At 47.5% G+C, this 71285-nt stretch overlaps 3 protein-coding genes across 4 annotated transcripts in view; 1 reads left to right on the top strand and 2 right to left on the bottom strand.

Moving 5' to 3' along the window:
- The window catches only part of LOC132381387 (gastrula zinc finger protein XlCGF57.1-like), a 12377-nt gene extending 7336 nt beyond the window's left edge, over window positions 1–5041 (top strand). For both annotated transcript variants that reach the window (XM_059950755.1, XM_059950757.1), the window contains one exon: window positions 760–5041. In XM_059950755.1, the coding sequence (XP_059806738.1) occupies window positions 760–2492 (1733 nt within the window). In that variant the 3' untranslated portion in view covers window positions 2493–5041. The remainder of the gene's footprint in view (window positions 1–759) is intronic.
- Window positions 5042–24505: 19464 nt separating this feature from the next.
- LOC132381722 (zinc finger protein 500-like) lies at window positions 24506–25027 on the bottom strand. The gene has a single exon (XM_059951296.1). It carries the CDS (start codon window positions 25025–25027, stop codon window positions 24506–24508), a length of 522 nt encoding a protein of 173 aa, XP_059807279.1.
- Window positions 25028–44077: 19050 nt separating this feature from the next.
- On the bottom strand, window positions 44078–44815 carry LOC132381721 (zinc finger protein 239-like). Its single transcript, XM_059951294.1, has 2 exons — window positions 44812–44815; window positions 44078–44481 (listed from the first exon to the last, which is right to left on the bottom strand). Exons 1-2 carry the CDS (start codon window positions 44813–44815, stop codon window positions 44078–44080), a joined length of 408 nt encoding a protein of 135 aa, XP_059807277.1.
- Window positions 44816–71285: the final 26470 nt, after the last annotated feature.

The following is a 71285-nucleotide window of genomic DNA, read 5'->3' as shown; positions in this document are numbered from 1 at the left end:
GAACGAGCAACAGCATAAATCTTTACAAGGTTATCCCTCAGCCTCCTTTGCGCCGGAGAAAACCATCCCAATCCTATCCAGTCTCTCAAACCCTCCACTCCCGATAAAAGCCTTCCCCTGCAATTTAACAACATCTCTCCTACAGTAAAAACTGAACTTAGTACTCCAACGTCTTGTACAACCTCAACATAACACCCCGTACTCAGTGCTCCGACTGACAGTGTAGCAGACATGTTTTCCACTTCGTTTTCAGGGAACCGTGTACCTGTACTTCTGGGCCACTCTGATCCTCAGCACCCTGCACGTCCCAGAGCTTGGACTCAGCCATCGATGAAGGCTGTTGTGCCTTTGCCGGTCCTGTGCTGCCACTTTCAGGGACACCTGCACCCCTCGCTCTCCCTGCTCTACGATACCCTTAAACTCCAGTACCAAGGGCTACAGATCTCAATGGGGGCAAATCAGCAAAGAGCAAGGTAGCATGGCCCTGGAGGGCAGAAGGCCCTGGGACTGACCCTGCTCTGCTTTTGGGGCGGTAATTGTTCCTCACACCGTTCCTCCTTTCTGCCTCCACCCTTCCTTTCCTCTCCTCCACCCCCCCATTGGATTTGGTTTATGATTGCTTTGTATACTGTTCAAACAGATCAAACTCTGCTCTCGTGACTGTTCCTAACCTCCTCACTCTCCTCCCTTCCCTCACCTTCCTCTTCTCCCCTCCCGCCCCGCACCTCTCCTCCTCCCTCCCCCTCACCTCACCTCTAGGTGCTTCCAGGATGGATCCGCCAGAGGCTCCCACCACAGAGGGGAAGGAGCGGGAGGAGGAGAACCCCACCATGGCGGAGGGGTTGACTGGGGACAGGCCTGACACGGCAGATGGGGTGGGTGGGGACGGGCCTCACATGGCAGAAGGGGACAGGCCTGACACGACGGAGGGTGTGGATGGGGATGGGCCTGACGCGGCCGATGGGGTAGATGGGGTCAGGTCTGACAGGATGGAGGGGGAGGGTAGAGATGGGCCTGACGCGGCCGATGGGGTAAATGGGGACAGGCCTCACACGATGAAGGGGGTGAGTGGAGATGGGCCTGACACGGCCGATGAGGTAGATGGGGTCAGGTCTGACAGGATGGAGGGGGAGGGTAGAGATGGGCCTGACACGGCCGATGAGGTAGATGGGGTCAGGTCTGACAGGACGGAGGGTGTGGGTGGGGATGGGCCTGACACGGCCGATGGGGAGGAAGAGGAGGAGGGGGCAGTGCAGATGGTGGTGGTGGGAGGGTCGCCCAGCTGTGGTGGAGTTCCTGGTCCCAGGGGTGGGTCGGACAAGCCCTTCTCCTGCCCGGGCTGTGGCTTGGGATTCCGGCGCTCCTCCAACCTGTCGCGGCACCGCTGCCGGCCGGCCGGTGAGCGTCCCTACAAGTGCGGGGACTGTGGCCGGGGCTTCAACTACCCCTCAGAGTTGGCCATCCATCGTCGCAGTCACACCCGCGAGCGCCCCTTTGTCTGCCCTGTCTGCGGCAAGGGCTTCATCTACTCATCCAACCTGCTGACCCACCAGAGAGGCCACACCGGCGAGCGGCCCTTCGCCTGCCCCCTCTGTGGCAAGGCCTTCGCGCGCTCCTCCAGCCTGGCCGCCCATCAGCGGGTCCACTCCGACGAGCGGCCCTTCCCCTGCCCTGAATGCGGCCGCCCTTTCAAGAGTGCCAAGGAGCTGAAGATCCACCGGCGCCTGCACGCCGGCGAGCGGCCCTTCCCCTGCACCGAGTGCGGCAAGGGTTTCACCCAGCTTTCCGTCCTGCTTGACCACCGGCGCACCCACACCGGCGAGCGGCCCTTCGCCTGCACCCTCTGCGGCAAGGCCTTCGCCCGCTCCTCCAGCCTGGCCGCCCACGGGGGCGTCCACTCCGACGAGCGCCCCTTCCCCTGCGGGCTCTGTGGCAAGCGCTTTAAGAGCTCCCGGGAGCTCAAGACCCACGGGCAGGTCCACTCGGAGGAACGCCCTTTCCCCTGTGAGATCTGCGGGGAGCATTTCCGGCAGGCCCGTAACCTCCTAGCCCACCGGCGCATTCACACTGGCGAGCGCCCCTTCGCCTGCCCCCTCTGTGGCAAGGCCTTCGCCCGCTCCTCCAGCCTGCTGGCCCACCAGCGCGTCCACTCCGAGGAGCGCCCCTTCCCCTGCCCTGCCTGCCCCAAGCGCTTCAAGAGTGCCCGGGAGCTGGCCACCCACCGTCGGGTCCACACGGGGGAGCGCCCCTACGCCTGCCCCCTGTGCCCCCGCCGCTTCGCTCAGCCCTCCATCCTACAGACCCACCGTCGCACCCACACAGGGGAGCGCCCTTACGCCTGCACCATCTGCCCCCGCCGCTTTATCTGCTCCTCCAGTCTCCTTAACCACCGCCGCACTCACACCCTGGAGCGCCCCTTCACCTGCTCCGTCTGTGGCAAGGCCTTCCGTCAGGCAGCCAACCTGCAGAGCCACCGCCGGCTCCACCTGTGACAGGCTGAGGCAAGCGGTGGGGAGGGAGGTGACCATTCGAACCATCCCACATAGCCCTGTGGCTTTCGGAGACTGTTCCTTGTGATCCTGGGCTTTGGGAGGGGAGAGTTGAGGGTCTGTGGGGCCAGGGTTAGAGAACGATTGTTCCCCCCCCCCCCCCCCCCCCCGTGTATCCCTGCAACTATCCCTCTTCAGGACAGGAGGGAGTTTCAGTTTCCCCTTCTCCCATATCCCTGCAGCTCTGGGGGTCCCTTCTGTAATGCTCTGGGCTTGAGGGGTTGGGGGGGATTCAGACGAAGATTTGCCCCACCCCGCACATCCCGGTGGTCCTTGGGGACCTTCTCTGAATCTGGTGGGGCTGTGGGCTTCAGGAGCGGAGTGTGGTTGGGTTTAGACATTTGATACCCCTCTGCAGCTCTCGAGCACCCTCTGATATTCAGGAAGGGTGAGGAGATGGGTTGGGGGTATGTAGACAGCAATTCATCCCATCCCTGCAGCGCCCGGGGACTTCTCTGATCTTCAGGAGGGCAGAGTGTAGGGGTGTGGATAAAAGTTGCTTCCTGTCCTGTGGGTCCCTGCAGGGTCTCTCCTGGGCTAGGATGGCAGAGTGTTCAGCAATACGGAATAAGGGAGAGTTTTGGGGGTGTTGGAACAAGAATGCACAAGAGTGCATTCCTTGCCCGCTGTGACTCTCGGGGACCCTGAACTGACTCCCTGCGATTCTGGAAGGGAGGAGCTGGAAGGGCCACAGCTGGCAATTCCATCTATCCCCTCACATCTCCGCAAAACCCAGGACCCCGCCTGTAAGCCTGGTGGGGCTCTGAGGGTAAGTGATGGACAGGGCTGGGGGCCCATCGTATATCCCTGCCACACTTGAATCCTGTCTCTACTTGTTAAAGGAACTTGGTCTTCCAGATGTTTCTCATGTGGGTTAGTGGAGGGGCTGAGAGTACAGAGGAATCAGTCAGAACCATTCGGCCCGTCCAGCCTCCACTCCTCCCATCAAGCATCTGCTGGTGAGCACCTCGCGTTCGAGGTGAGGGGGAGAGTGAATCCGTCAGTGTGAGAGGGTGGGGTAGATCTGGGAAAGGGGCAGGAGGTCGGCTAGCAGGGGTGGGTGTCCACTGAATCGGGGGGACGCGAGGGAGAGGTTGGGTGGGTTACCCTGCTCATCACCCAGGCTGAAAGGGGTTATACCTGCCTGGACCTATTAGACATAGGAGCAGAACTGGGTGTTTTGGCCCATTGAGTGTTCTCTGCCCTTCCCAGCCGGGATCTCGATAAGGTGCAAGATGTCATCCGTGTTGAGTGGACCACCATCATCATCGTATGACATTGGTGATCATGATCCTTGACCGTGAATGTTCTTGGCAAAGTTTTCTACGGAAGTGGTTCGTTATTGTTGCAGTGTCTGGGCAGTGTCTTTACAAGACAGGTGACCCCGGGCATTATCAATCCTCTTCAGAGATTGTCTGCCTGACGTCAGTGGTCTCATAATCAGGACTTGTGATCTGCACCGGCTGCTCGTACGACCATCCACCACCTGACCCCGATAGGGGGGCTAAGCAGGTGCTATAACCTGCCTAAGGGTGACCTGCAGGCTAGCGGAGGGAAGGAACATCTTACCTATCCTGTAGTGGAGATACCCCTCCACCCTGCCACCCGCGTGGAGCGAACCAGGGGGCTGAATCAGTGCTGCATCTGGAATTGGGGAAGACGCGGAACTGATACCTGGAGAATTCTCAGAGCTGGAGCACATCCAGAAGCTGAAATGGAGTCAACTGTTTCAAGAAGATGGAAAGTGAGAGAGAGGGCAGGGGTCGTCGATGACCACCTCTGGTGAGCACAGCCTGACCTGACAGTGGTGTGGGGGGGGGGGTTTCAGAAGTCAGATATTGACCATGACGCCCCAGTCATCAGCAATGTCTCTCAGTTCCCAAGTCGGTTCACATCTCTGGCATGAAGATTAAACTATTGGGTGGGTGACCTCTGAACTCTGTGCCCCCCACACTGGGGTCATGCGGCTGAACACAGCAGGGGCCTGCTGGTGCTCAGCCCTTCAGACTATTATATGGGTGGGGGACATGAGATGCACAACACAACGCCAATCCCGGTGGTGGTTCACTGATCAGGATGGAGTCCTGACGTGCAGAGGCATAAACTTTTCCTCATTGTCGCTGGGTCAAAATTCTGGGTTTGCCAAGCCCCACAGAACACGGGACAAATCCTTCGGTGGGACAGCCAGCTTTACTGCGGGGCAGTTACAGGCAGCCCGGGACTACTCCAGCTTTGAATCAACGGTTTATAAGGATTTAAAAGATTTGTGAAGAAAAGTGTTGGATTTCACGGGGATATGTGTTACGAGGGAAGGGGAGAGGTTTAAAGGGCACCAATGGAGAACACGGTGGTGACTGAGGACCACTGGGCCATTTTAGCCTAACCTCCCCCAACCCACGATATTCTGACCTTGTGTAGCATTAAGATACACTGATTCATTGTGAGAATTTGTTAACCTCGACTCGCTATTAAATCGATCATGTGTACTCTCATCTCTCTGGTGAGCCAGCATTCTTCCCGTTCCATGCACTCATTTTTGGTTCAAGACTTCATGGAGAAAGATGGGGACAGAAATAGAAATGGTGAGGTTTGAAGGGGTGGAGGGGTCACAGACATAGGGAAGGATGCAGAGGCTCAGGTAGAGAGTGATTGGGTGGGGGGGTAGATGAAGGGGGTTTGTGACAGAAAAAGGCTGGTGTAGCTCAGCGCCCATGATCCTTTGTGTGTCCATTGTATTAGGTGCACCTGGTTAATGCAAATTTCTAATCAGCCAATTGTTTGGCAGCAACAAAAGCACACAGTTGTTGTCAAGAGGTTGAGCTGTTGTTCAGACCAAAGGTCAGAATGGAGAAGAAATATGATCTAAATGACTTTGACTGGTGAATAATTGGTGCCAGACAGGGTGGTTTGAGTATCTCGGAAACTGCTGCTCTCTCGGAATTTGTACACACGACCGACTGTAGGGCTTGTGGAGAATAATCAGCCATCCCTTGAGTGGCAGTTCTGTGGGTGAAAACGTTTGTTAATGAGAGGTCAGAGGAGAATGACCTGGCTGGTTCAAGCAGACAGAAAGGTGAGAGGAACTTAAATAACTACGTTTTACAACAGTGGTGTGCAGTGGAACCACCTCTGAACGCACAACATGTGAAACCTTGAAGTGGATGGACTATGACCATGAACATACCACCTATACCTAATAAAGTGGCCACTGAGTGTCTATATATCCAAATACAGATCCTGCAAATACCTGTTCAGTAAATCTCCTTCCCAGCTCAAAGCAATGCCCTCCAGTACAGACATTTTTACCCTGGTGAAAATGACTGACCGTCTACATACCTCATAATTTTGTTTACTTCTATCAGGTTGCCTGCCTCCCTCACATCTTCTAACCAGGTCTGAATCGCTGCTCCACGTACCAATCCCTGAGGGTTAGCTTCTCAGTCTTAGCTCAATACAGTGACATTTTCCCCACACCTGACAGAACAGGCCGGATTAAGGTTTCCTACACTGAGATAAACAGCTGTCAAGGCGGTGAATAGCAACCATGTCTCTCCGGTCGCTTGCATTCTCTTGGGATCTTAAGAACCTTGGACATGGTGACCTCATGATGTTATGACAATCACTGTCTACAAAAGGTCACTGACTTTAGGAGGTTGGGTGGAACATAGGCCTCTGTATTAGGGTGGAGGAGGGGAAGATATTTGAGAGCTTTAAGTTCCCATCATTAGAAAATTCGCCCTGCTTAGTCCACACACAAAACCCTGAAGGAGCTCAGCAGCCCCTTTCTCTTTCCAACCTGATAAAGGGTCTCGGCCAGAAACATTGACTGTTTATTCCCTCCTTGTGTGTGTTGCTCAGGATCTCCAGAATCTTGTATTTATCCTGGCCCAGCTATGAAAGCTCACCAAACCCTGCTTCCTCAGAAGGCTAAGGAAATTTGGCATGTCACCCCGATGACCCTCACTACTGTTTAGCAGGATCCTAACCAGAAACATTACGGCTCCAGCACATTTCCCATCTTCCGCTCTATATCTCTCGCTGTCTCAATACTGCATAGGATAGAAATCAGCTGAAGAGACTTATAAACTTACTCAGCTCCGTAGTATCCAGGACATGGTTCCGAATGGTGGCATTGATCACTAAGGTCCCCCATCACCTAGGTTCTGCCTTGTTCTCATTGCTACCATCAGGAAGGAGGTACAGAAGCCTGAAGGTACACACTCAGTGATTCAGAAACAGCTTCTTCTGCTATCCAATTTCTGAATAGACATTTAACCCATGAACACCGCCTCACTATTTTTTTGCACTAATATATACTTACTGTACTTAATATTTTTTCTCTATTATTGGTTTTCAAGAAATACTGAGGGCCTGGTTAAGAGAAAAGAAAGGTGTTTAGCAGGAATAATGTGTTTATAGTATATAAGGAATGGAAAAGAACACAAGGAAATCAGGAGGGCTAGAAATTGCTCCAGCAGTCAAGGCAAAGAAGTGATTCTAAGAGATTCTACAGATAGGTTCATAACAAAAGGATTGCAACAAAAATCGGTCCTCTGGAAGACCAGGAGGGTAATTCCCGTGCGGAGCCACAATAGAGGGGGGAGATCTTAAATGAGTTAGTTGCATCTGTATTTACTCAGAAGACGGATACAGTGTCAATAGAAGTGAAGCAAAGTGATAGCAACTTCATGGATCCTATACAAATTGCCAAGGAGGAGGAGGTGAGGCAAATCAGTGGATAAATCCCCAAGGCTGACAAGGTGTTCCCTCAGACTCTGCAGAAGGCAATTTCGAAAATTATTGGGGCCTTTCAGAGATATTTAAACCATGCTTTGTAACGGGATTTGGAGTTCTGCTGTTTAAAAAGGTTGTAAACATAAACCAGGAAATTATGGGCTGATGAGTCTGACATCAGTTGTGGGAAAGTTATTGGAGGGTATTCTAAGGGACCAGTATTTGGACAGACATGGACTGATTAAGGATAGTCAGCAGGGCTTTATGCATGGTAGGCCATATCTAACCAATCAGAGTTTTTCGAGCAAGTTACCAGGGAAGTTGATGAAGGCAAGGCCGTGGATGTTGTCTACGTGGACTTTAGCAAGGCACTTGACAAGGTCCAGCATGGGGGACTGGTCAAGAAGGTTCGGTCACCTGGCATTCAAGATGAGATAGTAAATTGGATTAGATATTGGCTTTGTGGGAGAAGCCAGAGAGTGGTAGTAGGGGGTTGCCTCTGTGACTAGTGGTATGCCACAGGGACTGGTGCTGGGTCCGTCGTCGTTTCTCATCTATGTCAATGATGTGTTTAACTGGATCAGCAAATTTGTGGATGACATCAAGACTGGGGGTTTAGCGGACAGTGAGAAAGACTACCTTGGCTTGCAGAGGGATCTGCATAAAACAGAAAAATGACAGATGGAATTTAATGCAGACAAGTATGGTGTGTTACACTTCAGTAGGACCAACCAGGGTACGTCTTACACAGGGAACGGCAGGGCACTGAGGAGTGCAGTAGAACAGAGGGATCTGGGAACACAGGTCCATAATGGTTGAAAGTGGCGTCACATGTTGATAGGGTCATAAGGAAAGCTTTTGGCATTTTGGCCTACATAAATCAATGTACTGAGTACAGGAGATGTGATGTTGAAGTTGTATAAGACATTGAGCCCTAATTTGGAGCATTGTGTGTAGTTTATGCAGGAAAGATGTAAGCAAGGTTGAAAGAGCACAGGGAACATTTACAAGGATGATGTCAGGTTTGGAGGGCCTGAGAAATAAGGAAAGATTGAATAGTTAGGACCTACTCTTTAGAACTTAGAAGATTGAGAGGAGAGTTGATAAAGACATACAAGATTATGAGGGGTATAGTAGGGTAAATGCTTGCAGCCTTTTCCACCGAGGTTGAGTGGGACTACAACCAGTCATGGGCTAAGGGTGAAAGGTGAGAAGTTTAAGGGGAACATGAGGAGAAACTCAGGATCGTGAGATTGTGGAAGGAGCTGCCAACACAAGTGATGCATGCGAGCTTGATTTCAGCGTTTAAGATAAGTTTGGATAGGCCCATGGATGGCAGGGGTTTGGAGGTGCAGGTTGATGGGTGTAAACAGTTCAGTTTTTGAATGGATTAGATGGACCGAAGGGCCTGTTCGAGCGCTGTACTTCTCTACGTCTCTCGATGTATTGTATTGTACTGCTGCCAAAAATATAACACATTTCATGACATTTACCGGTGATACTGAACCTGATCCTGAAATCAGCCAACACAATCCAACCCCATCCACCTCAGTCATTCTTGTAAACGTAAAACTTCTGAATACGTACCACCACTTCACAGGAATTGTTGGAACTCCTGATCTCTCATGGGCCTTCCACTGTACTTGTGTACCTGCACTGAGTTCCACCTGCAACTGTAATTCTGCTCTGCATCTCCATATTCTGCACTCTGATCTTCCTCCTTTGTGCGATCCCGATGGTACTGATGAATGAAATGATGCGTTCTGCTTGCGGGCAAACTCGTGCTTCTCCGTTTCTCTACACGCATGACAATACTAAACCAATTTCTAGTTGAGATCTGGACGAGCACTTTTACCTCCTGTCAGCAGGGGGCGCTTTCACTGACCTATAGCCCACAAGACGCAGGAGCAAAATTAGGCCATCGAGTCTGCTCCGCTATTTCATCATGGCTGATCCATTATTCCTCTCAGCCCCAATTTTCTGTTTCCACCCCCCCCCCCCCCACCAACCTTTCACGCCCTAACCAATCTCGAATCTATCAATCCCTGTCTTAAATATACATAAAGAATTGGCCTCCACAGCTGTCTGTGGCAATGAATCCTACCGATTTACCGCTTTCTGGCTAAATAAATTCCTCCTCATCCCTGTTCTAAAACGATGCCCCTATGGTACTAGACTCTCCCACTATCAGAAACATCCTCTCCACATCCACTCTATCAAGACATTTCTGCATTCGATAGGTTTCAATGAGATCACCTCACATTCTTCTGAATTCGAGTGAATACAGGCTCAGCGCCATCAAACGCTCTTCATGTGACAAGTTGCTCGATCATTTTCATGAACTTCCTTTGAACCCGTTCCAGTGTTAGCATATCCTTTCTATGACAGGGGCCCAAAACTGCTCACAATACTCGGTGGGGCCCCACCACTGGGTTATAAGTCCTCAACGATACATCCTTGCTTTTATATTTTAGTTTTCTCGAAATGAGTGCAAATATTCCATTTGCCTTCCTCATCACTGATTCAACCTGAAAATTAACCATTAGAGTTTAATCTACAAGGACTCCCAAGTCCCTTTGCACCTCAGATTTTTGGATTTTCTCTCCATTTAGACTAGCCTTTTATTTCTTCTACCAAAGTGCACGACCAGACACTACCTAGCACTGTATTCCAACTACCACTTCATTGCCCTTTCTCCTAATCTGTCTGTCCTTCTGTCGCCTCTCTACTTCCTCAGAGGTACCTGCCCCTCCACCTATCTTCGTATCATCCACAAACTTTGCAACAAAGCCATCAATTGATAGATCTCTGAGCATCTAACCGTCCCACCATATTGATGCAGCTATAAAGAGGGCAAGGCAGCGACTATATTTAATTTGGAGTTTGAGGAGATTAGGTTTGTCACCTATAACACTTGAAAACTTCTACAGATGTACAGTGGAGAACAATCTGACAGGCTGCATCACCATCTGGTAAGTGGGGAGGGGTGCTATTGCACAGGACTGAAAGAAGCTACAGAGCATTGTAAAATTAATTATCTCCCATCTTGGGTAGAAGCCTCCGTAGTATCCAAGACATCTTCAAGGAGTGGTGCCTCAGAAAGGCAGTGTCCATCCATCATTAGGGACTCACATCACCCAGGACATGTCCTCTTCTCATTGTTACCATTGGTAAGGAGGTACAGAAGCCTGAAGGCACACACTCTTTCTTTTTCAATCATTTTATTGACTCTTTCAAAAACAGATACGTAACAGTCATAATAGTACAAAGGGAGTGAGGTTACATTGTTGACAGTTAACACATGAGTAAAAACTATAGGTAGCAGGATATAATAGACCTCCCAAACCCTAAATATAAACAGGATACCACCAGAAAAAAAGACTAAGATGGAAAAAAACCCAAATTAAAAAAAAAAACAAAAGCAAAATATACGAAACACAATTAAACCTAAACTAAAAAAAAGCAAGCTGGGCTATTCTATTGCATCAAAAAAAAAGAGTGTCGTCAACTCTGCTCCTCTACTCAAATTAATGAATAATATAATCAGAAAAGGTCAAATCATATTCTGTGAAAGTATTGAATAAAAGGCCTCCAAGTTTCTTCAAATTTAGCTAAGGAATCAAAGGTACTGCTTCTAATTTTTTTCTAAATTTAAACAGGATATAGTTTGAGAAAACCATTGAGATGTAGTTGGAGGATTTATCTCTTTCCAATTCAATAAAATAGATCTACCAGCCAATAAAGTAACAAATGCAATCATCCGCCGAGCTGAAGAGGGCCGATCAATCATTGGTAAACCAGAAATTGCAGTAATAGGGTGAGGTTGTAAATCAATGTGCAAAACTGTAGAGAATGTATCAAAAATATCTTCCCAAAAAAGGACAAGACTAAAACATATGAGTCAGAGAGGCGATCTCAGAGTGACATCTATCACAAATCGGATTTATATGTGAGTAAAAATGAGCTAATTTATCTTTACACATATGAGCCCTATGAACCACTTTAAATTGGATCAACGTATGTCTCATCACACATAGAAGGAAAATTAACTAATTGAAATTTCCCCCCCATTTCTCTAAAGGTAAAGAAAGTTGAAGTTCCTTCTCCCATTCATTTTTAATTTTATCAGATATATTTGGATGTATATTCATAATCATATAGAAACATAGAAAATGGGTGCAGGAGTAGGCCATTCGGCCCTTCGAGCCTGCGCCGCCATTCAGTATGATCATGGCTGATCATCCAACTCAGAACCCTGTACCTGCTTTCTCTCCATACTCCCTGATCCCTTTAGCCACAAGGGACATATCTAACTTCCTCTTAAATATAACCAATGAACCGGCCTCAACTTTTTCCTGTGGCAGAGAATTCCACAGATTCACCACTCTCTGTGTGAAGAAGTTTTTCCTGATCTCGGTCCTAAAAGGCTTCCCCTTTATCCTTAAACTGTGACCCCTCGTTCTGGACTTCCCCAACATCGGAAACAATCTTCCTGCATCTAGCTTGTCCAATCCCTTTAGAATTTTATACGTTTCAATAAGATCTCCCCTCAATCTCAATATCATAGGATGATTGCAATTAAACCCTTTTGATAGGGGTTTAAGCCTAAAATTTTTTCCATGATATCAGTTGGATATGAAATTGGAAAAGTAGGTAACATCATATTTTAAAAATCTCTGAGCTGTAAGTATCTCAAAAAATGGGATCTGGGCAAATAATATTTATTAGACATAAGGATTAAAAAAAACATAAGTATTTATATAACGTCAATTTTTTACCTTTACTAGACCAGATTAAACAATCACTTACTAAATGGTCCTTATCGTCTATATTATTGATTGGTCAAATCAATGCCATTAAAATGATTATCTTACCTAAATTTTTATATCCTTTCCAAGCGGCACCAATCTTTATTCCTAAATCCTTTTTTGATACTATTGATTCTAAAATTTCGTCATATATATGGCAAAATAAAAATACTAGGCTAAGTAAAAAATACTTTCAGAAATCCAAAAAAAAAAACTGTGGCTTGGTACTGCCGAATTTAAGATTTTATTTTTGGGTAATTTACATTCGATATTTAATATTTTGGACACAAGATGTGGATATTAACGTCAGTCCACACAAAATGCTGGTGGAACACAGCAGGTCACAGGCAGCACCTATAGGGAGAAGCACTGTCGAGGTTCTGAGCCGAGACCCTTCGTCACTACATTTCGGATATGGTTTTAGTTTCGTAAATTTTTGGCTTGAATAAATTTATTTTTATCAAGTCCTTTTATATCTAATTTTTTCTTTCAACCCTCTCTCATGGATCAATCCTTTTCGATTTGGAAAACAAATGGTATAATATGTTTTCGTGATTTATTTTTGGATAACTGTTTTATGTCTTTTGAAGGCACAAACAGCTTTTTCCCATTTGCCATCCAAGTCCTAAATGGACATTGAACCCCCGAACATTACCTCACTTCTATTATTTCTGTTTTGTAAATTTATTTTAAATTTTAAATATTTTAAATTTTAAATCTAGCTACTTATATCTATTTACTGTAATTAATTTACTTTTTCTATAATTATCATGTATTGCATCGTACTGCTACTGCAAAGTTATTTCACGACATATTAAATCTGCTTCTGAAATTCCATTTCAGGGCACGATATTTGTTGTTTTACAGTGAAAATGAAGAAAATTGCTACGTTACAAAATAAATAAATCCATATTGGCAAAAGAAGAGAAAGAACAAGGTAGCGCTCACGGGTTCAAACCCGTCCAGAAAGCGGAAGAAGGTTTAGGACGCAGTATAGCATGACATAGCACAGCACAACACTTCACGGGTCTTCAGAGCACCATACTGTCCAGACCTGTAAGAGCAATCTAACTCTCCCCTACTACACAGCCATTTTCTATCATCCATGTAAGAGTTTCTTAAATTGCCCTAATGTGTCTACCTCTACCATTATTTCAGGCAGGGTTAATACGTACTCACCTCTCTGTGTAAAAACCTACTTCTGACACCCTTCCCCCCCCCCCCATACAATCCTCCAGTCACCTTAAAGTTATTTCCCCTTCCCTGGTATTAGCCATTTCCGCCCCCTGAAAAAGGCACCACCCTGTGCATTTGATGTGCAGTACATTTCGTATCATCTTATAACCCTCTATCAAGTCCGCTTTCATACTAGTCTCCAAAGAGAAAAGCCCTAACTCACTCAACTTTTCCTCATAAGACACGCTCTTTAATCCCGGCAGTATCCTGGTAAATCTCCTCTGCACCCTCTCTAAAGCTTCCCATTCGAGGCAACCAGAACTGAACACAATACCCCAAGTGTGGTCTAACCAGGGCTTCATAGATTGGCAACATTACCTCGTGGCTCTTGAACTCAATTCCTTGTCTAATGAAGTCCAACACACCATATGCCTTCTTAACAACCCTATCAACTTGCACGGACCCCAGGATCCCTCTGTCCCACGACACTGTTAAGAATCCTACCTTCTGTCTTCAAATACGACCTTCCAAAGTGAATCACACCTTTCCTGACTGAACTCCATCTTCCACTTCTCAGCCTAGGTCTGCATCTTGTCAACGTCCCGGTGGTTACATACGACAATATTATTTATTATCTACAACTCCACCAATTGTCGTGTTTCCTACCCCTCCACTTCTTCATCCAGGTCACTTATATGTAAAGAGGGTTTCTTCTTTTTTGTTAACTAGCAGGAATGCTAATTTACTGATAACGAGAATGGTATTCCTTTGTAAACCAAATGGGGATTAATGTTCTTTCTTCTGAGTCTGTAAGTTTTTGTTGACGGGCTTTTGGGCAGATCGGCGCGAGGGGGTCGAGAGAGAGGACGCAATGCTCTAAGCTGGGCGAGGATCGGACCCCAAAGGGGGGTCCGAGGCCGGGAGATTCTCCGAGGAGGGGGGGGGGGATGAAGCTAGATGTGCTTGGTTGACCACTCGGAGGGTCCTGAGCTGTTTGGAGAGTCCGAGGAGTTCGGAGGGTCCTGAGCTGCGAGTTGAGGAGTTCGGAGGGGATCGAATGGTGGCCAGAAGACTTCAGTAATTGAGCTCCAACGGTTGTGCACGAAGTGGTTTGGACTTTGATAAGTTTGGCGCCTTTTCTTTAATTTTCTCTTCATATATACTGTATCGTTATTAATCACTTAGTTATAGTAACCTTTATAAATTGTACTCATTTAATCGCATATGGTGTACTGTCTGTTTTTGGGTGAGGAGGGGACATCACACAGCATCCACACCAGCTGATTACCCAGTTTGGCGGGGCCGAAGGCTGCTCCCCCTAGACGAGAACGAGCTGAGCGAGCCTGAGGCGACCCAGGGGGTTACATATAAAAATCACCAAGTGTCATGAACCCTTCTGACCTTGAATTTAGAAGATTGAGGGGAGATCTTATTGAAACGTATAAAATTCTAAAGGGATTGGACAGGCTAGATGCAGGAAGATTGTTTCCAATGTTGGGGAAGTCCAGAACGAGGGGTCACAGTTTAAGGATAAAGGGGAAGCCTTTTAGGACCGAGATGAGGAAAAACTTCTTTACACAGAGAGTGGTGAATCTGTGGAATTCTCCGCCACAGGAAACAGTTGAGGCCGGTTCATTGGCTATATTTAAGAGGAAGTTAGATATGGCCCTTGTGGCTAAAGGGATCGGGGGTATGGAGAGAAAGCAGGTACAGGGTTCTGATTTGGCTCGAAGGGCCGAATGGCCTACTCCTGCACCTATTTTCTATGTTTCTATGACCAGCTAGGGGCGCTGTGTAGTGGCAGGACTCGACACACTGAACGTCATTGATTTGAGTTGTTACGTTTATCATTGAGCTGTCACTGTGCTTTTGGTGACTGTCATTCTGTGAATACGGTTTCTCTATGCTTCGCATTCTTAAGTGATAAGTTCACCCGGAAAGCCAGCTGTCATAACTACCCCTTGCCTAGGATTACAAATACCTGGGGTTACGAATGGACAATAAACTGGACTGGTCAAAGAACACTGAGGCTGTTTACAAGAAGGGGCAGAGCCGTCTCTATTTCCTGAGGAGACTGAGGTCCTTTAACATCTGCCAGACGATGCTGAAGATGTTCTATGAGTCTGTGGTGGCCAGTGCTATCATGTTTGCTGTTGTGTGCTGGGACAGCAGGCTGAGGGTAGCAGACACCAACAGAATCAACAAACTCATTTGTAAGGCCAGTGATGTTGTGGGGGTGGAACTGGACTCTCCGACAGTGGTGTCTGAAAAGAGGATGCTATCCAAGTTGCATGTCATCTTGGACAATGACTCCCATCCACTCCATAATGTACTGGTTAGGCACAGGAGCACATTCAGCCAGAGACTCATTCCACCGAGATGTAACACTGAGCGTCATAGGAAGTCATTCCTACCTGTGGCCATCAAACTTCACAACTCCTCCCTCGGAGTATCAGCCACCCTGAGCCAATAGGCTGGTCCTGCATTTATTTTTCAACTTGGCATGATTAAAGTATTCAATTATTTATGGTTTTATATTGCTGTATTTCTTCACTATTCTTGGTCAGTGCGGCTGTAACGAAACCCAATTTCCCCTCGGAATCAATAAAGTATGTCTGTCCGTCTGTTTCTTAGTTCTCTTTTAACGTTTGCATTATCTGTGCATTTGTAAAGCTATGGCAACACTGTGATTTCCTTTGGGATCAATGGAGCATCTCTTTCTCTCTATCCCGGTTGCTCAATCCGATAGCCAACGCAGATCCCCGCAGCCATCTCCGTGGGTCTCCCCAGTGGAGCGAGAGGGGCTTATGGGAGAGAGCTGTTGCTGACACTGTGGTAAGACCGGCCACTCCCAAGTCACCTGCCCCGAGATATGGTGAAAAATCCCAGGACCATCCCGTGAGGGGTGGACTGTATTGATCTTAAGTCTCTCTCCGTTCCGTCAAGTCCCGGAGTGTTACTGGGTTCGGACATGGCCCAAGTGAGAGACACTGAGGCAGGTCGATAGTTCACAGACTTTAATGCGAACAGTGTTAAAGGGAAAATAAAACAATATGCTTGGCCAAACAAGGCCACTAACTAAAACTCTCAAATGGAAAACCAAGCCCACACTGCGGCCGAAAAGAACATCTAAACATTAAACGAATACCGCTCGACTTCAGAGTCAGTTGACTCGAAAGTGCAATACCTCAGGGAAGGCCGAATGCAAAACAACAGCGAAGTGTTGCTGTGCTCTGTCCAAGTCTCGACACGCACTACAACAAGAAGTATGGAGTTAAATACGATCACGATTAAATAATAATCAGCTGACACGTGCAGATTCACAAGCGCAATTGCCCTATCTACCGTGCTGCCAAACCTGTGATTGTTACAGGGCTCCCCTCTCTAGGTGCAGCCCCTGAGGCTCCACAGACCCGTTTCCGCTGGGATTCCCAGATCAGCAACTTGTCCAAGGTGTCCTTCGCTGGGGTCCCAGTACGTTCCCAGTCCACAAGGGACTGGATTTTACCAAGTGCCCGGCGAAATGCTAGGAGGCGCCGCACGGTATAGACACGGGAACCATCTACCAGGCGGGGAGGAGGAGGAGGTGGGGTAACTGGGGCCAGGGGAGAGGTAGTAACCGGATTGAGCTGGAAGACATGGGACTGGGTGGATCTTCAGTGATGCTGGTAGACGCAGTCTATAGGACATCTTGTTGACAGCCTTTCCCACTACAAACAGTCCCACGTAGCGCGGTGCCAATCTCCGGTTCTCGACCTTCAGGGGAAGATCCCCCGATGCCAACCAGACCTCCTCCCCTGGCTTGAATGGCCTCACCCGTCGACGGAGCCGATCAGCCGGCCGGGAATGGTGTGAGAAACCCAGGCTTGTCTCCAGGTGCGCTCGTAGCGCCGGATCAGCTGCTCAGCAGCAGGAACTCCTGCATTGATCTCCTGATCAGGGAAGAGCAGGGGCTGGGATCCCTTCTGGCATTCAAAGGGAGACATACCGGTGGAGGGCTGGAAGTTATTGTGGGTGATCTCTGCCCAAACCATTGGGAGCTCCAAGACGTGGGGTTGGAAGAGGCAAGACGGCGCAGGATTGTCTCCAACTCCTGGTTCACTCTCAGTCTGGGCATTAGATTGGGGTGTAAGTCAGACGAGAGGCTGGCCGTGGCTCCTACAAGAGAGCGGAAAGCCTTCCAGAAGCGGGAAGTGAACTGTGGTCCACGATCAGACACTATGTCTTGAGGAACGCCATGGAGCCTGAACACATGTTGAACCATAAGTTTGGCAGTTTCATGAATCGATGGGAGCTCGGGGAGGGCAATGAAGTGAGCAGCCTTGGGAAATAGATCCACAATGACCAAAGTGGCGGTGTTTCCGTTAGCCGGGGGCAGACCGGTGATGAAATCTACTGAGAGGTGGGATCAGGGGCGGTGGGGCACAGGCGGTGGACGTCACAGACCCGCGGGACGCTGCTGTGATGTCTTGTTCTGACCGCAGGTGGGTCAGGCAGATACAAAGTCATGGACAACCTGGGACATAGATGGCCACCAAAATTGTCCCTTTATAAACTCCGGAGTCAACAGACAATAGACAATAGGTGCAGAAGTAGACCATTCGGCCCTTCGAGCCTGCACCGCCATTTTGAGATCATGGCTGATCATTCACTATCAATACCCGGTTCCTGCCTTGTCCCCATATCCCTTGATTCCCCTATCCATAAGATACCTATCTAGCTCCTTCTTGAAAGCATCCAGAGAATTGGCCTCCACTGCCTTCTGAGGCAGCGCATTCCAGACCCCCACAGCTCTCTGGGAGAAGAAGTTTTTCCTTAATTCTGTCCTAAATGACCTACCCCTTATTCTTAAACTATGCCCTCTGGTACTGGACTCTCCCAGCATCTGGAACATATTTCCTGCCTCTATCTTGTCCAATCCCTTAATAATCTTATATGTTGCAATCAGATTCCCTCTCAATCTTCTTAATTCCAGTGTGTACAAGCCCAGTCTCTCTAACATCTCTGCGTAAGACAGTCCGGACATCCCGGGAATTAACCTTGTGAATCTACGCTGCACTTCCTCTACAGCCAGGATGTCCTTCCTTAACCCTGGAGACCAAAACTGTACACAATACTCCAGGTGTGGTCTCACCAGGGCCCTGTACAAATGCAAAATGATTTCCTTGTTCTTGTACTCAATTCCCTTTGTAATAAAGGCCAACACTCCATTAGCCTTCTTCACTGCCTGCTGCACTTGCTCATTCACCTTCAGTGACTGATGAACAAGGACTCCGACATCTCTTTGTATTTCCCCCTTACCCAACTCTACACCGTTCAGATAATAATCTGCCTTCCTGTTCTTACTGCCAAAGTGGATAACCTCACACTTATTCACATTAAACGCCATCTGCCAAGTATCTGCCCACACACTCAGCCTATCCAAGTCACCCTGAGTTCTAACATCCTCATCACATGTCACACTGCCACCCAGCTTAGTATCATCAGCAAACTTGCTGATGTTATTCTCAATGCCTTCATCTAAATCGTTGATGTAAATCGTAAATAGTTGTGGTCCCAATACCCAGCCCTGTGGCACCCCACTAGTCACCACCTGCCATTCCGAGAAACACCCATTCACCGCTACCCTTTGCTTTCTATCTGCCAACCAGCTTTCTATCCATGTCAATGTCTTCCCCCCAATGCCATGAGCTCTGATTTTATCCACCAATCTCCTATGTGGGACCTTATCAAATGCCTTCTGAAAATCGAGGTACACTACATTCACTGGATCTCCCCTGTCTAACTTCCTGGTTACATCCTCGAAAAACTCGAGTCGGTTGAATTCCCGGATGTCCAGCCAGACGGGAGGAGTGACCCCATTCCAACACATTGGAATGCACCGCCGCAGGGACAAACAGCCGGCTGGGAGGAACCCCATCCGGGCCTGGATCTGATTGTCGGGCGGCCCTCACCTCTGCCTCTATTCTCCAGATCACCGGAGCAGCGGTACACGAGCGAGGTAGAATGGGCTCTGCATGGGCACTGTCCTCAGACCGATTGAGCTGCCGGGACCATAAGTGAGGATGAAATTAAACCGTGTGAAGTACAGAGCCCACCGGGCTTGACGAGAGTTGAGTCTCTGCATCCTCGGTATAGGAGAGGTTCCTGTGCTCTGCCCCCTCCAGTCAGAGTCGCCATTACGCTCATAAATATGCCCGTGTCAGATAATCATGGCGGCATTTAACTCCTTTATTTTCGTTGCAGCGCTTGTCGAGATCCGAGCAACGCTGCCTGAGAAAGTGAACTGACGCTCAAGACCAGCATTTGTCGTTCCTTTCAGCCGCGGTGTTCTCCGTTTGAGAGTTTTAGTTAACGGCCCTGTTTGGCCTAACGTTTATTGTTTTCTTTTCCCCGAAAACCCTGTTGGCATGAAATAGTCTGTGAAGTCTCGAACAGCTCCAGCGTCTCTCTCCGCACAGAGACCACACACGACAGAACTGACAGGCGATAGAGGTTGATACGACACTGGCATTAAAGATGCTTTTGCATATGCGCGGTTGGGAAGGATATTGCACACAGAAGATACGTAATTTGGCACAGACAACGTGGGCCGAAGGGCCTTTACCTGGGCTGTACTTTTCTATCCTTCATCTGATATCTGCTACCCCGAGGTGAAGGGTCACCGGGGAAAAAGAAAATAGAGACACTTGCTTGACCCATTGGGTTCGTAGACAAAAGAGCAGGCCATTGCCTTCAGGAAGGAGGCTGGCGCTCTGCCTCTTTCAGAGATGCCGAGAGCTGCCAGTTCATTACCAGTCCTGCTTCCAGCCACGGACGAGAGCTCAGCAACGACACAGCCGACTCTGCCGCCACACCTCACCTTCCCTCCAACCGGATGGCAGGAACATCGATTTCTCCAACTTTCGGTTACTTCTTCCCCACCCACCCAACTCTTCTCTACGTTCCCACTGGTCCATTTTCCATTCTGGTTACCCTTTCATCCCTTCTCTTCTCCCCTGACCTCATGACCTGCCCATCAGCTCCGTTTGGTTCTCGCACCCCCCCCCCCCTCCATGGTCCGCTCCTATCAGATTCCTTCCTCTCCAGCTATTTACCTCTTCCATCCATCCTCTCCCAGCGTTTAACACCACCCCCGCCTCACCTATTACCCGCCAGCTTGTACGCCTCTTCCCCCCACCCCACTTTCTTATTCTGGCTCGCCCCTCACTTCCTTTCTAATCCTGATGAAGGGTCTCGGCCCGATATGTCCACTGTATTCCCCTTCATATATTACTGAGTTCCTCCAGTAGTTAGTTTGCGCTGCTCCGGACTGTAGAGCTCAGGGGTTTTAATCACGGTTGAGCGTGGAAGAGGCCATTCGGTCCACTACTAGGTCGCTATTTTTTCCTCCTTGAAAATCTAGTGGAACTGCGTCTTCCCCTAAGAAGGCAGCACAAGGTATTTCCCTTTCCTTTATAAAGTCCTCATTTATGAGGACGTGAAAGTTTGGGGTCGAGACAGATAATCGTGCTGCACCGTGATAAACGTTTTTTCATTTTACAAAATCTCCCGCACGGCGCAAATCCTCAGCGTGTCCTCCGTCTCACTGTAACATCAGCATTTACACATGATCCCAATGCTGCTCAATGTACAGTTCAGAGTACTTTCAGCTCGCGAAGGACTGTGGGTTGTCCGGCCGCCATTGCTGCTATCGCTGAACTTCTGGTTACCTTTATTCCTTTAGTTCCACTTAGCTGTTTCCAGGAATTTCCTCACAGCAGCGTTTGGGGCACATTGCAGCACCAATGAACGCAGTAATTTCAGATCTTCGACGGTTCTAACTGTTGTTTATTTCTAACTTCCACATCCTTCAGATAATGATCATGAATTACAAATTTTAGTCATTCTGCAGCGAAACCAGACTTCCGGCCCACCGAATTCACGCCGAACATGAACATGACATTGTGTTCCCCGTCATGGTATTTTTTCACCTTTTGTGCCAAGTCGCTTCCGACCCAACTCTTGTTCTGCATCTTAGCATGTAGATCTGTCCTCGGAGAACAAATCTGAGGCCGTCTTTTAGCATGAAGTGTAGGGCGCTTTCTGCTTCGCAGAGGATTGTGGGTATTCTGCCAGCCATAGCATCTGCTATGGCAACATGACGCTCCAGAAAGGCGCGCCTCTCCCTGTAACCGCGAGGTTTTCCTTCCCGCATCCCAGAGACACGCGGGTCGGCCAGTGAAATGCCCCCCAATGGGCCAGAGAGTGATGGGATAGGGTCTCAGGACAGAACGGCCTCCCAGCTGTGCTACAATAAATTTCTGTGGGTTCTTCTCCTACTGGTAACAAGCTGCTGAACATGAATCTCTTCCTGGTTTGACTTGGAGCAGCTTAATGAACCAATTAGCCTCTTCCTGGGCTTTATACTCAATCTAATTGGATCACGAGGCTTTGAGTGGATTGGGGCCTCTGCAAAGCGTGAAGGGGGAAGATAGGGAAACAGCCTTCCCAGGTTGGGGCTGGGAAATAACCCAGTCAGGCAAGTGGGAAGTGACTTCCGAATCATGTCGATTACTGGCCGGCATTCCGGGAAATCTCCCTCCTTCACAGAGTTTCTGGGGCCGTGATGGGAAGGTGACCTCATCAGTGAGGACCTCTTGAAAAGTTATTGCCCCAAAAAGGCAGCATCCATAGCAAAAACCCTTACCACCTAGGACATGCGCACTTTGCGTTATTACCATCAGGGAGGGGGTACAGGAGATTGAAGACCCATACTCAGTGATTCAGCAACAGCTTCTTCCCCTTTGCCATCATGTCTCATTGGTACATAATCTGCATTATTACACATTTGCACTATTTATTGTAGTTTTCTTTTGTCTTATAGACAAAAGACAATACCTGCAGAAGTAGACCATTCGGCCCTTCGAACCTGCATTGCCATTTTGAGATCATGGCTGATCATCTACTATCAATACCCGGTTCCTGCCTTGTCCCCATATCCCTTGATTCCCCTATCCATAAGATACTTATCTAGCTCCTTCTTGAAAGCATCCAGAGAATTAGCCTCCACTGCCTTCTGAGGCCGTGCTTTCCACACCTCCACAACTCTCTGGGAGAAGAAGTTTTTCCTTAACTCTGTCCTAAATGACCTACCCCTTATTCTCAAACAATGCCCTCTGGTACTGGACTCTCCCAGCATCTGGAACATATTTCCTGCCTCTATCTTGTCCAATCCTTTAATAATCTTATATGTTTCAATCAGATCCCCTCTCAATCTCCTTAATTCCAGCGTGTACAAGCCCAGTATCTCTAACCTCTCTGCGTAAGACAGTCCAGACATCCCAGGAATTAACCTCGTGAATCTACGCTGCACTTCCTCTATAGCCAGGATGTCCTTAACCCTGGAGACCAAAACTGTACACAATACTCCAGGTGTGGTCTCACCAGGGCTCTGTACAAATGCAAGAGGATTTCCTTGCTCTTGTACACAATTCCCTTTGTAATAACGGCCAACATTCCATTAGCCTTCTTCACTGCCTGCTGCACTTGCTCATTCACCTTCAGTGACTGATGAACAAGGACACCGACATCTCTTTGTATTTCCCCCTTACCCAACTATACACCGTTCAGATAATAATCTGCCTTCCTGTTCTTACTCCCAAAGTGGATAACCTCACACTTATTCACATTAAACATCATCTGCCAAGTATCTGCCCACACACCCAGCCTATCCAAGTCACCCTGAATTCTCCTAACATCCTCATCACATGTCACACTGCCACCCAGCTTAGTATCATCAGCAAATTTTGTTGTCTTAACAACAGATATCCCATCATGTGTCATACTATAATCCTGATTCTGAACACTTTGAGACCTGGAGCAACTCTGCTGCTTTGCCCTGCAGATTCATCCATTTCAGATATCCCGCCGCTCCAGTTTCTGGTGTAGCTGCCAACACTTTGACATTATTTGCTTTTCTTTTCTTCTTTTCCCACGAAGCCGATTGGCCTGCAGAACGTTTTCAGTAACTCCAGCCCTTCTGGGAAAGGTCCCAGCATCTTATAATTTCGTGTCTGCCTCTGCTCTCGTGCCTGCAGCGTGCTTCCCTCCCGGAGCTCAAAGGGCAATTAATGAGTATTTGCCTACCTCTCAGCCCAACGCCAGTATGATCCAGTCAACATGGGCTCTGACAGCAAACCATTCCTTTTTTTTTTGTTGCTCAGCCACCTCTCCCACCTCCTCCAATATTTTGATGATTTAGGTCCCGGAGTCTTCATTGCCTTTTGATTCCGTTCCACCCTTCCCCCACCTGTCTGAAGAAGGCCAGCTGGATTCCGGCAGCTGAGCCCCCCTCCCCAGCCCATCCCCACCATCAGTGAATTCTACGGGAGGCCCTGCCTCAAGAAGGCAACACCATCTGGGCCAGGCCATCTTCTCACAGCTCCCATTGGGCAGGAGGTACAGAAGCCTGAAGACCCTCACCACCATGTTCAGGAACAGCAACTTCCCTTCAGCCATTCGGTTCTCGTACCAACTGGCACAGCCCTAATCACCATCACAGTAGCCACACCATGACCACATTGCACTACAATGGACTTTAATTTATCTCGTTCTAGTTCTGTTCTTTCTTGTGTAAGATTTTTGTTTGATTTCCGGTGACACTTATGTACATGTGGACTTTGCACAATACATCACCACCTCCGTCGGGGGTATCTGTAGGACACACTGCCTCGAAAAGGTGACATCTATCAACACCTTCTGAGCCTCGTCATATTCTCCCATCGGTAGGAGGTACAGAAGCCCAAAGTCCTCCATTCCACCAAGTTCAGGAACAGATACTTCCTGTTCAGCTCTTAAAGCGAGCTTAACCTGACTTCAGCAATGGAACACCACAGACCACTTCCTGCACGATAGTGGACTTGTGTCCAATTGTTTGTACTGGTGTCTTGTTTTGCACATTTTCCTCCAACCTCCCCACACCTCTGTCTTTCCTCCTGTACTGCCCTACCGCGCACCTCCTCATCTTCCTCTCATTCCCCTCCTCCCTCCATATACAACCTCTGTTCTCTCTGCTGCCTGTCCCACAAGTTGTGCCCCCTCTCCCCGCACGTGATCGCACCTGTCCTTCCTGCAGACAGGACGATTGTCCCAGCTCTGCACTCCTTCCCCCACGGACGGTGCCAGTCCAGCGTTGCGGTTCCCAGACGGCGAGTGGGTGCGGGAGCGGGGGAGAGGGTCTCGGGCCAGGAGCCAGGGCTAGATTGCAGGGTGAAGCCTGTGGTGGTCGAGCAGCTCGGCGGGCCGGGAGAAGGATTGTCCGCAGACAGGGCAGGTGCAGAGGTTGCGGGCGGTGTGGAGCCGCTGGTGGGCCAGCAGGTTGTAGGACTGGACGAAGCCCTTGCCGCATACGGAGCAGAGGAAGGGGCGCTGGCCGGAGTGGGTCCGCCGGTGGACGCGCAGGTTCTGGGGGCCCTTGAAGCGCTTGGAGCAGTCGGGGCAGGGGAAGGGCCGCTCGTCGGAGTGGACCCGCTGGTGCCTCTGCAGGGTGGAGGACTGCGCGAAGCCCCGGCCGCAGTCAGGGCAGGAGAAGGGCCGCTCGCCCGTGTGCACCCGCTGGTGCCGATGCAGGCTGGAGGCTGTGGCGAAGCCTCGGCCGCAGACTGGACAGGTGGTGGGGTGCCGGGCGCCTCCCACTGCACTCACCCCCTTCCCTTCCCCATCACTCTCCTCTTCGTTGCCGCCCGTCCCCTCCGGCGCACGGTCCTGGCTGTCTGACATCTCGGGGTCCCTGGAACGAGAGGGTCCGGGGATTGAGGTCCGACTACGGGGTGGGAGGGGAGCGAGAGAGGTGAGAGTGGGGAAGAGCGGGGCAGGGGAGAGGGAGCAGATGGATGAGGATGGGGTGAGAAGGAATGTGAGATGATAGACTACTGACTTCATTATCAACATTATCATGGCCCTTGTACCTGCACTGCACTTTCCCCGTACCCATTACGTTCAGGTACTGCATTACCCTATGCTGTCTCAGTGCACGGTGTAACAGTCTGAACCGCACGAACAGTACACAAGAGAAGCTCTTCACTGCATCTCAGTACATGTCGATGTCTTTCCTCATCCCCCTTCACACTGCACCCCTCCTTCCAGGGGAAGGGTCCTGATCTGAAATGTCAACTGTCCATTTGTGCCCCCAACGACATTGCCTGACCGTTGACTTTTCCAGCGCCATCTGCTTTGAAACAATGAGCTTTCCTGTTTCCACTCCCAAGGTAATGGCCTCTCTGTAATGTTTCACTCCCAAGGTAATGGCCTCCCTGTAATGTTTCACTCCTAAGGTAATGGCCTCCCTGTAATGTTTCACTCCCAAGGTAATGGCCTCCCTGTAATGTTCCACTCCCAAGGTAATGGCCTCTCTGTAATGTTTCACTCCCAAGGTAATGGCCTCCCTGTAATGTTTCACTCCTAAGGTAATGGCCTCCCTGTAATGTTTCACTCCCAAGGTAATGGCCTCCCTGTAATGTTCCACTCCAAAGGTAATGGCCTCTCTGTAATGTTTCACTCCCAAGGTAATGGCCTCCCTGTAATGTTTCACTCCTAAGGTAATGGCCTCCCTGTAATGTTTCACTCCCAAGGTAATGGCCTCCCTGTAATGTTCCACTCCCAAGGTAATGGCCTCTCTGTAATGTTTCACTCCCAAGGTAATGGCCTCCCTGTAATGTTTCACTCCTAAGGTAATGGCCTCCCTGTAATGTTTCACTCCCAAGGTAATGGCCTCCCTGCAATGTTTCACTCCTAAGGTAATGGCCTCTCTGTAATGTTTCACTCCCAAGGTAATGGCCTCCCTGTAATGTTCCACTCCCAAGGTAATGGCCTCTCTGTAATGTTCCACTCCTAAGGTAATGGCCTCTCTGTAATGTTCCTCTCCTATGGTAATGGCCTCTCTGTAATGTTTCACTCCCAAGGTAATGGCCTCTCTGTAATGTTCCACTCCCAAGGTAATGGCATCTCTGTAATGTTCCACTCCTAAGGTAATGGCCTCTCTGTAATGTTCCTCTCCTATGGTAATGGCCTCTCTGTAATGTTCCACTCCTAAGGTAATGGCCTCTCTGTAGTGTTCCACTCCTAAGGTAATGGCCTCTCTGTAGTGTTTCACTGTAAGGTAATGGCTTCTCTGTAATGTTTCACTGTAAGGTAATGGCCTCTCTGTAATGTTTCACTGTAAGGTAATGGCCTCTCTGTAGTGTTTCACTGTAAGGTAATGGCTTCTCTGTAATGTTTCACTGTAAGGTAATGGCCTCTCTGTAATGTTTCACTGTAAGGTAATGGCCTCTCTGTAGTGTTTTACTGTAAGGTAATGGCCTCTCTGTAATGTTTCACTGTAAGGTAATGGCCTCTCTGTAATGTTTCACTGTAAGGTAATGGCCTCTCTGTAATGTTCCACTCCCAACGTAATGGCCTCTCTGTAGTGTTTCACTGTAAGGTAATGGCCTCTCTGTAATGTTTCACTGTAAGGTAATGGCCTCTCTGTAATGTTTCACTCCTAAGGTAATGGCCTCTCTGTAATGTTCCACTGTAAGGTAATGGCCTCTCTGTAGTGTTCCACTCCTAAGGTAATGGCCTCTCTGTAATGTTCCACTCCCAAGGTAATGGCCTCTTTGTAGTGTTCCACTCCTAAGGTAATGGCCTCTCTGTAATGTTTCACTCCAAAGGTAATGTTCTGTCTGTAATGTTCCGCTCCTAACGTAATTGCCTCTCTGTAATGTTCCACTCCTATGGTAATGGCCTCTCTGTATTGTTCCACTGCTTCTTCACTGGCTGTTGCACTTGCTCATTCAACTTCAGTGAATGATGAAAAAGGATTCCCAGATCTCTTTGTATTTCTACATTACCTAACTCTACACCGTTTAGATAATAATCTGCCTTCCTGTTCTTACTCCCAAAGTGGATAACCTCACACTTATTCACATTAAACATCATCTGCCAAGTATCTGCCCACACACCCAGCCTATCCAAGTCACCCTGAATTCTCCTAACATCCTCATCACATGTCACACTGCCACCCAGCTTAGTATCATCAGCAAATTTTGTTGTCTTAACAACAGATATCCCATCATGTGTCATACTATAATCCTGATTCTGAACACTTTGAGACCTGGAGCAACTCTGCTGCTTTGCCCTGCAGATTCATCCATTTCAGATATCCCGCCGCTCCAGTTTCTGGTGTAGCTGCCAACACGTTGACATTATTTGCTTTTCTTTTCTTCTTTTCCCACGAAGCCGATTGGCCTGCAGAACGTTTTCAGTAACTCCAGCCCTTCTGGGAAAGGTCCCAGCATCTTATAATTTCGTGTCTGCCTCTGCTCTCGTGCCTGCAGCGTGCTTCCCTCCCGGAGCTCAAAGGGCAATTAATGAGTATTTGCCTACCTCTCAGCCCAACGCCAGTATGATCCAGTCAACATGGGCTCTGACAGCAAACCATTCCTTTTTTTTTGTTGCTCAGCCACCTCTCCCACCTCCTCCAATATTTTGATGATTTAGGTCCCGGAGTCTTCATTGCCTTTTGATTCCCTTCCACCCTTCCCCCACCTGTCTGCAGAAGGCCAGCTGGATTCCGGCAGCTGAGCCCCCCTCCCCAGCCCATCCCCACCATCAGTGAATTCTACGGGAGGCCCTGCCTCAAGAAGGCAACACCATCTGGGCCAGGCCATCTTCTCACAGCTCCCATTGGGCAGGAGGTACAGAAGCCTGAAGACCCTCACCACCATGTTCAGGAACAGCAACTTCCCTTCAGCCATTCGGTTCTCGTACCAACTGGCACAGCCCTAATCACCATCACAGTAGCCACACCATGACCACATTGCACTACAATGGACTTTAATTTATCTCGTTCTAGTTCTGTTCTTTCTTGTGTAAGATTTTTGTTTGATTTCCGGTGACTCTTATGTACATGTGGACTTTGCACAATACATCACCACCTCCGTCGGGGGTATCTGTAGGACACACTGCCTCGAAAAGGTGACATCTATCAACACCTTCTGAGCCTCGTCATATTCTCCCATCGGTAGGAGGTACAGAAGCCCAAAGTCCTCCATTCCACCAAGTTCAGGAACAGATACTTCCTGTTCAGCTCTTAAAGCGAGCTTAACCTGACTTCAGCAATGGAACACCACAGACCACTTCCTGCACGATAGTGGACTTGTGTCCAATTGTTTGTACTGGTGTCTTGTTTTGCACATTTTCCTCCATCCTCCCCACACCTCTGTCTTTCCTCCTGTACTGCCCTACCGCGCACCTCCTCATCTTCCTCTCATTCCCCTCCTCCCTCCATATACAACCTCTGTTCTCTCTGCTGCCTGTCCCACAAGTTGTGCCCCCTCTCCCCGCACGTGATCGCACCTGTCCTTCCTGCAGACAGGACGATTGTCCCAGCTGTGCACTCCTTCCCCCACGGACGGTGCCAGTCCAGCGTTGCGGTTCACAGACGGCGAGTGGGTGCGGGAGCGGGGGAGAGGGTCTCGGGCCAATGGCCAGGGCTAGATTGCAGGGTGAAGCCTGTGGTGGTCGAGCAGCTCGGCGGGCCGGAAGAAGGATTGTCCGCAGACAGGACAGGTGCAGAGGTTGCGGGCGGTGTGGAGCCGCTGGTGGGCCAGCAGGTTGTAGGACTGGACGAAGCCCTTGCCGCAGACGGAGCAGAGGAAGGGGCGCTGGCCGGAGTGGGTCCGCCGGTGGACGCGCAGGTTCTGGGGGCCCTTGAAGCGCTTGGAGCAGTCGGGGCAGGGGAAGGGCCGCTCGTCGGAGTGGACCCGCTGGTGCCTCTGCAGGGTGGAGGACTGCGCGAAGCCCCGGCCGCAGTCAGGGCAGGAGAAGGGCCGCTCGCCCGTGTGCACCCGCTGGTGCCGATGCAGGCTGGAGGCTGTGGCGAAGCCTCGGCCGCAGACTGGACAGGTGGGGGGGTGCCGGGCGCCTCCCACCGCACTCACCCCCTTCCCTTCCCCATCACTCTCCTCTTCGTTGCCGCCCGTCCCCTCCGGCGCACGGTCCTAGCTGTCTGACATCTCGGGGTCCCTGGAACGAGAGGGTCCGGGGATTGAGGTCCGACTACGGGGTGGGAGGGGAGCGAGAGAGGTGAGAGTGGGGAAGAGCGGGGCAGGGGAGAGGGAGCAGATGGATGAGGATGGGGTGAGAAGGAATGTGAGATGATAGACTACTGACTTCATTATCAACATTATCATGGCCCTTGTACCTGCACTGCACTTTCCCCGTACCCATTACGTTCAGGTACTGCATTACCCTATGCTGTCTCAGTGCACGGTGTAACAGTCTGAACCGCACGAACAGTACACAAGAGAAGCTTTTCACTGCATCTCAGTACATGTCGATGACTTTCCTCATCCCCCTTCACACTGCACCCCTCCTTCCAGGGGAAGGGTCCTGATCTGAAATGTCAACTGTCCATTTGTGCCCCCAACGACATTGCCTGACCGTTGACTTTTCCTGCGCCATCTGCTTTGAAACAATGAGCTTTCCTGTTTCCACTCCCAAGGTAATGGCTTCTCAGTAATGTTTCACTCCAAAGGTAATGTTCTGTCTGTAATGTTCCGCTCCTAACGTAATGGCCTCTCTGTAATGTTCCACTCCTAAGGTAATGGCCTCTCTGTAGTGTTCCACTCCTAAGGTAATGGCCTCTCTGTAGTGTTTCACTGTAAGGTAATGGCTTCTCTGTAATGTTTCACTGTAAGGTAATGGCCTCTCTGTAATGTTTCACTGTAAGGTAATGGCCTCTCTGTAGTGTTTCACTGTAAGGTAATGGCTTCTCTGTAATGTTTCACTGTAAGGTAATGGCCTCTCTGTAGTGTTTCACTGTAAGGTAATGGCCTCTCTGTAATGTTTCACTGTAAGGTAATGGCCTCTCTGTAATGTTTCACTGTAAGGTAATGGCCTCTCTGTAATGTTCCACTCCTAACGTAATGGCCTCTCTGTAGTGTTTCACTGTAAGGTAATGGCCTCTCTGTAATGTTTCACTGTAAGGTAATGGCCTCTCTGTAATGTTTCACTGTAAGGTAATGGCCTCTCTGTAATGTTTCACTCCTAAGGTAATGGCCTCTCTGTAATGTTCCACTGTAAGGTAATGGCCTCTCTGTAGTGTTCCACTCCTAAGGTAATGGCCTCTCTGTAATGTTCCACTCCCAAGGTAATGGCCTCTTTGTAGTGTTCCACTCCTAAGGTAATGGCCTCTCTGTAATGTTTCACTCCAAAGGTAATGTTCTGTCTGTAATGTTCCGCTCCTAACGTAATTGCCTCTCTGTAATGTTTCACTGCTAAGGTAATGGCCTCTCTGTAATGTTCCACTCCTAACGTAATGGCGTCTCGGTAATGTTCCACACCTAAGGTAATGACCTCTCTGTATTGATTTAATCCTAAGGTAATGGCGTCTCTGCAATGTCTCACTCTGAGGTAATGGACTCTAGAGAGAGTCACTGAAACGTAATGGCTTCTCTGAAATGTTTCACTGTAAGGTAATGGGCTATCTCTACTGTTCCACTCGTCAGGTAATGGCCTCTCTGTAATGTTCCACTGTAAGGTAATGGACTCTCTGTAATGTTCCACTCCTAAGGTAATGCCCTCTCCGTAATGTTTCACTCCTAAGGTAATGCCCTCTCTGTATTGTTTCACTCCTAAGGGAATGGCCTCTCTCTAATGTTTCACTCCTAAGGTAATGGCCTCTCTGTATTGATTCAATCCTAAGGTAATGGCCTCTCTGTAATGTTTCACTGTAAGGTAATGGACTCTCTGTAATGTTCCACTCCTAAGGTAATGCCCTCTCCGTAATGTTTCACTCCTAAGGTAATGCCCTCTCTGTATTGTTTCACTCCTAAGGGAATGGCCTCTCTCTAATGTTTCACTCCTAAGGTAATGGCCTCTCTGTAACGTTTCACTGTCAGGTAATGGCCTCTCTGTAAAGTTTCACTCCAAAGGTAATGGCCTCTCTGTAAAGTTTCACTCCTAAGGTAATGGCCTCTCTGTAATGTTCCACTGCTAAGGTAATGGCCTCTCTGTATTGTTACAATCCTAATTTAATGGCCTCTCTGTAATGTTTCACTATAAGGTAATGGCATCTCAGTAATGTTCCCCTCCTAAGGTAATGCCCTCTCTGTAATGATTCACTCCCAAGGTAATGGCCTCTCTGTAATGTTCCACTCCCAAGGTAATGGCATCTCTGTAATGTTCCACTCCTAAGGTAATGGCCTCTCTGTGATGTTCCACTCCTAAGGTAATGGCCTCTCTCTAATGTTTCACTCCTAAAGTAATGCCCTCTCTGTAATGTTTCACTCCTAAGGTAATGGCCTCTCTGTAATGTTTCACTCCTATGGTAATGGCCTCTCTGTATTGTTCCACAGCTTCTTCACTGGCTGCTGCACTTGCTCATTCAACTTCAGTGAATGATGAAAAAGGATTCCCAGATCTCTTTGTATTTCTACATTACCTAACTCTACACCGTTTAGATAATAATCTGCCTTCCTGTTCTTACTCCCAAAGTGGATAACCTCACACTTATTCACATTAAACATCATCTGCCAAGTATCTGCCCACACACCCAGCCTATCCAAGTCACCCTGAATTCTCCTAACATCCTCTTCACATGTCACACTGCCACCCAGCTTAGTATCATCAGCAAATTTTGTTGTCTTAACAACAGATATCCCATCATGTGTCATACTATAATCCTGATTCTGAACACTTTGAGACCTGGAGCAACTCTGCTGCTTTGCCCTGCAGATTCATCCATTTCAGATATCCCGCCGCTCCAGTTTCTGGTGTAGCTGCCAACACGTTGACATTATTTGCTTTTCTTTTCTTCTTTTCCCACGAAGCCGATTGGCCTGCAGAACGTTTTCAGTAACTCCAGACCTTCTGGGAAAGGTCCCAGCATCTTATAATTTCGTGTCTGCCTCTGCTCTCGTGCCTGCAGCGTGCTTCCCTCCCGGAGCTCAAAGGGCAATTAATGAGTATTTGCCTACCTCTCAGCCCAACGCCAGTATGATCCAGTCAACATGGGCTCTGACAGCAAACCATTCCTTTTTTTTGTTGCTCAGCCACCTCTCCCACCTCCTCCAATATTTTGATGATTTAGGTCCCGGAGTCTTCATTGCCTTTTGATTCCCTTCCACCCTTTCCCCACCTGTCTGCAGAAGGCCAGCTGGATTCCGGCAGCTGAGCCCCCCTCCCCAGCCCATCCCCACCATCACTGAATTCTACGGGAGGCCCTGCCTCAAGAAGGCAACACCATCTGGGCCAGGCCATCTTCTCACAGCTCCCATTGGGCAGGAGGTACAGAAGCCTGAAGACCCTCACCACCATGTTCAGGAACAGCAACTTCCCTTCAGCCATTCGGTTCTCGTACCAACTGGCACAGCCCTAATCACCATCACAGTAGCCACACCATGACCACATTGCACTACAATGGACTTTAATTTATCTCGTTCTAGTTCTGTTCTTTCTTGTGTAAGATCTTTGTTTGATTTCCGGTGACTCTTATGTACATGTGGACTTTGCACAATACATCACCACCTCCGTCGGGGGTATCTGTAGGACACACTGCCTCGAAAAGGTGACATCTATCAACACCTTCTGAGCCTCGTCATATTCTCCCATCGGTAGGAGGTACAGAAGCCCAAAGTCCTCCATTCCACCAAGTTCAGGAACAGATACTTCCTGTTCAGCTCTTAAAGCGAGCTTAACCTGACTTCAGCAATGGAACACCACAGACCACTTCCTGCACGATAGTGGACTTGTGTCCAATTGTTTGTACTGGTGTCTTGTTTTGCACATTTTCTTCCATCCTCCCCACACCTCTGTCTTTCCTCCTGTACTGCCCTACCGCGCACCTCCTCATCTTCCTCTCATTCCCCTCCTCCCTCCATATACAACCTCTGTTCTCTCTGCTGCCTGTCCCACAAGTTGTGCCCCCTCTCCCCGCACGTGATCGCACCTGTCCTTCCTGCAGACAGGACGATTGTCCCAGCTGTGCACTCCTTCCCCCACGGACGGTGCCAGTCCAGCGTTGCGGTTCCCAGACGGCGAGTGGGTGCGGGAGCGGGGGAGAGGGTCTCGGGCCAGGAGCCAGGGCTAGATTGCAGGGTGAAGCCTGTGGTGGTCGAGCAGCTCGGCGGGCCGGGAGAAGGATTGTCCGCAGACAGGGCAGGTGCAGAGGTTGCGGGCGGTGTGGAGCCGCTGGTGGGCCAGCAGGTTGTAGGACTGGACGAAGCCCTTGCCGCAGACGGAGCAGAGGAAGGGGCGCTGGCCGGAGTGGGTCCGCCGGTGGACGCGCAGGTTCTGGGGGCCCTTGAAGCGCTTGGAGCAGTCGGGGCAGGGGAAGGGCCGCTCGTCGGAGTGGACCCGCTGGTGCCTCTGCAGGGTGGAGGACTGCGCGAAGCCCCGGCCGCAGTCAGGGCAGGAGAAGGGCCGCTCGCCCGTGTGCACCCGCTGGTGCCGATGCAGGCTGGAGGCTGTGGCGAAGCCTCGGCCGCAGACTGGACAGGTGGGGGGGGTGCCGGGCGCCTCCCACTGCACTCACCCCCTTCCCTTCCCCATCACTCTCCTCTTCGTTGCCGCCCGTCCCCTCCGGCGCACGGTCCTGGCTGTCTGACATCTCGGGGTCCCTGGAACGAGAGGGTCCGGGGATTGAGGTCCGACTACGGGGTGGGAGGGGAGCGAGAGAGGTGAGAGTGGGGAAGAGCGGGGCAGGGGAGAGGGAGCAGATGGATGAGGATGGGGTGAGAAGGAATGTGAGATGATAGACTACTGACTTCATTATCAACATTATCATGGCCCTTGTACCTGCACTGCACTTTCCCCGTACCCATTACGTTCAGGTACTGCATTACCCTATGCTGTCTCAGTGCACGGTGTAACAGTCTGAACCGCACGAACAGTACACAAGAGAAGCTCTTCACTGCATCTCAGTACATGTCGATGTCTTTCCTCATCCCCCTTCCCACTGCACCCCTCCTTCCAGGGGAAGGGTCCTGATCTGAAATGTCAACTGTCCATTTGTGCCCCCAACGACACTGCCTGACCGTTGACTTTTCCAGCGCCATCTGCTTTGAAACAATGAGCTTTCCTGTTTCCACTCCCAAGGTAATGGCCTCTCTGTAATGTTTCACTCCCAAGGTAATGGCCTCTCTGTAATGTTTCACTCCTAAGGTAATGGCCTCTCTGTAATGTTTCACTCCCAAGGTAATGGCATCTCTGTAATGTTCCACTCCTAAGGTAATGGCCTCTCTGTAATGTTCCTCTCCTATGGTAATGGACTCTCTGTAATGTTTCACTCCCAAGGTAATGGCCTCTCTGTAATGTTCCACTCCCAAGGTAATGGCATCTCTGTAATGTTCCACTCCTAAGGTAATGGCCTCTCTGTGATGTTCCACTCCTAAGGTAATGGCCTCTCTGTAATGTTCCACTCCTAAGGTAATGGCCTCTCTGTAATGTTCCACTCCTAAGGTAATGGCCTCTCTGTAATGTTCCACTCCTAACGTAATGGCCTCTCTGTAATGTTCCACTCCTAAGGTAATGGCCTCTCTGTAATGTTCCACTCCTAAGGTAATGGCCTCTCTGTAATGTTCCACTCCTAAGGTAATGGCCTCTCTGTAATGTTTCACTCCTAAGGTAATGGCCTCTCTGTAATGTTTCACTCCCAAGGTAATGGCCTCCCTGTAATGTTCCACTCCCAAGGTAATGGCCTCTCTGTAATGTTTCACTGTAAGGTATTGGCCTCTCTGTAATGTTTCACTGTAAGGTAATGGCCTCTCTGTAATGTTTCACTCCTAAGGTAATGGCCTCTCTGTAGTGTTCCACTCCTAAGGTAATGGCCTCTCTGTAATGTTCCACTCCCAAGGTAATGGCCTCTTTGTAGTGTTCCACTCCTAAGGTAATGGCCTCTCTGTAATGTTTCACTCCAAAGGTAATGTTCTGTCTGTAATGTTCCGCTCCTAACGTAATTGCCTCTCTGTAATGTTCCACTCCTAAGGTAATGGCCTGTCTGTATTGTTCCACTGCTTCTTCACTGGCTGTTGCACTTGCTCATTCAACTTCAGTGAATGATGAAAAAGGATTCCCAGATCTCTTTGTATTTCTACATTACCTAACTCTACACCGTTTAGATAATAATCTGCCTTCCTGTTCTTACTCCCAAAGTGGATAACCTCACACTTATTCACATTAAACATCATCTGCCAAGTATCTGCCCACACACCCAGCCTATCCAAGTCACCCTGAATTCTCCTAACATCCTCATCACATGTCACACTGCCACCCAGCTTAGTATCATCAGCAAATTTTGTTGTCTTAACAACAGATATCCCATCATGTGTCATACTATAATCCTGATTCTGAACACTTTGAGACCTGGAGCAACTCCGCTGCTTTGCCCTGCAGATTCATCCATTTCAGATATCCCGCCGCTCCAGTTTCTGGTGTAGCTGCCAACACGTTGACATTATTTGCTTTTCTTTTCTTCTTTTCCCACGAAGCCGATTGGCCTGCAGAACGTTTTCAGTAACTCCAGCCCTTCTGGGAAAGGTCCCAGCATCTTATAATTTCGTGTCTGCCTCTGCTCTCGTGCCTGCAGCATGCTTCCCTCCCGGAGCTCAAAGGGCAATTAATGAGTATTTGCCTACCTCTCAGCCCAACGCCAGTATGATCCAGTCAACATGGGCTCTGACAGCAAACCATTCCTTTTTTTTGTTGCTCAGCCACCTCTCCCACCTCCTCCAATATTTTGATGATTTAGGTCCCGGAGTCTTCATTGTCTTTTGATTCCGTTCCACCCTTTCCCCACCTGTCCGCAGAAGGCCAGCTGGATTCCGGCAGCTGAGCCCCCCTCCCCAATCCATCCCCACCATCAGTGAATTCTACGGGAGGCCCTGCCTCAAGAAGGCAACACCATCTGGGCCAGGCCATCTTCTCACAGCTCCCATTGGGCAGGAGGTACAGAAGCCTGAAGACCCTCACCACCATGTTCAGGAACAGCAACTTCCCTTCAGCCATTCGGTTCTCGTACCAACTGGCACAGCCCTACTCACCATCACAGTAGCCACACCATGACCACATTGCACTACAATGGACTTTAATTTATCTCGTTCTAGTTCTGTTCTTTCTTGTGTAAGATTTTTGTTTGATTTCCGGTGACTCTTATGTACATGTGGACTTTGCACAATACATCACCACCTCCGTCGGGGGTATCTGTAGGACACACTGCCTCGAAAAGGTGACATCTATCAACACCTTCTGAGCCTCGTCATATTCTCCCATCGGTAGGAGGTACAGAAGCCCAAAGTCCTCCATTCCACCAAGTTCAGGAACAGATACTTCCTGTTCAGCTCTTAAAGCGACCTTAACCTGACTTCAGCAATGGAACACCACAGACCACTTCCTGCACGATAGTGGACTTGTGTCCAATTGTTTGTACTGGTGTCTTGTTTTGCACATTTTCCTCCATCCTCCCCACACCTCTGTCTTTCCTCCTGTACTGCCCTACCGCGCACCTCCTCATCTTCCTCTCATTCCCCTCCTCCCTCCATATACAACCTCTGTTCTCTCTGCTGCCTGTCCCACAAGTTGTGCCCCCTCTCCCCGCACGTGATCGCACCTGTCCTTCCTGCAGACAGGACGATTGTCCCAGCTGTGCACTCCTTCCCCCACGGACGGTGCCAGTCCAGCGTTGCGGTTCACAGACGGCGAGTGGGTGCGGGAGCGGGGGAGAGGGTCTCGGGCCAATGGCCAGGGCTAGATTGCAGGGTGAAGCCTGTGGTGGTCGAGCAGCTCGGCGGGCCGGAAGAAGGATTGTCCGCAGACAGGACAGGTGCAGAGGTTGCGGGCGGTGTGGAGCCGCTGGTGGGCCAGCAGGTTGTAGGACTGGACGAAGCCCTTGCCGCATACGGAGCAGAGGAAGGGGCGCTGGCCGGAGTGGGTCCGCCGGTGGACGCGCAGGTTCTGGGGGCCCTTGAAGCGCTTGGAGCAGTCGGGGCAGGGGAAGGGCCGCTCGTCGGAGTGGACCCGCTGGTGCCTCTGCAGGGTGGAGGACTGCGCGAAGCCCCGGCCGCAGTCAGGGCAGGAGAAGGGCCGCTCGCCCGTGTGCACCCGCTGGTGCCGATGCAGGCTGGAGGCTGTGGCGAAGCCCCGGCCGCAGACTGGACAGGTGGGGGGGGGGGGTGCCGGGCGCCTCCCACTGCACTCACCCCCTTCCCTTCCCCATCACTCTCCTCTTCGTTGCCGCCCGTCCCCTCCGGCGCACGGTCCTGGCTGTCTGACATCTCGGGGTCCCTGGAACGAGAGGGTCCGGGGATTGAGGTCCGACTACGGGGTGGGAGGGGAGCGAGAGAGGTGAGAGTGGGGAAGAGCGGGGCATGGGAGAGGGAGCAGATGGATGAGGATGGGGTGAGAAGGAATGTGAGATGATAGACTACTGACTTCATTATCAACATTATCATGGCCCTTGTACCTGCACTGCACTTTCCCCGTACCCATTACGTTCAGGTACTGCATTACCCTATGCTGTCTCAGTGCACGGTGTAACAGTCTGAACCGCACGAACAGTACACAAGAGAAGCTCTTCACTGCATCTCAGTACATATCGATGTCTTTCCTCATCCCCCTTCCCACTGCACCCCTCCTTCCAGGGGAAGGGTCCTGATCTGAAATGTCAACTGTCCATTTGTGCCCCCAACGACACTGCCTGACCGTTGACTTTTCCAGCGCCATCTGCTTTGAAACAATGAGCTTTCCTGTTTCCACTCCCAAGGTAATGGCTTCTCAGTAATGTTTCACTCCAAAGGTAATGTTCTGTCTGTAATGTTCCGCTCCTAACGTAATGGCCTCTCTGTAATGTTCCACTCCTAAGGTAATGGCCTCTCTGTAGTGTTCCACTCCTAAGGTATTGGCCTCTCTGTAATGTTTCACTGTAAGGTAATGTTCTGTCTGTAATGTTCCGCTCCTAACGTAATGGCCTCTCTGTAGTGTTTCACTGTAAGGTAATGGCTTCTCTGTAATGTTTCACTGTAAGGTAATGGCCTCTCTGTAATGTTTCACTGTAAGGTAATGGCCTCTCTGTAGTGTGTCACTGTAAGGTAATGGCCTCTCTGTAATGTTTCACTGTAAGGTAATGGCCTCTCTGTAATGTTTCACTGTAAGGTAATGGCCTCTCTGTAATGTTCCACTCCTAACGTAATGGCCTCTCTGTAGTGTTTCACTGTAAGGTAATGGCCTCTCTGTAATGTTTCACTGTAAGGTAATGGCCTCTCTGTAATGTTTCACTGTAAGGTAATGGCCTCTCTGTAATGTTTCACTCCTAAGGTAATGGCCTCTCTGTAGTGTTCCACTCCTAAGGTAATGGCCTCTCTGTAATGTTCCACTCCCAAGGTAATGGCCTCTTTGTAGTGTTCCACTCCTAAGGTAATGGCCTCTCTGTAATGTTTCACTCCAAAGGTAATGTTCTGTCTGTAATGTTCCGCTCCTAACGTAATTGCCTCTCTGTAATGTTCCACTCCTAAGGTAATGGCCTGTCTGTATTGTTCCACTGCTTCTTCACTGGCTGTTGCACTTGCTCATTCAACTTCAGTGAATGATGAAAAAGGATTCCCAGATCTCTTTGTATTTCTACATTACCTAACTCTACACCGTTTAGATAATAATCTGCCTTCCTGTTCTTACTCCCAAAGTGGATAACCTCACACTTATTCACATTAAACATCATCTGCCAAGTATCTGCCCACACACCCAGCCTATCCAAGTCACCCTGAATTCTCCTAACATCCTCATCACATGTCACACTGCCACCCAGCTTAGTATCATCAGCAAATTTTGTTGTCTTAACAACAGATATCCCATCATGTGTCATACTATAATCCTGATTCTGAACACTTTGAGACCTGGAGCAACTCTGCTGCTTTGCCCTGCAGATTCATCCATTTCAGATATCCCGCCGCTCCAGTTTCTGGTGTAGCTGCCAACACGTTGACATTATTTGCTTTTCTTTTCTTCTTTTCCCACGAAGCCGATTGGCCTGCAGAACGTTTTCAGTAACTCCAGCCCTTCTGGGAAAGGTCCCAGCATCTTATAATTTCGTGTCTGCCTCTGCTCTCGTGCCTGCAGCGTGCTTCCCTCCCGGAGCTCAAAGGGCAATTAATGAGTATTTGCCTACCTCTCAGCCCAACGCCAGTATGATCCAGTCAACATGGGCTCTGACAGCAAACCATTCCTTTTTTTTTGTTGCTCAGCCACCTCTCCCACCTCCTCCAATATTTTGATGATTTAGGTCCCGGAGTCTTCATTGCCTTTTGATTCCCTTCCACCCTTCCCGCACCTGTCTGCAGAAGGCCAGCTGGATTCCGGCAGCTGAGCCCCCCTCCCCAGCCCATCCCCACCATCAGTGAATTCTACGGGAGGCCCTGCCTCAAGAAGGCAACACCATCTGGGCCAGGCCATCTTCTCACAGCTCCCATTGGGCAGGAGGTACAGAAGCCTGAAGACCCTCACCACCATGTTCAGGAACAGCAACTTCCCTTCAGCCATTCGGTTCTCGTACCAACTGGCACAGCCCTAATCACCATCACAGTAGCCACACCATGACCACATTGCACTACAATGGACTTTAATTTATCTCGTTCTAGTTCTGTTCTTTCTTGTGTAAGATTTTTGTTTGATTTCCGGTGACTCTTATGTACATGTGGACTTTGCACAATACATCACCACCTCCGTCGGGGGTATCTGTAGGACACACTGCCTCGAAAAGGTGACATCTATCAACACCTTTTGAGCCTCGTCATATTCTCCCATCGGTAGGAGGTACAGAAGCCCAAAGTCCTCCATTCCACCAAGTTCAGGAACAGATACTTCCTGTTCAGCTCTTAAAGCGAGCTTAACCTGACTTCAGCAATGGAACACCACAGACCACTTCCTGCACGATAGTGGACTTGTGTCCAATTGTTTGTACTGGTGTCTTGTTTTGCACATTTTCCTCCATCCTCCCCACACCTCTGTCTTTCCTCCTGTACTGCCCTACCGCGCACCTCCTCATCTTCCTCTCATTCCCCTCCTCCCTCCATATACAACCTCTGTTCTCTCTGCTGCCTGTCCCACAAGTTGTGCCCCCTCTCCCCGCACGTGATCGCACCTGTCCTTCCTGCAGACAGGACGATTGTCCCAGCTGTGCACTCCTTCCCCCACGGACGGTGCCAGTCCAGCGTTGCGGTTCCCAGACGGCGAGTGGGTGCGGGAGCGGGGGAGAGGGTCTCGGGCCAATGGCCAGGGCTAGATTGCAGGGTGAAGCCTGTGGTGGTCGAGCAGCTCGGCGGGCCGGAAGAAGGATTGTCCGCAGACAGGACAGGTGCAGAGGTTGCGGGCGGTGTGGAGCCGCTGGTGGGCCAGCAGGTTGTAGGACTGGACGAAGCCCTTGCCGCAGACGGAGCAGAGGAAGGGGCGCTGGCCGGAGTGGGTCCGCCGGTGGACGCGCAGGTTCTGGGGGCCCTTGAAGCGCTTGGAGCAGTCGGGGCAGGGGAAGGGCCGCTCGTCGGAGTGGACCCGCTGGTGCCTCTGCAGGGTGGAGGACTGCGCGAAGCCCCGGCCGCAGTCAGGGCAGGAGAAGGGCCGCTCGCCCGTGTGCACCCGCTGGTGCCGATGCAGGCTGGAGGCTGTGGCGAAGCCTCGGCCGCAGACTGGACAGGTGGGGGGGTGCCGGGCGCCTCCCACCGCACTCACCCCCTTCCCTTCCCCATCACTCTCCTCTTCGTTGCCGCCCGTCCCCTCCGGCGCACGGTCCTAGCTGTCTGACATCTCGGGGTCCCTGGAACGAGAGGGTCCGGGGATTGAGGTCCGACTACGGGGTGGGAGGGGAGCGAGAGAGGTGAGAGTGGGGAAGAGCGGGGCAGGGGAGAGGGAGCAGATGGATGAGGATGGGGTGAGAAGGAATGTGAGATGATAGACTACTGACTTCATTATCAACATTATCATGGCCCTTGTACCTGCACTGCACTTTCCCCGTACCCATTACGTTGAGGTACTGCATTACCCTATGCTGTCTCAGTGCACGGTGTAACAGTCTGAACCGCACGAACAGTACACAAGAGAAGCTTTTCACTGCATCTCAGTACATGTCGATGACTTTCCTCATGCCCCTTCACACTGCACCCCTCCTTCCAGGGGAAGGGTCCTGATCTGAAATGTCAACTGTCCATTTGTGCCCCCAACGACATTGCCTGACCGTTGACTTTTCCAGCGCCATCTGCTTTGAAACAATGAGCTTTCCTGTTTCCACTCCCAAGGTAATGGCTTCTCAGTAATGTTTCACTCCCAAGGTAATGGCCTCCCTGTAATGTTTCACTCCTAAGGTAATGGCCTCCCTGTAATGTTTCACTCCCAAGGTAATGGCCTCCCTGTAATGTTCCACTCCCAAGGTAATGGCCTCTCTGTAATGTTTCACTCCCAAGGTAATGGCCTCCCTGTAATGTTTCACTCTTAAGGTAATGGCCTCCCTGTAATGTTTCACTCCCAAGGTAATGGCCTCCCTGTAATGTTCCACTCCCAAGGTAATGGCCTCTCTGTAATGTTTCACTCCCAAGGTAATGGCCTCCCTGTAATGTTTCACTCCTAAGGTAATGGCCTCCCTGTAATGTTTCACTCCCAAGGTAATGGCCTCCCTGTAATGTTCCACTCCCAAGGTAATGGCCTCTCTGTAATGTTTCACTCCCAAGGTAATGGCCTCCCTGTAATGTTTCACTCCTAAGGTAATGGCCTCCCTGTAATGTTTCACTCCCAAGGTAATGGCCTCCCTGCAATGTTTCACTCCTAAGGTAATGGCCTCTCTGTAATGTTTCACTCCCAAGGTAATGGCCTCCCTGTAATGTTCCACTCCTAAGGTAATGGCCTCTCTGTAATGTTCCACTCCTAAGGTAATGGCCTCTTTGTAATGTTCCACTCCTAAGGTAATGGCCTCTCTGTAATGTTTCACTTCTAAGGTAATGGCCTCTCTGTAATGTTCCACTCCTAAGGTAATGGCCTCTCTGTAATGTTTCACTCCTATGGTAATGGCCTCTCTGTATTGTTCCACAGCTTCTTCACTGGCTGCTGCACTTGCTCATTCAACTTCAGTGAATGATGAAAAAGGATTCCCAGATCTTTGTATTTCTACATTACCTAACTCTACACCGTTTAGATAATAATCTGCCTTCCTGTTCTTACTCCTAAAGTGGATAACCTCACAGTTATTCACATTAAACATCATCTGCCAAGTATCTGCCCACACACCCAGCCTATCCAAGTCACCCTGAATTCTCCTAACATCCTCTTCACATGTCACACTGCCACCCAGCTTAGTATCATCAGCAAATTTTGTTGTCTTAACAACAGATATCCCATCATGTGTCATACTATAATCCTGATTCTGAACACTTTGAGACCTGGAGCAACTCTGCTGCTTTGCCCTGCAGATTCATCCATTTCAGATATCCCGCCGCTCCAGTTTCTGGTGTAGCTGCCAACACGTTGACATTATTTGCTTTTCTTTTCTTCTTTTCCCACGAAGCCGATTGGCCTGCAGAACGTTTTCAGTAACTCCAGCCCTTCTGGGAAAGGTCCCAGCATCTTATAATTTCGTGTCTGCCTCTGCTCTCGTGCCGGCAGCATGCTTCCCTCCCGGAGCTCAAAGGGCAATTTAATGAGTATTTGCCTACCTCTCAGCCCAACGCCAGTATGATCCAGTCAACATGGGCTCTGACAGCAAACCATTCCTTTTTTTTGTTGCTCAGCCACCTCTCCCACCTCCTCCAATATTTTGATGATTTAGGTCCCGGAGTCTTCATTGCCTTTTGATTCCGTTCCACCCTTCCCCCACCTGTCCGCAGAAGGCCAGCTCGATTCCGGCAGCTGAGCCCCCCTCCCCAGCCCATCCCCACCATCAGTGAATTCTACGGGAGGCCCTGCCTCAAGAAGGCAACACCATCTGGGCCAGGCCATCTACTCACAGCTCCCATTGGGCAGGAGGTACAGAAGCCTGAAGACCCTCACCACCATGTTCAGGAACAGCAACTTCCCTTCAGCCATTCGGTTCTCGTACCAACTGGCACAGCCCTAATCACCATCACAGTAGCCACACCATGACCACATTGCACTACAATGGACTTTAATTTATCTCGTTCTAGTTCTGTTCTTTCTTGTGTAAGATTTTTGTTTGATTTCCGGTGACTCTTATGTACATGTGGACTTTGCACAATACATCACCACCTCCGTCGGGGGTATCTGTAGGACACACTGCCTCGAAAAGGTGACATCTATCAACACCTTCTGAGCCTCGTCATATTCTCCCATCGGTAGGAGGTACAGAAGCCCAAAGTCCTCCATTCCACCAAGTTCAGGAACAGATACTTCCTGTTCAGCTCTTAAAGCGACCTTAACCTGACTTCAGCAATGGAACACCACAGACCACTTCCTGCACGATAGTGGACTTGTGTCCAATTGTTTGTACTGGTGTCTTGTTTTGCACATTTTCCTCCATCCTCCCCACACCTCTGTCTTTCCTCCTGTACTGCCCTACCGCGCACCTCCTCATCTTCCTCTCATTCCCCTCCTCCCTCCATATACAACCTCTGTTCTCTCTGCTGCCTGTCCCACAAGTTGTGCCCCCTCTCCCCGCACGTGATCGCACCTGTCCTTCCTGCAGACAGGACGATTGTCCCAGCTGTGCACTCCTTCCCCCACGGACGGTGCCAGTCCAGCGTTGCGGTTCCCAGACGGCGAGTGGGTGCGGGAGCGGGGGAGAGGGTCTCGGGCCAATGGCCAGGGCTAGATTGCAGGGTGAAGCCTGTGGTGGTCGAGCAGCTCGGCGGGCCGGGAGAAGGATTGTCCGCAGACAGGGCAGGTGCAGAGGTTGCGGGCGGTGTGGAGCCGCTGGTGGGCCAGCAGGTTGTAGGACTGGACGAAGCCCTTGCCGCAGACGGAGCAGAGGAAGGGGCGCTGGCCGGAGTGGGTCCGCCGGTGGACGCGCAGGTTCTGGGGGCCCTTGAAGCGCTTGGAGCAGTCGGGGCAGGGGAAGGGCCGCTCGTCGGAGTGGACCCGCTGGTGCCTCTGCAGGGTGGAGGACTGCGCGAAGCCCCGGCCGCAGTCAGGGCAGGAGAAGGGCCGCTCGCCCGTGTGCACCCGCTGGTGCCGATGCAGGCTGGAGGCTGTGGCGAAGCCTCGGCCGCAGACTGGACAGGTGGGGGGGGGTGCCGGGCGCCTCCCACTGCACTCACCCCCTTCCCTTCCCCATCACTCTCCTCTTCGTTGCCGCCCGTCCCCTCCGGCGCACGGTCCTGGCTGTCTGACATCTCGGGGTCCCTGGAACGAGAGGGTCCGGGGATTGAGGTCCGACTACGGGGTGGGAGGGGAGCGAGAGAGGTGAGAGTGGGGAAGAGCGGGGCAGGGGAGAGGGAGCAGATGGATGAGGATGGGGTGAGAAGGAATGTGAGATGATAGACTACTGACTTCATTATCAACATTATCATGGCCCTTGTACCTGCACTGCACTTTCCCCGTACCCATTACGTTCAGGTACTGCATTACCCTATGCTGTCTCAGTGCACGGTGTAACAGTCTGAACCGCACGAACAGTACGCAAGAGAAGCTTTTCACTGCATCTCAGTACATATCGATGACTTTCCTCATCCCTCTTCCCACTGCACCCCTCCTTCCAGGGGAAGGGTCCTGATCTGAAATGTCAACTGTCCATTTGTGCCCCCAACGACACTGCCTGACCGTTGACTTTTCCAGCGCCATCTGCTTTGAAACAATGAGCTTTCCTGTTTCCACTCCCAAGGTAATGGCCTCTCTGTAATGTTTCACTCCCAAGGTAATGGCCTCCCTGTAATGTTTCACTCCTAAGGTAATGGCCTCCCTGTAATGTTTCACTCCCAAGGTAATGGCCTCCCTGTAATGTTCCACTCCCAAGGTAATGGCCTCTCTGTAATGTTTCACTCCCAAGGTAATGGCCTCCCTGTAATGTTTCACTCCTAAGGTAATGGCCTCCCTGTAATGTTTCACTCCCAAGGTAATGGCCTCCCTGTAATGTTCCACTCCCAAGGTAATGGCCTCTCTGTAATGTTTCACTCCCAAGGTAATGGCCTCCCTGTAATGTTTCACTCCTAAGGTAATGGCCTCCCTGTAATGTTTCACTCCCAAGGTAATGGCCTCCCTGTAATGTTCCACTCCCAAGGTAATGGCCTCTCTGTAATGTTTCACTCCCAAGGTAATGGCCTCCCTGTAATGTTTCACTCCTAAGGTAATGGCCTCCCTGTAATGTTTCACTCCCAAGGTAATGGCCTCCCTGCAATGTTTCACTCCTAAGGTAATGGCCTCTCTGTAATGTTTCACTCCCAAGGTAATGGCCTCCCTGTAATGTTCCACTCCCAAGGTAATGGCCTCTCTGTAATGTTCCACTCCTAAGGTAATGGCCTCTCTGTAATGTTCCTCTCCTATGGTAATGGCCTCTCTGTAATGTTTCACTCCCAAGGTAATGGCCTGTCTGTAATGTTCCACTCCCAAGGTAATGGCATCTCTGTAATGTTCCACTCCTAAGGTAATGGCCTCTCTGTGATGTTCCACTCCTAAGGTAATGGCCTCTCTGTAATGTTCCACTCCTAAGGTAATGGCCTCTCTGTTATGTTCCACTCCTAAGGTAATGGCCTCTCTGTAATGTTTCACTTCTAAGGTAATGGCCTCTCTGTAATGTTCCACTCCTAAGGTAATGGCCTCTCTGTAATGTTTCACTCCTATGGTAATGGCCTCTCTGTATTGTTCCACAGCTTCTTCACTGGCTGCTGCACTTGCTCATTCAACTTCAGTGAATGATGAAAAAGGATTCCCAGATCTTTGTATTTCTACATTACCTAACTCTACACCGTTTAGATAATAATCTGCCTTCCTGTTCTTACTCCTAAAGTGGATAACCTCACAGTTATTCAATTAAACATCATCTGCCAAGTATCTGCCCACACACCCAGCCTATCCAAGTCACCCTGAATTCTCCTAACATCCTCTTCACATGTCACACTGCCACCCAGCTTAGTATCATCAGCAAATTTTGTTGTCTTAACAACAGATATCCCATCATGTGTCATACTATAATCCTGATTCTGATCACTTTGAGACCTGGAGCAACTCCGCTGCTTTGCCCTGCAGATTCATCCATTTCAGATATCCCGCCGCTCCAGTTTCTGGTGTAGCTGCCAACACGTTGACATTATTTGCTTTTCTTTTCTTCTTTTCCCACGAAGCCGATTGGCCTGCAGAACGTTTTCAGTAACTCCAGCCCTTCTGGGAAAGGTCCCAGCATCTTATAATTTCGTGTCTGCCTCTGCTCTCGTGCCTGCAGCATGCTTCCCTCCCGGAGCTCAAAGGGCAATTAATGAGTATTTGCCTACCTCTCAGCCCAACGCCAGTATGATCCAGTCAACATGGGCTCTGACAGCAAACCATTCCTTTTTTTTGTTGCTCAGCCACCTCTCCCACCTCCTCCAATATTTTGATGATTTAGGTCCCGGAGTCTTCATTGTCTTTTGATTCCGTTCCACCCTTCCCCCACCTGTCTGCAGAAGGCCAGCTGGATTCCGGCAGCTGAGCCCCCCTCCCCAATCCATCCCCACCATCAGTGAATTCTACGGGTGGCCCTGCCTCAAGAAGGCAACACCATCTGGGCCAGGCCATCTTCTCACAGCTCCCATTGGGCAGGAGGTACAGAAGCCTGAAGACCCTCACCACCATGTTCAGGAACAGCAACTTCCCTTCAGCCATTCGGTTCTCGTACCAACTGGCACAGCCCTAATCACCATCACAGTAGCCACACCATGACCACATTGCACTACAATGGACTTTAATTTATCTCGTTCTAGTTCTGTTCTTTCTTGTGTAAGATTTTTGTTTGATTTCCGGTGACTCTTATGTACATGTGGACTTTGCACAATACATCACCACCTCCGTCGGGGGTATCTGTAGGACACACTGCCTCGAAAAGGTGACATCTATCAACACCTTCTGAGCCTCGTCATATTCTCCCATCGGTAGGAGGTACAGAAGCCCAAAGTCCTCCATTCCACCAAGTTCAGGAACAGATACTTCCTGTTCAGCTCTTAAAGCGAGCTTAACCTGACTTCAGCAATGGAACACCACAGACCACTTCCTGCACGATAGTGGACTTGTGTCCAATTGTTTGTACTGGTGTCTTGTTTTGCACATTTTCCTCCATCCTCCCCACACCTCTGTCTTTCCTCCTGTACTGCCCTACCGCGCACCTCCTCATCTTCCTCTCATTCCCCTCCTCCCTCCATATACAACCTCTGTTCTCTCTGCTGCCTGTCCCACAAGTTGTGCCCCCTCTCCCCGCACGTGATCGCACCTGTCCTTCCTGCAGACAGGACGATTGTCCCAGCTCTGCACTCCTTCCCCCACGGACGGTGCCAGTCCAGCGTTGCGGTTCACAGACGGCGAGTGGGTGCGGGAGCGGGGGAGAGGGTCTCGGGCCAGGAGCCAGGGCTAGATTGCAGGGTGAAGCCTGTGGTGGTCGAGCAGCTCGGCGGGCCGGGAGAAGGATTGTCCGCAGACAGGGCAGGTGCAGAGGTTGCGGGCGGTGTGGAGCCGCTGGTGGGCCAGCAGGTTGTAGGACTGGACGAAGCCCTTGCCGCAGACGGAGCAGAGGAAGGGGCGCTGGCCGGAGTGGGTCCGCCGGTGGACGCGCAGGTTCTGGGGGCCCTTGAAGCGCTTGGAGCAGTCGGGGCAGGGGAAGGGCCGCTCGTCGGAGTGGACCCGCTGGTGCCTCTGCAGGGTGGAGGACTGCGCGAAGCCCCGGCCGCAGTCAGGGCAGGAGAAGGGCCGCTCGCCCGTGTGCACCCGCTGGTGCCGATGCAGGCACTAAGGTAATGGCCTCTCTGTAATGTTCCACTGTAAGGTAATGGCCTCCCTGTAATGTTTCACTCCTAGGGTAATGGCCACTCTGTAATGTTTCACTCCTAAGGTAAAGGCCTCCCTGTAATGTTTCACTCCTAAGGTAATGGCCTCTCTGTAATGTTTCACTATAAGGTAATGGCGTCTCTGTAATGTTCCATTCCTAAGTTAATGGCCTCTCTGTATTGATTCAATCCTAAGTTAATGGCCTCTCTGTAATGTTTCACTGTAAGGTAATGGACTCTCTGTAATGTTCTACTCTTAAGGTAATGGCCTCTCTGTAATGTTCCATCCTAAGGTAATGGCCTCTCTGTATTGTTCCACTCCTAAGGTAATGGCCTCTCTGTATTGTTCCACTCCTAAGGTAATGGCCTCTCTGTAATGTTTCACTGCTAAGGTAATGGCCTCTCTGTAATGTTCCACTCCTAACGTAATGGCGTCTCGGTAATGTTCCACTCCTAAGGTAATGACCTCTCTGTATTGATTTAATCCTAAGGTAATGGCGTCTCTGCAATGTTTCACTCTGAGGTAATGGACTCTAGAGAGAGTCACTGAAACGTAATGGCTTCTCTGAAATGTTTCACTGTAAGGTAATGGCCTCTCTGTAATGTTCCACTCCTAAGGTAATGCCCTCTCCGTAATGTTTCACTCCTAAGGTAATGCCCTCTCTGTATTGTTTCACTCCTAAGGGAATGGCCTCTCTCTAATGTTTCACTCCTAAGGTAATGGCCTCTCTGTAATGTTTCACTGTCAGGTAATGGCCTCTCTGTAAAGTTTCACTCCGAAGGTAATGGCCTCTCTGTAAAGTTTCACTCCTAAGGTAATGGCCTCTCTGTAATGTTCCACTGCTAAGGTAATGCCCTCTCTGTATTGTTACAATCCTAATTTAATGGCCTCTCGGTAATGTTTCACTATAAGGTAATGGCATCTCAGTAATGTTCCCCTCCTAAGGTAATGCCCTCTCTGTAATGATTCACTCCAAAGGTAATGGCCTCTCTGAAATATTTCACCCCTAAGGTAATGGCCTCTCTGTAATGTTTCACTCCTTAGGTATTGACTTCTCTGTAATGTTGCACTCCTAATTTAATGGCCTCTCTGTAATGTTTCACTGTAAGGTAATGGCTTCTCTGTAATGTTCCACTCCTAAGGTAATGGCCTCTCTGTAATGTTCCAATGTAATTTAATGGCCTCTCTGTATTCTTACAATCCTAATTTAATGGCCTCTCTGTAATGTTTCACTATAAGGTAATGGCCTCTCAGTAATGTTCCCCTCCTAAGGTAATGGCCTCTCTGTAATGTTCCTCTGTAAGGTAATGGCCTCTCTGTATTGTTCCACTCCTAAGGTAATGGCCTCTCTGTAATGTTCCTCGGTAAGGTAATGGCCTCTCTGTAATGTTCCACTCCTAAAGTAATGGCCTCTCTGTATTGATCCACTCCTGAGGTAACGGCCTCTCTGTATTGTTCCACTCCTAAGGTAATGGCCTCCCTGTAATGTTTCACTGTAAGGTAATGGCCTCTCTGTAATGTTTCACTCCTAAGGTAATGCCCACTCTGTAATGTTTCACTCCTAAGGTAATGCCCTCTCTGTAATGTTTCACTCCTAAGGGAATGGCCTCTCTCTAATGTTCCACTGCTAAGGTAATGACCTCTCTGTAATGTTTCACTACTTAGGTATTGACTTCTATGTAATGTTCCACTCCTAATTTAATGGCCTCTCTGTAATGTTTCACTGTAAGGTGGTGGCCTCTCTGCAATGTTTCTCTGTAAGGTAATGGCTTCTCTGTAAAGTTCCACTCCTAACGTAATGGCGTCTCTGTAATGTTGCACTCCTAAATTAATGGCCTCTCTGTAATGTTCCACTGTAAGGTAATGGCCTCTCTCTAATGTTTCACTCCTAAGGTAATGGCCTCTCTGTAATGTTTCACTGTAAGGTAATGGCCTCTCTGTAATGTTACACTGTAATTTAATGGCCTCTCTGTATTCTTACAATCCTAATTTAATGGCCTCTCTGTAATGTTTCACTAGAAGGTAATGGCCTCTCAGTAATGTTCCCCTCCTAAGGTAATGGCCTCTCTGTAATGTTCCTCTGTAAGGTAATGGCCTCTCTGTATTGTTCCACTCCTAAGGTAATGGCCTCTCTCTAATGTTTCACTGAAAGGTAATGGCCTCTCTGTAATGTTCCACTCCTAAAGTAATGGCCTCTCTGTAATGTTCCACTCCTAAAGTAATGGCCTCTCTGTATTGATCCACTCCTGAGGTAATGGCCTCTCTATAATGTTCCACTCCTAAGGTAATGGACTCTCTGTAATGCTTCACTCCTAAGGTAATGCCCTCTCTGTATTGTTTCACTCCTAAGGGAATGGACTCTCTGTAATGTTTCACTCCTAAGGTAATGGCCTCTCTCTAATGTTTCACTGTAAGGTAATGGCCTCTCTGTAAAGTTTCACTCCTAATTTAATGGCCTCTCTGTAATGTTTCACTGTAAGGTGGTGGCCTCTCTGCAATGTTTCTCTGTAAGGTAATGGCTTCTCTGTAAAGTTCCACTCCTAACGTAATGGCGTCTCTGTAATGTTGCACTCCTAAATTAATGGCCTCTCTGTAATGTTCCACTGTAAGGTAATGGCCTCTCTCTAATGTTTCACTCCAAAGGTAATGGTCTCTCTGTAATGTTTCACTGTAAGGTAATGGCCTCTCTGTAATGTTCCACTGTAATTTAATGGCCTCTCTGTATTCTTACAATCCTAATTTAATGGCCTCTCTGTAATGTTTCACTAGAAGGTAATGGCCTGTCAGTAATGTTCCCCTCCTAAGGTAATGGCCTCTCTGTAATGTTCCTCTGTAAGGTAATGGCCTCTCTGTATTGTTCTTCTCCTAAGGTAATGGCCTCTCTCTAATGTTTCACTGAAAGGTAATGGCCTCTCTGTAATGTTCCACTCCTAAAGTAATGGCCTCTCTGTAATGTTCCACTCCTAAAGTAATGGCCTCTCTGTATTGATCCACTCCTGAGGTAATGGCCTCTCTATAATGTTCCACTCCTAAGGTAATGGACTCTCTGTAATGCTTCACTCCTAAGGTAATGCCCTCTCTGTATTGTTTCACTCCTAAGGGAATGGCCTCTCTGTAATGTTTCACCCCTAAGGTAATGGACTCTCTGTAATGTTTCACTCCTAAGGTAATGGCCTCTCTCTAATGTTTCACTGTAAGGTAATGGCCTCTCTGTAAAGTTTCACTCCTAAGGTAATGGCCTCTCTGTAATGTTCCACTGCTAAGGTAATGACCTCCCTGTAATGATTCACTCCAAAGGTAATGGCCTCTCTCTACTGTTTCAGTCCTGAGGTAATGGCTTCTCTGTAATGTTCCACTCCTAATTTAATGCCCTCTCTGTAATGTTTCACTGTATGGTAATGGCCTCTCTGTAACGTTACACTCCTAAGTTAATGGCCTCTCTGCAGTGTTCCACTCCTAATTTAATGGCCTCTCTGTAATGTTTCACTCAAAGGTAATGGGCTCTCTGTAATGTTTCACTGAAAGGTAATGGCCTCTCTCTAATGTTTCACTATAAGCTAATGCCGTCTCTGTAATCTTCCATTCCAAAGGTAATGGCCTCTCTGTATTGATTCAATCCTAAGTTAATGACTTCTCTGTAATGTTTCACTGTAAGGTAATGGACTCTCTGTAATGTTCTACTCTGAAGGTAATGTCCTCTCTCTAATGTTTCACTGAAATGCAATGGCCTCTCTCTAAAGTTTCACTGAAAGGTAATGGCCTCTCTGAAATGTTTCACTGTAAGCTAATGGGCTCTCTCTAATGTTCCACTCCTAAGGTAATGGCCTCTCTGTAATCTTCCACTGTAAGGTAATGGCCTCTCTGTATTGTTTCAACCCTAAGGTAATGGCCTCTCCGTAATGTTTCACTGTAAGGTAATGGCTTCTCTGTAATGTTCCACTCCTAAGGTAATGGCCTCTCTCTAATGTTTCACTCCTCAGGTAATGGCCTCTCTGTAATGTTCCACTCCTAAGGTAATGGCCTCTCTGTAATGTTTCACTCCTAAGGTAATGCCCTCCCTGTAATGTTTCACTCCTAAGGTAATGCCCTCCCTGTAATGTTTCACTCCTAAGGTAATGCCCTCTCTGTAATGTTTCACTGAAAGGTAATGGCCTCTATGTAATGTTTCACTATAAGGTAATGGCGTCTCTGTAATGTTCCATTCCTAAGTTAATGGCCTCTCTGTATTGATTCAATCCTAAGTTAATGGCCTCTCTGTAATGTTTCACTGTAAGGTAATGGCCTCCCTGTAATGTTACACTCCTAAGGTAATGGCCTCTCTGTAATGTTTCACTCCTTAGGTAATGGCCTCTCTGAAATGTTTCACCCCTAAGGTAATGGCCTCTCTGTAATGTTTCACTCCTTAGGTCTTGACTTCTCTGTAATGTCCCACTCGTAATTTAATGGCCTCTCTGTAATGTTTCACAGTAAGGTGGTGGCCTCTCTGTAATGTTCCACTCCTAAGGTAATGGCCTCTCTGTAATGTTTCACTGTAAGGTAATGGCCTCTCTGTAATGTTACACTCCTAAGGTAATGGCATCTCTGTAATATTTCACTGTAAGGTAATGGCCTCTCTCTAATGTTTCACTCCTAAGGAAATGGCCTCTCTGTAATGTTCCTCTGTAAGGTAATGGCCTCTCTGTAAAGTTCCACTCCTAACGTAATGGCATCTGTGTAATGTTGCACTCCTAATTTAATGACCTCCCTGTAATGATTCACTCCAAAGGTAATGGCCTCTCTCTACTGTTTCACTCCTGAGGTAATGGCTTCTCTGTACTGTTTCTCTGTAAGGTAATGGCCTCTCTGTAAAGTTCCACTCCTAACGTAATGGCGTCTCTGTAATGTTGCACTCCTAAGGTAATGGCTTCTCTGTAATGTTCCTCTCCTAATTTAATGGCCTCTCTGAAATGTTTCACTGCTCAGGTAATGGCCTCTCTGTAATGTTTCACTCCTAAGGTAATGGCCTCTCTGAAATGTTTCACCCCTAAGGTAATGGCCTCTCTGTAATGTTTCACTCCTTAGGTATTGACTTCTCTGTAATGTTCCACTCCTAATTTAATGGGCTCTCTGTAATGCTTCACTGTAAGGTGGTGGCCTCTCTCTAATGTTTCACTCCTAAGGAAATGGCCTCTCTGTAGTGTTTCTCTGTAAGGTAATTGCCTCTCTGTAAAGTTCCACTCCTAAGATAATGGCGTCTCTGTAATGTTGCACTCCTAATTTAATGGCCTCTCTGTAATGTTTCACTGAAAGGTAAAGGCCTCTCTGTAATGTTCCACTATAATTTAACGGCCTCCCTGTATTGTTACAATCCTAAGGTAATGGCATCTCTGTAATGTTTCACTATAAGGTAATGGCCTCTCAGTAATGTTCCACTCCTAAGGTAATGGCCTCTCTGTAATGTTTCACTGTAAGGTAATGGACTCTCTGTAATGTTCTACTCTTAAGGTAATGGCCTCTCTGTAATGTTTCACTCCTAAGGTAATGGCCTCTCTCTAATGTTTCACTGTAAGGTAATGGCCTCTCTGTAAAGTTTCACTCCTAAGGTAATGGCCTCTCTGTAATGTTCCACTGCTAAGGTAATGACCTCCCTGTAATGATTCACTCCAAAGGTAATGGCCTCTCTCTACTGTTTCACTCCTGAGGTAATGGCTTCTCTGTAATGTTCCACTCCTAATTTAATGCCCTCTCCGTAATGTTTCACTGTATGGTAATGGCCTCTCTGTAACATTACACTCCTAATTTAATGGCCTCTCTGTAATGTTTCACTCAAAGGTAATGGGCTCTCTGTAATGTTTCACTGAAAGGTAATGGCCTCTCTCTAATGTTTCACTATAAAGTAATGCCGTCTCTGTAATCTTCCATTCCTAAGGTAATGGCCTCTCTCTATTGATTCAATCCTAAGTTAATGGCTTCTCTGTAATGTTTCACTGTAAGGTAATGGACTCTCTGTAATGTTCCACACCTAAGGTAATGGCCTCTTTGAAATGTTTCACTGCTAAGGTAATGGCCTCTCTGTAATGTTCCACTCCTAATTTAATGGCCTCTCTGTAATGTTTCACTGTAAGGTGGTGGCCTCCCTGTAATGTTTCACTCCTGAGGTAATGGCTTCTCAGTAATGTTCCACTCCTAATTTAATGGCCTCTCTGTAATGTTTCACTGTAAGGTAATGGCCTCCCTGTAATGTTACACTCCTAAGGTAATGGCCTCTCTGTAATGTTTCACTCCTTAGGTAATGGCCTCTCTGAAATGTTTCACCCCTAAGGTAATGGCCTCTCTGTAATGTTTCACTCCATAGGTCTTGACTTCTCTGTAATGTCCCACTCGTAATTTAATGGCCTCTCTGTAATGTTTCTCTGTAAGGTAATGGCCTCTCTGTAAAGTTCCACTGCTAACATAATGGCGTCTCTGTAATGTTGCACTCCTAATTTAATGGCCTCTCTGTAATGTTTCACTGAAAGGTAAAGGCCTCTCTGTAAAGTTCCACTCCTAACGTAATGGCGTCTCTGTAATGTTGCACTCCTAATTTAATGACCTCCCTGTAATGATTCACTCCAAAGGTAATGGCCTCTCTCTACTGTTTCACTCCTGAGGTAATGGCTTCTCTGTACTGTTTCTCTGTAAGGTAATGGCCTCTCTGTAAAGTTCCACTCCTAACGTAATGGCGTCTCTGTAATGTTGCACTCCTAAGGTAATGGCTTCTCTGTAATGTTCCTCTCCTAATTTAATGGCCTCTCTGAAATGTTTCACTGCTCAGGTAATGGCCTCTCTGTAATGTTTCACTCCTAAGGTAATGGCCTCTCTGAAATGTTTCACCCCTAAGGTAATGGCCTCTCTGTAATGTTTCACTCCTTAGGTATTGACTTCTCTGTAATGTTTCACTCCTAATTTAATGGCCTCTCTGTAATGTTTCACTGTAAGGTGGTGTCCTCTCTCTAATGTTTCACTCCTAAGGAAATGGCCTCTCTGTAATGTTTCTCTGTAAGGTAATGGCCTCTCTGTAAAGTTCCACTGCTAACATAATGGCGTCTCTGTAATGTTGCACTCCTAATTTAATGGCCTCTTTGTAATGTTTCACTGAAAGGTAAAGGCCTCTCTGTAATGTTCCACTATAATTTAACGGCCTCTCTGTATTGTTACAATCCTAAGGTAATGGACTCTCTGAAATGTTTCACAATAACGTAATGGCCTCTCAGTAATGTTCCACTCCTAAGGTAATGGCCTCTCTGTATTGATTCAATCCTAAGGTAATGGCCTCTCTGTAATGTTTCACTGTAAGGTAATGGACTCTCTGTAATGTTCTACTCTTAAGGTAATGGCCTCTCTCTAATGTTTCACTGTAAGGTAATGGCCTCTCTGTAAAGTTTCACTCCTAAGGTAATGGCCTCTCTGTAATGTTCCACTGCTAAGGTAATGGCCTCTCTGTAATGATTCACTCCAAAGGTAATGGCCTCTCTGTAATGTTTCACACCTAAGGTAATGGCTTCTCTGTAATGTCCACTCCTAATTTCATGGCCTCTCTGTAATGTTTCAGTGTAAGGTAATGGCCTCCCTGTAATGTTTCACTCCTAATGTAATGGCCTCTCTGTAATGTTTCACTCCTAAGGTTATGCCCTCTCTGTATTGTTTCACTCCTAAGGGAATGGCCTCTCTTTAATGTTTCACTCCGAAGGTAATGGCCTCTCTGTAATGTTTCACTGTAAGGTAATGGCCTCTCTGTAATGTTTCACTCCAAAGGTAATGGCCTCTCTCTAATGTTTCACTCCTAAGGTAATGGCTTCTCTGTAATGTTCCACTCCTAATTTAATGGCCTCTCTGTAATGTTTCACTGTAAGGTAATGGCCTCCCTGTAATGTTACACTCCTAAGGTAATGGCCTCTCTGTAATGTTTCACTCCTAAGGTAATGGCCTCTCTGTAATGTTTCACTCCTGAGGTAATGGCTTCTCTGTACTGTTTCTCTGTAAGGTAATGGCCTCTCTGTAAAGTTCCACTCCTAACGTAATGGCGTCTCTGTAATGTTGCACTCCTAAGGTAATGGCTTCTCTGTAATGTTCCTCTCCTAATTTAATGGCCTCTCTGAAATGTTTCACTGCTCAGGTAATGGCCTCTCTGTAATGTTTCACTCCTAAGGTAATGGCCTCTCTGAAATGTTTCACCCCTAAGGTAATGGCCTCTCTGTAATGTTTCACTCCTAAGGGAATGGCCTCTCTGTAATGTTTCACCCCTAAGGTAATGGACTCTCTGTAATGTTTCACTCCTAAGGTAATGGCCTCTCTCTAATGTTTCACTGTAAGGTAATGGCCTCTCTGTAAAGTTTCACTCCTAAGGTAATGGCCTCTCTGTAATGTTCCACTGCTAAGGTAATGACCTCCCTGTAATGATTCACTCCAAAGGTAATGGCCTCTCTCTACTGTTTCACTCCTGAGGTAATGGCTTCTCTGTAATGTTCCACTCCTAATTTAATGCCCTCTCCGTAATGTTTCACTGTATGGTAATGGCCTCTCTGTAACATTACACTCCTAATTTAATGGCCTCTCTGTAATGTTTCACTCAAAGGTAATGGGCTCTCTGTAATGTTTCACTGAAAGGTAATGGCCTCTCTCTAATGTTTCACTATAAAGTAATGCCGTCTCTGTAATCTTCCATTCCTAAGGTAATGGCCTCTCTCTATTGATTCAATCCTAAGTTAATGGCTTCTCTGTAATGTTTCACTGTAAGGTAATGGACTCTCTGTAATGTTCCACACCTAAGGTAATGGCCTCTTTGAAATGTTTCACTGCTAAGGTAATGGCCTCTCTGTAATGTTCCACTCCTAATTTAATGGCCTCTCTGTAATGTTTCACTGTAAGGTGGTGGCCTCCCTGTAATGTTTCACTCCTGAGGTAATGGCTTCTCAGTAATGTTCCACTCCTAATTTAATGGCCTCTCTGTAATGTTTCACTGTAAGGTAATGGCCTCCCTGTAATGTTACACTCCTAAGGTAATGGCCTCTCTGTAATGTTTCACTCCTTAGGTAATGGCCTCTCTGAAATGTTTCACCCCTAAGGTAATGGCCTCTCTGTAATGTTTCACTCCATAGGTCTTGACTTCTCTGTAATGTCCCACTCGTAATTTAATGGCCTCTCTGTAATGTTTCTCTGTAAGGTAATGGCCTCTCTGTAAAGTTCCACTGCTAACATAATGGCGTCTCTGTAATGTTGCACTCCTAATTTAATGGCCTCTCTGTAATGTTTCACTGAAAGGTAAAGGCCTCTCTGTAAAGTTCCACTCCTAACGTAATGGCGTCTCTGTAATGTTGCACTCCTAATTTAATGACCTCCCTGTAATGATTCACTCCAAAGGTAATGGCCTCTCTCTACTGTTTCACTCCTGAGGTAATGGCTTCTCTGTACTGTTTCTCTGTAAGGTAATGGCCTCTCTGTAAAGTTCCACTCCTAACGTAATGGCGTCTCTGTAATGTTGCACTCCTAAGGTAATGGCTTCTCTGTAATGTTCCTCTCCTAATTTAATGGCCTCTCTGAAATGTTTCACTGCTCAGGTAATGGCCTCTCTGTAATGTTTCACTCCTAAGGTAATGGCCTCTCTGAAATGTTTCACCCCTAAGGTAATGGCCTCTCTGTAATGTTTCACTCCTTAGGTATTGACTTCTCTGTAATGTTTCACTCCTAATTTAATGGCCTCTCTGTAATGTTTCACTGTAAGGTGGTGGCCTCTCTCTAATGTTTCACTCCTAAGGAAATGGCCTCTCTGTAATGTTTCTCTGTAAGGTAATGGCCTCTCTGTAAAGTTCCACTGCTAACATAATGGCGTCTCTGTAATGTTGCACTCCTAATTTAATGGCCTCTTTGTAATGTTTCACTGAAAGGTAAAGGCCTCTCTGTAATGTTCCACTATAATTTAACGGCCTCTCTGTATTGTTACAATCCTAAGGTAATGGACTCTCTGAAATGTTTCACAATAACGTAATGGCCTCTCAGTAATGTTCCACTCCTAAGGTAATGGCCTCTCTGTATTGATTCAATCCTAAGGTAATGGCCTCTCTGTAATGTTTCACTGTAAGGTAATGGACTCTCTGTAATGTTCTACTCTTAAGGTAATGGCCTCTCTCTAATGTTTCACTGTAAGGTAATGGCCTCTCTGTAAAGTTTCACTCCTAAGGTAATGGCCTCTCTGTAATGTTCCACTGCTAAGGTAATGGCCTCTCTGTAATGATTCACTCCAAAGGTAATGGCCTCTCTGTAATGTTTCACACCTAAGGTAATGGCTTCTCTGTAATGTCCACTCCTAATTTCATGGCCTCTCTGTAATGTTTCAGTGTAAGGTAATGGCCTCCCTGTAATGTTTCACTCCTAATGTAATGGCCTCTCTGTAATGTTTCACTCCTAAGGTTATGCCCTCTCTGTATTGTTTCACTCCTAAGGGAATGGCCTCTCTTTAATGTTTCACTCCGAAGGTAATGGCCTCTCTGTAATGTTTCACTGTAAGGTAATGGCCTCTCTGTAATGTTTCACTCCAAAGGTAATGGCCTCTCTCTAATGTTTCACTCCTAAGGTAATGGCTTCTCTGTAATGTTCCACTCCTAATTTAATGGCCTCTCTGTAATGTTTCACTGTAAGGTAATGGCCTCCCTGTAATGTTACACTCCTAAGGTAATGGCCTCTCTGTAATGTTTCACTCCTAAGGTAATGGCCTCTCTGTAATGTTTCACTCCTGAGGTAATGGCTTCTCTGTACTGTTTCACTGTAAGGTAATGGCCTCTCTGTAAAGTTCCACTCCTAACGTAATGGCGTCTCTGTAATGTTGCACTCCTAAGGTAATGGCTTCTCTGTAATGTTCCTCTCCTAATTTAATGGCCTCTCTGAAATGTTTCACTGCTCAGGTAATGGCCTCTCTGTAATGTTTCACTCCTAAGGTAATGGCCTCTCTGAAATGTTTCACCCCTAAGGTAATGGCCTCTCTGTAATGTTTCACTCCTAAGGGAATGGCCTCTCTGTAATGTTTCACCCCTAAGGTAATGGACTCTCTGTAATGTTTCACTCCTAAGGTAATGGCCTCTCTCTAATGTTTCACTGTAAGGTAATGGCCTCTCTGTAAAGTTTCACTCCTAAGGTAATGGCCTCTCTGTAATGTTCCACTGCTAAGGTAATGACCTCCCTGTAATGATTCACTCCAAAGGTAATGGCCTCTCTCTACTGTTTCACTCCTGAGGTAATGGCTTCTCTGTAATGTTCCACTCCTAATTTAATGCCCTCTCCGTAATGTTTCACTGTATGGTAATGGCCTCTCTGTAACATTACACTCCTAATTTAATGGCCTCTCTGTAATGTTTCACTCAAAGGTAATGGGCTCTCTGTAATGTTTCACTGAAAGGTAATGGCCTCTCTCTAATGTTTCACTATAAAGTAATGCCGTCTCTGTAATCTTCCATTCCTAAGGTAATGGCCTCTCTCTATTGATTCAATCCTAAGTTAATGGCTTCTCTGTAATGTTTCACTGTAAGGTAATGGACTCTCTGTAATGTTCCACACCTAAGGTAATGGCCTCTTTGAAATGTTTCACTGCTAAGGTAATGGCCTCTCTGTAATGTTCCACTCCTAATTTAATGGCCTCTCTGTAATGTTTCACTGTAAGGTGGTGGCCTCCCTGTAATGTTTCACTCCTGAGGTAATGGCTTCTCAGTAATGTTCCACTCCTAATTTAATGGCCTCTCTGTAATGTTTCACTGTAAGGTAATGGCCTCCCTGTAATGTTACACTCCTAAGGTAATGGCCTCTCTGTAATGTTTCACTCCTTAGGTAATGGCCTCTCTGAAATGTTTCACCCCTAAGGTAATGGCCTCTCTGTAATGTTTCACTCCATAGGTCTTGACTTCTCTGTAATGTCCCACTCGTAATTTAATGGCCTCTCTGTAATGTTTCTCTGTAAGGTAATGGCCTCTCTGTAAAGTTCCACTGCTAACATAATGGCGTCTCTGTAATGTTGCACTCCTAATTTAATGGCCTCTCTGTAATGTTTCACTGAAAGGTAAAGGCCTCTCTGTAAAGTTCCACTCCTAACGTAATGGCGTCTCTGTAATGTTGCACTCCTAATTTAATGACCTCCCTGTAATGATTCACTCCAAAGGTAATGGCCTCTCTCTACTGTTTCACTCCTGAGGTAATGGCTTCTCTGTACTGTTTCTCTGTAAGGTAATGGCCTCTCTGTAAAGTTCCACTCCTAACGTAATGGCGTCTCTGTAATGTTGCACTCCTAAGGTAATGGCTTCTCTGTAATGTTCCTCTCCTAATTTAATGGCCTCTCTGAAATGTTTCACTGCTCAGGTAATGGCCTCTCTGTAATGTTTCACTCCTAAGGTAATGGCCTCTCTGAAATGTTTCACCCCTAAGGTAATGGCCTCTCTGTAATGTTTCACTCCTTAGGTATTGACTTCTCTGTAATGTTTCACTCCTAATTTAATGGCCTCTCTGTAATGTTTCACTGTAAGGTGGTGGCCTCTCTCTAATGTTTCACTCCTAAGGAAATGGCCTCTCTGTAATGTTTCTCTGTAAGGTAATGGCCTCTCTGTAAAGTTCCACTGCTAACATAATGGCGTCTCTGTAATGTTGCACTCCTAATTTAATGGCCTCTTTGTAATGTTTCACTGAAAGGTAAAGGCCTCTCTGTAATGTTCCACTATAATTTAACGGCCTCTCTGTATTGTTACAATCCTAAGGTAATGGACTCTCTGAAATGTTTCACAATAACGTAATGGCCTCTCAGTAATGTTCCACTCCTAAGGTAATGGCCTCTCTGTATTGATTCAATCCTAAGGTAATGGCCTCTCTGTAATGTTTCACTGTAAGGTAATGGACTCTCTGTAATGTTCTACTCTTAAGGTAATGGCCTCTCTCTAATGTTTCACTGTAAGGTAATGGCCTCTCTGTAAAGTTTCACTCCTAAGGTAATGGCCTCTCTGTAATGTTCCACTGCTAAGGTAATGGCCTCTCTGTAATGATTCACTCCAAAGGTAATGGCCTCTCTGTAATGTTTCACACCTAAGGTAATGGCTTCTCTGTAATGTCCACTCCTAATTTCATGGCCTCTCTGTAATGTTTCAGTGTAAGGTAATGGCCTCCCTGTAATGTTTCACTCCTAATGTAATGGCCTCTCTGTAATGTTTCACTCCTAAGGTTATGCCCTCTCTGTATTGTTTCACTCCTAAGGGAATGGCCTCTCTTTAATGTTTCACTCCGAAGGTAATGGCCTCTCTGTAATGTTTCACTGTAAGGTAATGGCCTCTCTGTAATGTTTCACTCCAAAGGTAATGGCCTCTCTCTAATGTTTCACTCCTAAGGTAATGGCTTCTCTGTAATGTTCCACTCCTAATTTAATGGCCTCTCTGTAATGTTTCACTGTAAGGTAATGGCCTCCCTGTAATGTTACACTCCTAAGGTAATGGCCTCTCTGTAATGTTTCACTCCTAAGGTAATGGCCTCTCTGTAATGTTTCACTCCTGAGGTAATGGCTTCTCTGTACTGTTTCTCTGTAAGGTAATGGCCTCTCTGTAATGTTTCACTCCTTAGGTATTGACTTCTCTGTAATGTTTCACTCCTAATTTAATGGCCTCTCTGTAATGTTTCACTGTAAGGTGGTGGCCTCTCTCTAATGTTTCACTCCTAAGGAAATGGCCTCTCTGTAATGTTTCTCTGTAAGGTAATGGCCTCTCTGTAAAGTTCCACTGCTAACATAATGGCGTCTCTGTAATGTTGCACTCCTAATTTAATGGCCTCTCTGTAATGTTTCACTGAAAGGTAAAGGCCTCTCTGTAAAGTTCCACTCCTAACGTAATGGCGTCTCTGTAATGTTGCACTCCTAATTTAATGACCTCCCTGTAATGATTCACTCCAAAGGTAATGGCCTCTCTCTACTGTTTCACTCCTGAGGTAATGGCTTCTCTGTACTGTTTCTCTGTAAGGTAATGGCCTCTCTGTAAAGTTCCACTCCTAACGTAATGGCGTCTCTGTAATGTTGCACTCCTAAGGTAATGGCTTCTCTGTAATGTTCCTCTCCTAATTTAATGGCCTCTCTGAAATGTTTCACTGCTCAGGTAATGGCCTCTCTGTAATGTTTCACTCCTAAGGTAATGGCCTCTCTGAAATGTTTCACCCCTAAGGTAATGGCCTCTCTGTAATGTTTCACTCCTTAGGTATTGACTTCTCTGTAATGTTTCACTCCTAATTTAATGGCCTCTCTGTAATGTTTCACTGTAAGGTGGTGGCCTCTCTCTAATGTTTCACTCCTAAGGAAATGGCCTCTCTGTAATGTTTCTCTGTAAGGTAATGGCCTCTCTGTAAAGTTCCACTGCTAACATAATGGCGTCTCTGTAATGTTGCACTCCTAATTTAATGGCCTCTTTGTAATGTTTCACTGAAAGGTAAAGGCCTCTCTGTAATGTTCCACTATAATTTAACGGCCTCTCTGTATTGTTACAATCCTAAGGTAATGGACTCTCTGAAATGTTTCACAATAACGTAATGGCCTCTCAGTAATGTTCCACTCCTAAGGTAATGGCCTCTCTGTATTGATTCAATCCTAAGGTAATGGCCTCTCTGTAATGTTTCACTGTAAGGTAATGGACTCTCTGTAATGTTCTACTCTTAAGGTAATGGCCTCTCTCTAATGTTTCACTCCTAAGGTTATGCCCTCTCTGTATTGTTTCACTCCTAAGGGAATGGCCTCTCTCTAATGTTTCACTCCGAAGGTAATGGCCTCTCTGTAATGTTTCACTGTAAGGTTATGGCCTCTCTGTAAAGTTTCACTCCTAAGGTAATGGCCTCCCTGTAATGTTCCACTGCTAAGGTAATGGCCTCTCTGTAATGATTCACTCCAAAGGTAATGGCCTCTCTCTAATGTTTCACTCCTAAGGTAATGGCTTCTCTGTAATGTTCCACTCCTAATTTAATGGCCTCTCTGTAATGTTTCACTGTAAGGTAATGGCCTCCCTGTAATGTTACACTCCTAAGGTAATGGCCTCTCTGTAATGTTTCACTCCTTAGGTAATGGCCTCTCTGAAATGTTTCACCCCTAAGGTAATGGCCTCTCTGTAATGTTTCACTCCTTAGGTCTTGACTTCTCTGTAATGTCCCACTCGTAATTTAATGGCCTCTCTCTAATGTTTCACTATAAAGTAATGCCGTCTCTGTAATCTTCCATTCCTAAGGTAATGGCCTCTCTGTATTGATTCAATCCTAAGTTAATGGCTTCTCTGTAATGTTTCACTGTAAGGTAATGGACTCTCTGTAATGTTCCACACCTAAGGTAATGGCCTCTTTGAAATGTTTCACTGCTAAGGTAATGGCCTCTCTGTAATGTTCCACTCCTAATTTAATGGCCTCTCTGTAATGTTTCACTGTAAGGTGGTGGCCTCCCTGTAATGTTTCACTCCTGAGGTAATGGCTTCTCAGTAATGTTCCACTCCTAATTTAATGGCCTCTCTGTAATGTTTCACTGTAAGGTAATGGCCTCCCTCTATTGTTACACTCCTAAGGGAATGGCCTCTCTGTAATGTTTCACACCTAAGGTAATGGCCTCTTTGAAATGTTTCACTGCTAAGGTAATGGCCTCTCTGTAATGTTCCACTCCTAATTTAATGGCCTCTCTGTAATGTTTCACTGTAAGGTCGTGGCCTCTCTCTAATGTTTCACTCATAAGGTAATGGCTTCTCAGTAATGTTCCACTCCGAATTTAATGGCCTCTCTGTAATGTTTCACTGTAAGGTAATGGCCTCCCTGTAATGTTACACTCCTAAGGGAATGGCCTCTCTGTAATGTTTCACTCCTTAGGTAATGGCCTCTCTGAAATGTTTCACCCCTAAGGTAATGGCCTCTCTGTAATGTTTCACTCCTTAGGTCTTGACTTCTCTGTAATGTCCCACTCGTAATTTAATGGCCTCTCTGTAATGTTTCACAGTAAGGTGGTGGCCTCTCTGTAATGTTCCACCCCTAAGGTAATGGCCTCTCTGTAATGTTTCACTCCTTAGGTCTTGACTTCTCTGTAATGTCCCACTCGTAATTTAATGGCCTCTCTGTAATGTTTCACTGTAAGGTAATGGCCTCTCTGTAATGTTCCACTATAATTTAATGGCCTCTCTGTATTCTTACAATCCTAATTTAATGGCCTCTCTGTAATGTTTCACTATAAGGTAATGGCCTCTCAGTAATGTTCCCTTCCTAAGGTAATGGCCTCTCTCTAATGTTTCACTGAAAGGTAATGGCCTCTCTGTAATGTTCCACTCCTAAAGTAATGGCCTCTCTGTATTGATCCACTCCTAAGGTAATGGCCTCTCTGTAATGTTTCACTCCTTAGGTAATGGACTCTCTGTAATGTTTCACTCCTAAGGCAATGCCCTCTCTGTATTGCTTCACGCCTAAGGGAATGGCCTCTCTGTAATGTTTCACTCCTAAGGTAATGGACTCTCTGTAATGTTTCACTCCTAAGGTAATGGAGTCTCTGTAATGTTTCACTCCTAAGGTAATGGCCTCTCTCTAATGTTTCACTGTAACGTAATGGCCTCTCTGTAAAGTTTCACTCCTAAGGTAATGGCCTCTCTGTAATGTTCCACTGCTAAGGTAATGACCTCCCTGTAATGATTCACTCCAAAGGTAATGGCCTCTCTCTACTGTTTCACTCCTGAGGTAATGGCTTCTCTGTAATGTTCCACTCCTAATTTAATGCCCTCTCTGTAATGTTTCACTGTATGGTAATGGCCTCTCTGTAACATTACACTCCTAATTTAATGGCCTCTCTGTAATGTTTCACTCAAAGGTAATGGGCTCTCTGTAATGTTTCACTGAAAGGTAATGGCCTCTCTCTAATGTTTCACTATAAAGTAATGCCGTCTCTGTAATCTTCCATTCCTAAGGTAATGGACTCTCTGTAATATTCCACACCTAAGGTAATGGCCTCTTTGAAATGTTTCACTGCTAAGGTAATGGCCTCTCTGTAATGTTCCACTCCTAATTTAATGGCCTCTCTGTAATGTTTCACAGTAAGGTGGTGGCCTCTCTGTAATGTTCCACTCCTAAGGTAATGGCCTCTCTCTAATGTTTCACTCCTAAGGTAATGGCCTCTCTCTAATGTTTCACTCCTAAGGTAATGGCCTCTCTGTAATGTTTCACTGTAAGGTAATGGCCTCTCTGTAATGTTTCACTGTAATTTAATGGCCTCTCTGTATTCTTACAATCCTAATTTAATGGCCTCTCTGTAATGTTTCACTATAAGGTAATGGCCTCTCAGTAATGTTCCCCTCCTAAGGTAATGGCCTCTCTGTAATGTTCCTCTGTAAGGTAATGGCCTCTCTGTATTGTTCCACTCCTAAGGTAATGGCCTCTCTCTAATGTTTCACTGAAAGGTAATGGCCTCTCTGTAATGTTCCACTCCTGAGGTAATGGCCTCTCTGTAATGTTTCACTCCTTAGGTAATGGCCTCTCTGTATTGTTTCACTCCTAAGGTAATGGCCTCTCTGTATTGTTCCACTCCTAAGGTAATGGCCTCTCTCTAATGTTTCACTGAAAGGTAATGGCCTCTCTGTAATGTTCCACTCCTGAGGTAATGCCCTCTCTCTATTGTTTCACTCCTAAGGGAATGGCCTCTCTGTAATGTTTCACTCCTTAGGTAATGGACTCTCTGTAATGTTTCACTCCTAAGGCAATGCCCTCTCTGTATTGCTTCACTCCTAAGGGAATGGCCTCTCTGTAATGTTTCACTCCTAAGGTAATGGGCTCTCTGTAATGTTTCACTCCTAAGGTAATGGGCTCTCTGTAATGTTTCACTCCTAAGGTAATGGCTTCTCAGTAATGTTCCACTCCTAATTTAATGGCCTCTCTGTAATGTTTCACTGTAAGGTAATGGCCTCCCTCTATTGTTACACTCCTAAGGGAATGGCCTCTCTGTAATGTTTCACACCTAAGGTAATGGCCTCTTTGAAATGTTTCACTGCTAAGGTAATGGCCTCTCTGTAATGTTCCACTCCTAATTTAATGGCCTCTCTGTAATGTTTCACTGTAAGGTCGTGGCCTCTCTCTAATGTTTCACTCATAAGGTAATGGCTTCTCAGTAATGTTCCACTCCGAATTTAATGGCCTCTCTGTAATGTTTCACTGTAAGGTAATGGCCTCCCTGTAATGTTTCACTGTAAGGTAATGGCCTCCCTGTAATGTTACACTCCTAAGGTAATGGCCTCTCTGTAATGTTTCACTCCTTAGGTAATGGCCTCTCTGAAATGTTTCACCCCTAAGGTAATGGCCTCTCTGTAATGTTTCACTCCTTAGGTCTTGACTTCTCTGTAATGTCCCACTCGTAATTTAATGGCCTCTCTGTAATGTTTCACAGTAAGGTGGTGGCCTCTCTGTAATGTTCCACTCCTAAGGTAATGGCCTCTCTGTAATGTTTCACTGTAAGGTAATGGCCTCTCTGTAATGTTACACTCCTAAGGTAATGGCATCTCTGTAATATTTCACTGTAAGGTAATGGCCTCTCTCTAATGTTTCACTCCTAAGGAAATGGCCTCTCTGTAATGTTCCTCTGTAAGGTAATGGCCTCTCTGTAAAGTTCCACTCCTAACGTAATGGCATCTGTGTAATGTTGCACTCCTAATTTAATGACCTCCCTGTAATGATTCACTCCAAAGGTAATGGCCTCTCTCTACTGTTTCACTCCTGAGGTAATGGCTTCTCTGTACTGTTTCTCTGTAAGGTAATGGCCTCTCTGTAAAGTTCCACTCCTAACGTAATGGCGTTTCTGTAATGTTGCACTCCTAAGGTAATGGCTTCTCTGTAATGTTCCTCTCCTAATTTAATGGCCTCTCTGAAATGTTTCACTGCTCAGGTAATGGCCTCTCTGTAATGTTTCACTCCTAAGGTAATGGCCTCTCTGAAATGTTTCACCCCTAAGGTAATGGCCTCTCTGTAATGTTTCACTGTATGGTAATGGCCTCTCTGTAACATTACACTCCTAATTTAATGGCCTCTCTGTAATGTTTCACTCAAAGGTAATGGGCTCTCTGTAATGTTTCACTGAAAGGTAATGGCCTCTCTCTAATGTTTCACTATAAAGTAATGCCGTCTCTGTAATCTTCCATTCCTAAGGTAATGGACTCTCTGTAATATTCCACACCTAAGGTAATGGCCTCTTTGAAATGTTTCACTGCTAAGGTAATGGCCTCTCTGTAATGTTCCACTCCTAATTTAATGGCCTCTCTGTAATGTTTCACAGTAAGGTGGTGGCCTCTCTGTAATGTTCCACTCCTAAGGTAATGGCCTCTCTCTAATGTTTCACTCCTAAGGTAATGGCCTCTCTGTAATGTTTCACTGTAAGGTAATGGCCTCTCTGTAATGTTCCACTGTAATTTAATGGCCTCTCTGTATTCTTACAATCCTAATTTAATGGCCTCTCAGTAATGTTCCCCTCCTAAGGTAATGGCCTCTCTGTAATGTTCCTCTGTAAGGTAATGGCCTCTCTGTATTGTTCCACTCCTAAGGTAATGGCCTCTCTCTAATGTTTCACTGAAAGGTAATGGCCTCTCTGTAATGTTCCACTCCTGAGGTAATGGCCTCTCTGTAATGTTTCACTCCTTAGGTAATGGCCTCTCTGTATTGTTTCACTCCTAAGGTAATGGCCTCTCTGTATTGTTCCACTCCTAAGGTAATGGCCTCTCTCTAATGTTTCACTGAAAGGTAATGGCCTCTCTGTAATGTTCCACTCCTGAGGTAATGGCCTCTCTGTAATGTTTCACTCCTGAGGTAATGCCCTCTCTCTATTGTTTCACTCCTAAGGGAATGGCCTCTCTGTAATGTTTCACTCCTTAGGTAATGGACTCTCTGTAATGTTTCACTCCTAAGGCAATGCCCTCTCTGTATTGCTTCACTCCTAAGGGAATGGCCTCTCTGTAATGTTTCACTCCTAAGGTAATGGGCTCTCTGTAATGTTTCACTCCTAAGGTAATGGACTCTCTGTAATGTTTCACTCCTAAGGTCATGGCCTCTCTCTAATGTTTCACTGTAAGGTAATGGCCTCTCTGTAAAGTTTCACTCCTAAGGTAATGGCCTCTCTGTAATGTTCCACTGCTAAGGTAATGACCTCCCTGTAATGATTCACTCCAAAGGTAATGGCCTCTCTCTACTGTTTCACTCCTGAGGTAATGGCTTCTCTGTAATGTTCCACTCCTAATTTAATGCCCTCTCTGTAATGTTTCACTGTATGGTAATGGCCTCTCTGTAACATTACACTCCTAATTTAATGGCCTCTCTGTAATGTTTCACTCAAAGGTAATGGCCTCTCTGTAATGTTCCACTCCTAATTTAATGGCCTCTCTGTAATGTTTCACAGTAAGGTGGTGGCCTCTCTGTAATGTTCCACTCCTAAGGTAATGGCCTCTCTCTAATGTTTCACTCCTAAGGTAATGGCCTCTCTCTAATGTTTCACTCCTAAGGTAATGGCCTCTCTGTAATGTTTCACTGTAAGGTAATGGCCTCTCTGTAATGTTCCACTGTAATTTAATGGCCTCTCTGTATTCTTACAATCCTAATTTAATGGCCTCTCTGTAATGTTTCACTATAAGGTAATGGCCTCTCAGTAATGTTCCCCTCCTAAGGTAATGGCCTCTCTGTAATGTTCCTCTGTAAGGTAATGGCCTCTCTGTATTGTTCCACTCCTAAGGTAATGGCCTCTCTCTAATGTTTCACTGAAAGGTAATGGCCTCTCTGTAATGTTCCACTCCTGAGGTAATGGCCTCTCTGTAATGTTTCACTCCTTAGGTAATGGCCTCTCTGTATTGTTTCACTCCTAAGGTAATGGCCTCTCTGTATTGTTCCACTCCTAAGGTAATGGCCTCTCTCTAATGTTTCACTGAAAGGTAATGGCCTCTCTGTAATGTTCCACTCCTGAGGTAATGCCCTCTCTCTATTGTTTCACTCCTAAGGGAATGGCCTCTCTGTAATGTTTCACTCCTTAGGTAATGGACTCTCTGTAATGTTTCACTCCTAAGGCAATGCCCTCTCTGTATTGCTTCACTCCTAAGGGAATGGCCTCTCTGTAATGTTTCACTCCTAAGGTAATGGGCTCTCTGTAATGTTTCACTCCTAAGGTAATGGACTCTCTGTAATGTTTCACTCCTAAGGTCATGGCCTCTCTCTAATGTTTCACTGTAAGGTAATGGCCTCTCTGTAAAGTTTCACTCCTAAGGTAATGGCCTCTCTGTAATGTTCCACTGCTAAGGTAATGACCTCCCTGTAATGATTCACTCCAAAGGTAATGGCCTCTCTCTACTGTTTCACTCCTGAGGTAATGGCTTCTCTGTAATGTTCCACTCCTAATTTAATGCCCTCTCTGTAATGTTTCACTGTATGGTAATGGCCTCTCTGTAACATTACACTCCTAATTTAATGGCCTCTCTGTAATGTTTCACTCAAAGGTAATGGCCTCTCTGTAATGTTCCACTCCTAATTTAATGGCCTCTCTGTAATGTTTCACAGTAAGGTGGTGGCCTCTCTGTAATGTTCCACTCCTAAGGTAATGGCCTCTCTCTAATGTTTCACTCCTAAGGTAATGGCCTCTCTCTAATGTTTCACTCCTAAGGTAATGGCCTCTCTGTAATGTTTCACTGTAAGGTAATGGCCTCTCTGTAATGTTCCACTGTAATTTAATGGCCTCTCTGTATTCTTACAATCCTAATTTAATGGCCTCTCTGTAATGTTTCACTATAAGGTAATGGCCTCTCAGTAATGTTCCCCTCCTAAGGTAATGGCCTCTCTGTAATGTTCCTCTGTAAGGTAATGGCCTCTCTGTATTGTTCCACTCCTAAGGTAATGGCCTCTCTCTAATGTTTCACTGAAAGGTAATGGCCTCTCTGTAATGTTCCACTCCTGAGGTAATGGCCTCTCTGTAATGTTTCACTCCTTAGGTAATGGCCTCTCTGTATTGTTTCACTCCTAAGGTAATGGCCTCTCTGTATTGTTCCACTCCTAAGGTAATGGCCTCTCTCTAATGTTTCACTGAAAGGTAATGGCCTCTCTGTAATGTTCCACTCCTGAGGTAATGCCCTCTCTCTATTGTTTCACTCCTAAGGGAATGGCCTCTCTGTAATGTTTCACTCCTTAGGTAATGGACTCTCTGTAATGTTTCACTCCTAAGGCAATGCCCTCTCTGTATTGCTTCACTCCTAAGGGAATGGCCTCTCTGTAATGTTTCACTCCTAAGGTAATGGGCTCTCTGTAATGTTTCACTCCTAAGGTAATGGCTTCTCAGTAATGTTCCATTCCTAATTTAATGGCCTCTCTGTAATGTTTCACTGTAAGGTAATGGCCTCCCTCTATTGTTACACTCCTAAGGGAATGGCCTCTCTGTAATGTTTCACACCTAAGGTAATGGCCTCTTTGAAATGTTTCACTGCTAAGGTAATGGCCTCTCTGTAATGTTCCACTCCTAATTTAATGGCCTCTCTGTAATGTTTCACTGTAAGGTCGTGGCCTCTCTCTAATGTTTCACTCATAAGGTAATGGCTTCTCAGTAATGTTCCACTCCGAATTTAATGGCCTCTCTGTAATGTTTCACTGTAAGGTAATGGCCTCCCTGTAATGTTTCACTGTAAGGTAATGGCCTCCCTGTAATGTTACACTCCTAAGGTAATGGCCTCTCTGTAATGTTTCACTCCTTAGGTAATGGCCTCTCTGAAATGTTTCACCCCTAAGGTAATGGCCTCTCTGTAATGTTTCACTCCTTAGGTCTTGACTTCTCTGTAATGTCCCACTCGTAATTTAATGGCCTCTCTGTAATGTTTCACAGTAAGGTGGTGGCCTCTCTGTAATGTTCCACTCCTAAGGTAATGGCCTCTCTGTAATGTTTCACTGTAAGGTAATGGCCTCTCTGTAATGTTACACTCCTAAGGTAATGGCATCTCTGTAATATTTCACTGTAAGGTAATGGCCTCTCTCTAATGTTTCACTCCTAAGGAAATGGCCTCTCTGTAATGTTCCTCTGTAAGGTAATGGCCTCTCTGTA

Source organism: Hypanus sabinus, chromosome 26 (genome assembly GCF_030144855.1).
Source record: "Hypanus sabinus isolate sHypSab1 chromosome 26, sHypSab1.hap1, whole genome shotgun sequence".
NCBI lineage: Eukaryota > Metazoa > Chordata > Chondrichthyes > Myliobatiformes > Dasyatidae > Hypanus > Hypanus sabinus.
This window is presented reverse-complemented; position numbering and strand designations above follow the sequence as displayed.

Excerpts from the sequence above, each read along its gene's own strand:
- LOC132381722 (XM_059951296.1), bottom strand. The coding sequence starts at position 25,027 with ATGTCAGACAGCCAGGACCGTGCGCCGGAGGGGACGGGCGGCAACGAA.